Raw genomic sequence first — 71,633 nt, forward strand, 5'->3', positions numbered from 1 at the left:
ATTTATTCATGAGAGACACACACACACAGAGAGAGAGAGAGAGAGAGAGAGAGAGAGAGGCAGAGACACAGGCAGAGGGAGAAGCAGGCTCTGTCCCAGATCCTGGATCACGCTCTGAACCGAAGGCAGACACTCAATGCTGAGCCACCGAGGCATCCCAAAAATAAAATCTTAATTAAAAAACTGTCGGAGGATGCCTGGGTGGCTCAGCAGTTGAGCATCTGCCTTCAGCTCAGGGCATGATCCTGGAGTCCCAGAATCGAGTCCCACATCAGGCCCCCTGCATGGAGCCTGCTTCTCTCTCTGCCTGTGTCTCTGCCTCTCCCTCTGTGTCTCTCTTGAATAAATAAAAGAAATCTTAAAAAAAAAATGTTGGGACATCTGTGTGGCTCAGAGGTTGAGCATCTGCCTTTGGCTCAGGGTGTGAAAATAGGGTCCAGGCATCAAGTCCCACATCAGGCTCCCTATGAGGAGCCTGCTTCTCCCTCCGCCTCTGTCTTTGTCTCTCTCATGAAGAAATAAATAAAATCTTTTAAAACAAATACGTAAATAAAATCTTTAAAAAACAGATCCAATAAAAAAAGAAAATCACAAACCTAAGATTATTAAAAAGATTAAAATGAAAATGTCTTTAATCAACAAGGAAAAATGCTAGCCTCTCTCCAGAAAGGTACCCTCCCATTTAGCAAACCCACATGAAACTCAAAACGTTGTGCTTGAATTAATTGTTGAGGTTTACAAGCTATTTTTCACAGAACACATTTAAAGCAGGCCCTTTACTGATGAGAGAAGAGAAGCTGCACAAGGAATAAAACTGCTGTTTTCTTATTACTGCCTTTTCACTAGAGACATAGAAATGGCTCTCCAAATGTAGCAGGACTGAATGCTCTCCACCACAACAGCATTAACAATGTCAGATATTTGAGGTGTGTATCCATCAGGTAGCTTCAGAGATTCCAAGGTGAAAAAGATGCTATCATCTATCACCCCATTTCTTCCATGAAGGCTGGTAATGCAGACCTGTAATTACAGGTAATAGAAATGTTTATGTAAAAGCATCGTCTGCTGTCCTAAAGCCTGTACCACCTTGCTCTGGCTTAGTCTGAAGGTCACTCCTTTCCCAACCTAGCTGCCATGTCAGAAATCCCAGGAGCACCCTGTGAAACTACCCATGGTGGCCCCTTCCTCACAACAGCTAAGTCAGAACCCCTACAGAGCTGGTCCTGCTCTAGATTAGAAACTCTATTCTAAATACACTACATGATGTCCATTAACCTCTCTAGTGATGGTTGAGGAAGGGAAAAGCGGTAGAATGAGAAAAGAATGGTGGTGGCCAAGAGAAGGCCATCTCCCCACTTCCTGGGTCCCATCCCAAGCACCCTCTGTGCCTTTGTGCAGACTGACTCTTGCACTCATTTCTAGTCCATAGGACCCAAGTCACACCCAGCATTCACTGCATGCTCTCGTTCTCCCCACTAGGCCATTCCTTCCTCCCCCACAATTCTCTCAACACAATTTGCTTTCTATTCAGGGCATTTAAATACCTCTCAAGTAAACTACCTAATTTTGACCTTAAATATATGCATATTGTATATTATTCTGGGGTTATGCCCACTGTGGAGCTTGTCTTGTTTAGTAAGGAAATAGACTCTTTGGCCAAGAATGGTTTTGCCAATACACCCCATGAAATCCCGAGAATCAGCAAGGATCACTAGAGGGAAAAGTAGAACCGAGTAACAAGAGCTACCCACAAAGGAGCTACCTCATGCACATGCTTATGTCTCAGAGGCTTCACCGAGAGGGCCTTTCGGCTCAGCGCATCCAATGGGGTGCAAAACTCAACTTCTACTCGGTCCCCCTGGTAAGGCTCAAAACCTAAAACAGCAGACAAACTGTAAGAGACTTAACTTACTCTAGGGAACAAGCTGAAGGTGGCTGGAGGGGAGGGGGTTGAGGGGATGGAGTCACTGGAGGATGGGCATGAAGGAGGCCATGTGAGAGAATGAGCACTGGGTGTTCTATGCCACTGATGAATCCTTAAATTCTACCCCTCAAACTAATAATGCACTCTATGTTAATTAAATTTAAATTAAAAACAACAACAAACACTAAAACAGCCACAGAGAGAAATCCAGTTGGAATTAGGTCTTAGCTCCTAACTCTGGGAAATGAACAAGGGGTAGTGGAAGTGGAGGTGGACGGGGGGGATGGGGTGACTGAGAGATGGGCACTGAGGGGAAACTTATGGGATGAGCACTGGGTATTATACTATATGTTGGCAAATCGAACTCCAATTAAAAAAATATTAAAAAAAGAATTATGTCTTAGTCTTGGTAATGTTCAGTTTCACAGTGACTTTGATGTTCTAATACCCTAAAATAATGTCTATTACATCAAAAGTACCTTTGAACCTTTTAAAAACAGGTAACCTGTAAGTCTTCCTGCCAGAAAGGATGTTTGTAATCCTCTAGGCTTTGATTCCCACTGGTTTAACAAAGGCTGTTGGGGAGAAGTATCAGCTGGGCATCACAGGTCATTATTTTTTTAAATATATTTATTTATTTGAGAGACAGAGAGAGACTGGGGGAGGGGCAGAGGAAGAGAATCTCAAGCAGATTCTCCAAGGAAGGTGGAGCCGGTGGTGGGGCTTAATCTCAGGACCCATGACCTGAGCTGAAATCATGAGTGGAACGCTTAACAAACTGAGCCATTCAGGTGCCCCAATTCCCATTATGTTTTTGGCTTTTTTAAAAAAGATTTATTTATTTATTTGAGAGAGAGAGAGAGCAAGGGAGGGAGGAGAGAGAAGAGGGTCGTGTGAGAGTGGGGGGGCAGAGAGAGAGAGAAAGAATCTCAAGAAGACTCCTCCCTGAGCGCTTAGCCTGACAAGGGCTTAATCTCATGACCCTGAGATCACGACCTGAGCTGAAATCAACAGTAAAATGCTTAAACTACCTCTCATTATGTTTTATTATTTTTTATTTAAAAAATTTTTTTAAATTTTTAATTATTTATGATAGTCACAGAGAGAGAGAGAGAGAGGCAGAGACATAGGCAGAGGGAGAAGCAGGCTCCATGCACCGGGAGCCTGATGTGGGATTCGATCCCGGGTCTCCAGGATCGTGCCCTGGGCCAAAGGCAGGCGCCAAACCGCTGCGCCACCCAGGGATCCCAAAAAAATTTTTTTATTGGAGTTCAATTTGCCAACATTTTGGGTGATGGTCACTGAGTGGGGCACTTGGCGGGATGAGCACTGGGTGTTATGCTCAATGTTGTCATTATGTTTTATTAGTGGTTTTTTTTTAATTTTTATTTATTTATGATAGGCACACAGTGAGAGAGAAAGAGGCAGAGACACAGGCAGAGGGAGAAGCAGGCTCCATGCACCGGGAGCCCGACGTGGGATTCGATCCCGGATATCCAGGACCGCGCCCTGGGCCAAAGCCAGGCGCCAAACCGCTGCGCCACCCAGGGATCCCCTGTCATTATGTTTTAAATTGGAATTGTCTTTTGCCATTTTCATTAGGTGTCATAATAGATTAACAGCAGCTATTTTGACAATGCTAAGTATGACTGATTAGGGTTCAAGTATTTTTATTTTAAAAAATTTTTTTAAGATTTTATTTATTCACTAGAGAGAGGCAGAGACACAGGCAGAGGGAGAAGCAGGCTCCTCGCAGGGAGCCCAATGTGGAACTTGATCCTGGAACTCCGGGATCACGCCCTGAGCAGAAGGCAGCCACTCATCCGCCACCCAGGCATCCTGGGGTCAAGTATTTTTAATCCACTCTCTTTGAATCACTCAATTTATTTTGCAGCAGTAAATCCCTTCACCTGTGCTTTGGGTCCCGGCCTCTTTATGCCTCAGGACCCTGGTTCCATCCATCCTTCTGGCTCTCCCTTACACCTTCCATCACTCCCTTTGTTTTTGTTTTTGTTTTTGTTTTTTCCATCACTCCCTTTGGCATTACAAACATGCTCAAGTGTTTCCCATCTTGAGAAGAATTCTAGCAAGGGCTACTATTGGTGGTGACTTCCCACTGGCATGGTTATAGGGACCAGGAAATTGACTTTGGAGCTTAGCAATCACAGGGGCTTTTTCTCCTAGAATTGGGTATTTCTAACTAAACATGTCTTAAAATCCCAGATGCCACCAGATAATCATCCTTGGGGACTTCCATGGTTATCAAATAAGGTCAAGTCCTGGCTTTTAAATCCCAGAAAAATTAAATGGAAAGCTGCCTGGTGTGGCTGAACTAAGTTCCCCCTTTTTATATTCAAGCTACATAGCAGCTGATAGGGCATAAACAAGTACAGAATTTTTACTTCTAGTCATCTTTCCAAAGCCAGCCCAGCAGAAGTTGTCCAGCTGGGAAAGCATCTCACACAGGCAGCCTTCCCAAGTCTCCCCATAGCAGATAGTCATTCTAACTTGTCTGCTCAGTAGAGTTGTTTTCACTATATTCTTTTAATGTCTCCACATGTCTGTCTTTCCCAATTAGACGATGAGCTCTTTACAGGGAGGGTTTAATAAAGTCTTATTTAGGGATCCCTGGGTGGCGCAGCGGTTTGGCGCCTGCCTTTGGCCCAGGGTGCAATCCTGGAGACCCGGGATTGAATCCCACATCGGGCTCCCTGAATGGAGCCTGCTTCTCCCTCTACCTATGTCTCTGCCTCTCTCTCTCTCTGTGTGACTATCATGAATAAATAAATAAAATCTTTAAATATAAATAAATAAATAAATAAAGTCTTATTTATCTTGTCTTGCCAATACCTAGCACTCTATTGTGAACTGAGCTAAACTCAAATAGCATAAACAAAATAACAACATATTGCTTTAGGCATAAAACAACTAAATGTTAGACCTGATAATTACAAATAGAATTCAACAACAGTGTACACACACACACACACACACACACACACACAGAAAGTGCTGGAGGAGGCCATCAAGAGGGTGTGATTACCAGTGGACCTATGAGCTGGACCCTGGGGTCCAGCTTGAGGCTCCTCACCCCACCCCTGTCCTGGGAATGTGTGTTCCACCCATCACTCCAACAGTTGGAGGCCTAAGGCTTTAGAGAGTAAGGTGTGGCTGAGACCATCTGGACAGTGTACGTGACTGAGCCCAATTAAGGCATCTATGTAAACTTTTAAGATTCTGGCAGGTGGGTGTGGAGATCAATTCATTTCAGGTCCCCCCAGACAAGACCCATGTGTAAGTCTCCTTGATTACTACACTGGCCACTTACCAATCAAGAGTGGCCTGCCTCATTTTTTTGTCTCTCCTCGGTTCTATGTAGTGGGGGCAGTTTGCAAACCAACAGAAAGGTACAAGGCTATCTCTCCAAGGCATTTGAAATATTATTTTCATTATTTTTTTAAAACTTTTTAAAATATTTATTTATTTATTTATGATAGTCACACACACAGAGAGAGAGAGAGGCAGAGACACAGGCAGAGGGAGAAGCAGGTTCCACGCACTGGGAGTCCGACGTGGGATTCGATCTCGGGTCTCCAGGATTGTGCCCTGGGCCAAAGGCAGGCGCCAAACTGCTGCGCTACCCAGGGATCCCTATTTTCATTAGTTTTTAAAAGATTTTATTCGTTTATTCATGAGAGACACAGGCCGAGGGAGAAGCAAGCTCCCCGTGGAGAGCCTGATGCAGGACACCATCCCAGGACCCCGGGATCAAGACCTGAGCCCAAGGTAGATGCTCAACCACTGAGCCGCCAGGCGCCCTTTGAGATATATTTTTTTAAAGAGTATATCTGTGTGGCGCCTGGGTGGATCTGTTGGTTGGGCATCCAACTCTTGGTTTCTGCTCATGTTATGAACTCAGGGTCCTGAGTAAGAGCCTCCCATGGGCCTCTGCACTAAGTGGGGAGTCTGCTTCAGGACTCTCTCTCTGTCTCCCATTCTTCAAGACTTGCTCTCTCTCTCTCTCAAATTAATAAGTCTTTGAGGGATCCCTGGGTGGCGCAGCGGTTTGGCGCCTGCCTTTGGCCCAGGGCACGATCCTGGAGACTCGGGATCGAGTCCCACATCGGGCTCCCGGTGCATGGAGCCTGCTTCTCCCTCTGCTTGTGTCTCTGCGCCTCTCTCTCTCTCTCTCTGTGACTATCATAAATAAATAAAAATAAAAAAAATAAGTCTTTGAAAAATTAAAATAAAAAAGAATATCCCTGTATACCCATAATGTTTTTCTGTTAGATTAGAAATTCAGTGCCTGTACAAATAGAAAAATTACACAAATACTAGCAGTTGCATCCAATAAATAAAACGTCAACAAAAGATAGCATGAGTGTTTAAGAACATGATGTACTGCGGTGCATTATTTTCAACTGCAAAGGTCCACCTCAAGTATCAAAGAGCCTCTTATTGGAGACAAGGACACTTAGAGAAGTAGTTCTAATCCGAAAATCCTCTTGCTAAATAGCATGTTCCAAATTCGACCCTAGAAATGATGCCTGTAACCATCAGCAAAGCCAATCTATAAAATTTAAAAAACAGGCAAAATCTAGCTTTAAATTAAAAAAAGTAAACTGGGCACCTCTGGTGGCTCAGCACTTTAGCGTTACCTTTAGCCCAGGGCATGATCCTGGAGACCCAGAATCAAGTCCCATGTCAGGCTCCCTGCATGGATCCTGCTTCTCCTTCTGCCTGTGTCTCTGCCTCTCTCTCTCTCTGTGTGTCTCTCATGAATAAATAAATAAAATCTTTAAATAAATAAATAAATAAATAAATAAATAAATAAATAAATAAAATCTTTTAAAAAGTAAACTATACCTTTACAAATGACATCTAGAGAGAAGTAAGTTGTGTGATCAACGTAGTTAGCACCTTCCATTAGAGAGGTAATAGAGCCAAATGAGATTCTAGCATAGGAGTCTGCAGGTCCATTGCCATGGCAACTATCACAGAGAGCATCCACCTGTGAGATAACGAAACCATTATAGCAAACATAACACAGGTTTAAAAAGCAGAAACATGCTTAAAACATTGTCGTTCAAGAAATGGCTTAAACAACTACAACAAACATTGGTGAATACATTTCACCTGACCACATTGTAGACGTGAGACGATGATAAAATAATGACTGAGCCTTATATATTTTATTTATGTTTTAGAGCAGTTTAGGAACCTTGAGCCGAAATTTCCCACACGTTCCACTTCTCTGTCCTTAGTTTGCCCTATTATTAGCACCTTGCATTTGTTTGATTGGTTGAACCAATATTGGTACAGTATATTGACCTCAAGTCCATAGTTTATTTTTTAAAAGATTTTATTTATGGGACACCTGGGTGCCTCAGCAGTTGAGCATCTGCCTTTGGGTAAGGGCATGATCCCAGGGTCCCAGGATGAAGTCCTGCATCGGGTTCCCTGCGTGGAGCCTGCTTCTCCCTCTGCCTATGTCTCTGCCTCTCTCTCTCTCTGGGTCTCTCATGAATAAATAAATAAAATCTTTATTTTTTTTTAGTTTTTTAAAAAATTTTTTAAAAGATTAAAAAAAATCCAGATGGTCTCTGAGCCACCTAGGTGCCCCACCAGTAAAACATATTTAAGGAATCATCTAAGGCGCCTGGGTGACTCAGTTAGTTGTCTGTCTTTGGCTCAGGTCATGATCCCGGGGTCCTGGGACAGAGTCCCACATCGGGCTACATGCTCATTAGGGTGCCTGCTTCTCCCTCTGCTCTTCCCCCTGCTCTTACTCTTTCGCTCTCAAATAAATAAAAAAATAAAATAATCTATACTCATTTCCCTATCTCCCATTTGCTCCTCACTGCTCTCCAATCAGGCCTTGTATCCCAAATGCCTCTAAAGCTCTTAAAGCTCTAAAGCTCTTAAAATCACCAGCATCCTCCAGGTTGCCAAATCCCACAGTCAATTTTCTCTGCTCCTATCACTCAACCTCTTAGCATCTGATCCAGTTGTAAAACTTTGCCTGGCTTCTGTGTGACCACTCTTTCCTGGAGAGGCTCCATCTCAACCTCCTCTGTTAACACTCTCTTCTTGTTTCCTGTTGCTGAACTGAATACACCAAGTTACAGACATGGTGTCCCATTGGTATCTCAATCTTAGCTTAACATAGACAAAATTTAATGTATCCTGAACTTCCCTGAAAAAACTGTACTCCCCCCCATCTTCTGTATCTCAGAAAATGGCAAGTCATCTCACCTAGACAAGATGGATGCATTCTGGTATACAGAAATTAAATGGCACAAAGTGAAAGACAGCTTGGGAGGAAACATTCGCAAAATGTTCATATGAGAAATTTCCTAACAAACCTCTCATTTCCGTAACATACAAACAGCTCTAATGTTCCTACTGTACAAATAGCTGTAAGAAGAGAAACATTGCTGTACTCTCCCCAACACTTAAAGAAATGCAAAATAAAATTATGAGACTGCCTTTTTTTAAGATTGGCAAAGATTTCAAAGATTGGAATCTTTCCATTCTTCTTAATATTGGCAAACAGGTAGTTTCCAGAGCCTGCTGTTGACAGTGCCAACTGGTACAATACAGCTGAAGCATAATTGGACAGTATCTATTGAAATGGTAAATACACTGAGGTGATGGTTGCATGACTATGTGAAATTTACTAAAAATGTCATCAAACTATGGCTTTAAATGTGGAGAATCTTGGGGCTTTTGGGGCACTCAGTCGGTTAAGCATCCAACTCTTGGTCTCGGCTCAGGGCTTGATCTCAAGGTTGTGAGTTAAAGCTCTGTGTTGGGCTCTAGCTGGGAATGGAGCCTACTTAAAAAAATGGAGAATCTTATGGTACATCCATTGTATCTCAATAAAGCTGCTTTTATTTATTTTTTTAAAGTTTGTATTTATTTATTCATGAGAGACACACACACAGAGAGGCAGAGACATAGGCAGAGGTAGAAGCAGGCTCCCTGTGGGGAACCTGTTTCTCGACTCATCCCAGGTTCCTGAGATCACAATCTGAGCCAAAGCAAATACTCAACCACTGAGCCACCCAGGTGCCCAAAGCTGCATTTAAAAAGTGGTTAAGGGGCAGCCCCAGTGGCTCAGTGGTTTAGTGCCGCCTTCGGCCCAGGGCCTGACCTTGGAGACCCGGGATCGAGTCTCACATCGGGCTCCTTGCATGGAGCCTGCTTCTCCTTCTGCCTGTTTCTGTGCCTCTCTGTCTCTCATGAATAAATGTCTCTTAAAAAAATAAAAGGTGGTTAAGGATGCCTGGGTGGCTCAGCGGTTGAGTCTGCCTTTGGCTCAGGGCGTGATCCGTCGGTCCCAGGATCAAGTCCCACATCAGGCTCCCTGCATGGAGGCTGCTTCTCCCTCTGCCTCTGTCTCTGCCTCTTTCTCTCAGTGTCTCTCATGAATAAATAAATAAAATCTTAAAAAAAAAACTTTAAAAAAGTGGTTAAAATGCATTTCTGTTCACCCAGCAATTACATTACAACAAAATAAAAAATCCTTTACTTGGTTGAGAAAAGGACATTGCAGGGACCCCCTTGTGGCTCAGTGGTTGAATGTCTGCCTTCAGCTCAGCGCCTGATCCCAGGTCCAGGATCAAGTCCCACATGGGGCTCCTCATGGGGAGCCTGCTTCTCCCTCTGCCTATGAATCTGCCTCTCTCTGTGTCTCTCATGAATAAATAAATAAAATCTTTTTTTAAAAAAAGAAAAAAGGACATTGCAGAATAATATAGACTCTAATAATTATTAATGTTTACCATAGTTTTAAATGCTGAAGAATAGATATATAATTTAGACTTTTATAAACAGAAACCACTACAAAGATAAGAACAAGTGTTCCGGGATGCCTGGGTGGCTCAGCGGTTGAGCATCTGCCTTTGGCTCAGGGCTTGATTCCCAGGTCCGGGATCAAGTCCTTCATTGAGCTCCCTGCATGGAGCCTGCTTTTCCTTCTGCCTATGTTCTGCCTCTCTCTCTGTGTCTCTCATAAATAAATAAATAAAATCTTTAAAAAAAAAAAGAACAAGTGTCTCACACAATGCAGTGGATTGGACTTCAAATCCACCATACCAGGTCACGTCAGAGAGGCTGAACAAATCAGGAGCAAGGCTGAAAGCCCCCCCGGGGAAATAGAGCCGATCCTCAAACTCATAGTAATCTTACTTTGATCGCTTTCAATCCATATGCTTTATCTTCTTCCACAATGGCGGTGACTTCTTGTCCAACTTTCAGGAACACGTTGCCAGTTATAACATCACTGGTGAAGTAGATCAACTCATCAATCAGGCCATAATCACTACAGAACTGTGTCACTACTCCTTGTACAGTTTTTAACCTGGTGTCACCTAAAAGATAGGTCAAAAAAATGTTTCATTAACTCACCTCCAAAGCAAATTACACACAAGAAATAAGCCCTACCGTGGGAAGATATGGGAGACGATGATCTAAGTCTAGAAACAAATTGGGCTTGCTCTGAGACACAGATGATAATGACTGAGGAGCATAGGGATTGTTTGGGAAGCAGAGTGCTCATGCTGAAAGGCTGATCCCACCATTTCTCTGCGAGGCCCAGTGGCCAAGTGCCCTTGGTAGTGGGACTTGTAGTAGGTGCTGAGTCTGGAACCAGACTGCCTAGCTGTGAACACAGCTCCTCCCTTTACCATCTCTGTAACCCTGGGCACATTTCTTAACCTCCCTGAATCTGTTTCCATCTGGAAAACCAGGGCATTACTAATGTCTGCCTAGGAGAGTAGATCTTATAAGCTCTCCACACACACACACACACACACACACACACACAGGGTAACTATATAAGGTGTGGATGTGTTAATGAATCTTATTGTGCAATCATTTCACAATATATAGGTAACAAGTTGTCATGCATACCTTATATGCAAATTATGTCTCAATAAAGCAGGGGAGAAAGGGTTGTTACAGTTATTAACTGACACATACATGTCAACTGCTTAAAATTGAATGCCTCCCACAGGTTAGAGCTTACACATTAGTTGTCATGGTTTCTGCATCTAGAGAGTCTTTAAACAGCCATTATTGTTATAGAATTTTATCATCAACAAAAGCGGCAGCAGCAGCACCTGGAGATTATTGAAACATCTCACCGAACAAAGCACACAAAGAGATCTGGGGGTTTAAATCTAGCCCAAATGTGGATCCAAAACACTCAGGTTTACTTATTTATTTATTTCATGAACAAACACAGCTAATAAGCCATAATTTGATATCTGAACCTAGAGAATAAGCCCACAGGGCCCACTATGAACCACAACGCCTTAGGTGCCATGCCAAAGTGAGGCTGGGAGAAACATTGCTTACAATTTGATTTCAGAAGCCAAGAAGATCCTGAAAACTTTTTTTTTAAAGATTTTATTTATTTATTCATGAGAGACACACAGAGAGGCAGAGACACAGGCAGAGGGAGAAGCAGGCTCCACGCAGGGAGCCCGATGTGGGACTTGATCCCGGGTCTCCAGGATCACGCCCTGGGCCAAAGGCAGATGCTCAACCACTGAGCCACCCAGGCATCCCCTGAAAACTTTTTTTTAAAGGATTTTATTTGAGGAGGGCTTAGAAAATTAAAAAATAAAGATTTTATTTATTTGAGAGAGAGCACCCAAGAGAGGGGGTGGGTGGAGCAGAGGGAGAGGGAGAAGCAGACTCCCCCCTCCAGTAGGGAGCCCGAGGTGGTGCTCAATCCCTGGACCCAAGACCCGAACCAAAGGCAGACGCTTAACCCAACAGAGCCCCATAGGAGCCTCTTCTAAACTATTTTAAAAATGGGTCAAATTTGTCAAGTGAAATCACAAAACATATGGAAATGGAAGGTACAAGGGTGACAACTGCCACCTAGGCTCATGAAAATAAATCAGAAACTCTTCTGCATCGTCCCATTGGCAAAAATATGGCTACCGGCTAAGGGATGCAGCGGCAGCGCTTCCCGCTCAAGCTCGGCAGCAGCCCTCCTTGGCCCACTGGGCCGAGAATCCGCCAACTCTGCAGGGCTCACACTCCTCCGGCAGAGGAGCTGCAGGCCCAGTCAGGCACCAGGAAGGCTGGGGCCCTGCTGGGAGGACTGCATCCACCAGAGATGACCCTTTCCAGAATCGGGCCCAGAGCCCGCCCTGCACTCATTCTGGGGAAGGAGGCCCCCCAGAGGCGGGACCGGGGCACACCCAGCAGGGAATGGCTGCTTGGCCTCCGGGTCTGGGTAACACCAGCCGGGTGCCGGCTCTCCCCTGGTTGTGTCTCCCTGACCCGGCTGTAAAGTGAACGTGACAATACTCCCCGCTCCCTGTGGGGGTCTTCCAGCCTTGAGCCCAGGGCTTAGTCCAGACAAATGCTCGGCTCATGAGAGGAACACTTCAGAACAGGACCACCATCCACCTCAGCACACCCTCTCAGTTTTCATGGGGACTCACCGACACCCTGATGCCTGTCCCGGGCCTCCTGAGTCTCCCCCTCAGTGCCAGACCCTGGACTGTGTCAGGATACAAAGGTGAGCAAGTTAACCCGTGGCCCCCAGCCTCCTACCAGCGACTTGACCACTTGGATTCAAATATACGCATGTTTGGGAAACGAGATCAAATGCACCCTCAAATCAGAGAGATCCACTACTACTGGAAATATGAAAAGGAATCTGTTGTACATACCATACACACAATGTAAGTTTCAAAGGCATGGGGCCGGGAGGTAATGCAAGGGTGGTGCATAGTTCCCCAGGGGCCTTCCCTGTTTACACCACCGTCACTTTGGGCAGGATGGTTCCGGGCATGCTCAGGGACTCAGGGACCCCTCTCCCCACAAGGAGGCGCTGGCATGGCTATGTGGCGCCCTTCTGAGCCCCGGAAGTTCTGAACTAGGTGCTGGCCCGTGGGAGGGAGAAGACAAATTAAATACCTTCCAATTCCAAGAGCCTCATATGCTGCTCCCTCTCTGCCTCTGACGAGTCTATCTTCCTCCGGAAGACGGCAAGAGCCCTGGAAATCAGCCGAAGCATGGTCCCGTTGCTAGGGCAGCCTGCGGCCCCCAAACACAGCACCAAGCCTGCTTCTGTCCACGTCTCTGCCACCCAGCCGCACTCTGACCCCAGCAGCCCCTCAGACCACACGCTGGTTCCTCCGCACCGCGGGACGTCTAGTCAGGTGCCTTCATGAGCTTTGGCTCAGGCTACCACGCGAAGGGCCTTAACATGCCCCAGCCCATCATCCAGCCAATGAGGACCCAGTGCGCTTAGTGCCAGCCACTCAGAGGCTGAGAGCTGATGGGCGGGACTTCATGGGCTCCTCCCACCAAGGCAAGGGCGGAAATGCGGTGACCCACCAGAAATCACTTCCAGTGAGACCTCGTTTTGCACCTCTTAGAGTAGAGGTGGGCTCTACTCTGTGGTCTCTGTGGGCTTCTAAGGGAGGGCCTGATGCCTGTTTGAAGGTGGCACAGCAACTTGTCCCCAGGTTGGAAGCATGCCCCCAGGCGTGCAGCCTCTACCCCTCACGGAGTGAATTATTTTCTCTTCCTTTGCCTCTGAGTGCCCTCCACGGCCACACAACCACCACCAGCCCCACCTCCTCACCCCTACACTCACTCCTCAGGGAGACTTGGTGGTCAGCTCTAAGCAACGGCTTTCTGTTCAGTGTTAAATGAAACCACAGATCCTGTGGAAAAGGCCTAACTTGCACGTCTACAAGGGTCTCAAAATGTAGCCTGTGTCTTGCTCTTGGAAGGGAGCCAACGGTGCCAAAGCACTCACTATGGTGCCGAGAGCCACACTGAAGTACGATCTGGAAATGAGGATGATTAGATGAGGAGGGCGAGGAGATGTGGCACGAAGCAGAGTTCGGATTGCGTCCCTATTCTTTTCTTCTGGGTAGCACGCAGACATCACATTTAAAATATTAAATGGAAAAAAAAGAATATTAAATATTTTAATAGCAAAATGAGTTTATTTGGAAATAGGAGACCAACTGCAATTCAGGACACGTGAACTATGGCGAACTGTAAGCAAATACAGAGTACAACGAAAAGCTTTCTTTTTGTCCTAGCAGACAGGAAGTTGCCATGGGTGGTTTTCAAGGAAAGTTATTGGAGGAGAGTGAGAATCAAGGTTGTGATGGCCTCTCATTGTCTGGGTTGTGGCAGTTTCTCATTGGCTGGGCTGTTGCTGAGCCAGGAGGAAATCTTCCTTCCTGTTGGGGGCTGCAAAGGCTGTTTAAGAGTGGTGGTGTGTGAGAGCTCTCCTTTTAGAGCTCCCTGCTCCATATTAAATACGGTTGCCTTCAATAATTTTCACATATCCCTCTTTTGATCAAGATGCCCCAGTGGCTTATGGGTTTAGCTCCGCCTTCTGCCTGGGGCATGATGTTAGAGACCCAGGATTTTTTTTTTAAGGTGCAGGTATTTTTTTTTCTTTTTTTAATTGGAGTTCAATTAGCCAACATATATCATAACACCCAGTGCTCATCCCAAGTGCCCCCCTCAGCGCCCATCACCCAGTCACCCCACCCCACCCCCGCCCACCTCCCCTTCCACGACCCCTTGTTCATTTCCCAGAGTTAGGTGTCTCTCCTGTTTGTCACCCTCACTGATATTTTCACTCATTTTCTCTCCTTTCCTTTATTCCCTTTCACTAATTTTTATATTCCCCAAATGCATGAGACCATATAATGTTTGTCCTTTTCCAAATGACTTATTTCACTCAGCATAATACCCTCCAGTTCCATCCACGTCGAAGCAAATGGTGGGTATTTGTCATTTCTAATGGCTGAGTAATATTCCATTGTATACATAAACCACATCTTCTTTATCCATTCATCTTTCGATGGACACCGAGGCTCCTTCCACAGTTTGGCTACTGTGGACATTGCTGCTAGAAACATCAGGGTGCAGCTGTCCCAACGTTTCACTGCATCTGTATCTTTGTTGTAAATCCCCAGCAGTGCAATTGCTGGGTTGTAAGGTAAGGGTATGTCTAATGATGAAAATTTCTCTTAATTTTTCTTCATTTCTGAATTATTTCCTCATCATTTCTGAAGGATGTATTCACATAGAATTTGTGTTTGGGTACTGAAGTGAACCACTGATTAGTCTTCCTCCTTACCACCACCTTCAGTTTCTTTGATGCTTCAGGTTTGCCTTTTTTTCCTTGACTGAGTAGGAAGGAATTGCCAGATCAGTATATATGACTTTGTTGAGTTCCTTAAACAGTTATAGAGAGGCTACAGGGATGCTCAAGTCTTGTGGGGAACAGGCATTTTGAGAATCTAAATACTCAGACCAGCTCTCCTTGTTAAAACTGGGGCAGGATGATTGTGAATCTACTTCTTGAAGATAGCTTTTTAAAGGTTATGTGTATAAGCTGGGGTGCCTGGGTGGCTCAGTCAATTAAGCATCTGCCTTTGGCTCAGGTCATGATCTCATGATGGCTAGAGGCTCAATCCCATTAAGTAGCTCCAGGGATTGAGCCCTGAGTCATCCTTCCTCTGCTCATTCTCTTTCTCTCTCTCAAATAAATAAATAACATTTTAAAAAATTAAAAATAAATAAAAATAAAAGTTATGTGTATAATCAAGCATGAACATTTCTACAATTTATTAAATGGTCTTAAAAAATGATCAAGCTTGAGTTGGATTTGGCTTAGAATAAAGATTAGATGAAACCACAAAAGTGCTTCGAAGCACATCAGCAAGAACTGTCATGAACGAGGGCTAATGAAAACCTGAGAAGATCCCATAGAGTAACCAGGACCAATAATGGGTTAAGAGGGGTGCTTAGAAATCACTGTGTGGTTTGAAGGAGTTCAGGACATGCCACGCCAAAATACACTACTTTGGTATATTATTTGAGCTCAAAAAGCACTTGAAAAACAGCCAATGCAGGGAGAGGCTTTCGCTGAAATCCCTGTAAAAATTAATAAAAGGAAACCTCATTTAAAGTGGAGTTGGGAGACCAGAAGGGGGGGCTCTTAGGTCCTACCACTCCTTATAAATTGCAGACTTCAACAAGAAGAGACTTATCATGCAGATAGACACTACTTTTGTTACTACTACCCCGGCAGGAAAAACAAAAGCTGTTTTCCCTTCACTCTCCCCCAACAGCCCAGCCAATGAGAGACAGTCATAACTCAAGTCAATGAAAAGTTAGTATACTTGGAACTCCCAGTTTACTCTAATGGACTTGTCCTTTCTAATAGCTACCCCAGCCTCCTCCTTTCCTTTATAAAAGAGCTTTTCTGGGGCACCTGGGTGGCTCAGTCAGTTGGGCAACTGCCTTCTGCTCAGGTCATGATTCCTGGGCTCTGGGATCCAACCCTGCCTGGGGCTCCCTGCTTTGTAGTGGAGTCTGCTTCTTCCTCTTCTCCCTCACCTCCCTCTGCCTCTGCTGATGTGCTCTCTCACTCACTCTCTCTCTCAAATAAATAAATAAGATCTTTTTTTTAAAAAAAGAGGCTTCCTCTCTTTTGTTCTACTGATTTGCTTATCATTATGTTCTTGCTTGCTTGTCTTTAGTTGTAATTCACTCTGATTCCCAAATAAACATTTTGGCTGGTGAATAACTGACCATTTTATTTTTAAGATTAATATCCCCTTATGGGCCTAAAGAAAGATCCTCCAAGAGGAACTCGATTGTGAAAATCCCTCCTTAGAAATTTCATCAACCAGGGAAATTGATTCTTTTTTTTATTTTTTAAAGATTATTTATTTATTTATTCATGATAGACATAGAGAGAGAGAGAGAGAGAGAGGCAGAGACACAGAAGGAGGGAGAAGCAGGCTCCATGCCGGAAGCCCGACGTGGGACTCGATCCTGGGACTCCAGGATGGTGCCCTGGGCCAAAGGCAGGCGCTAAACAGCTGAGCCACCCAGGGATCCCCGGGAAATTGATTCTGACAAAAGGTAAATGGATGAGAAGTCCACACCACATGCAAACTCTGTCACAAACTATCACATCTTCCATTTATTCTACTAAGAACTCACTCATGTTTCCCAAAAATCATTTAGACTTCCCTAAATTGCCTACATCTTCGTTCCCCTTCCTCTATTAAGATGGTATATAAGCTCTCAAATCTCACTGCCTCTCTGGGTGTTTACATTTATTTTCCTGTGATGTCCCCGTGCAGGTAATATTAAAAATTAATAAATGTGCATACCTTTTCTGCAGTTAATTTGCATATTGTTGATTTATTTCATAGACCTAAGAGATGTGTACAAATAGGCTCTAAGAGTATAGAGGGAAATTTTTCTCCCTCACAGCTAAAGGAAGGACAATGGGGAAATTTAATAAAGAAATACACATAATCAGATGGTGTGTGGGCAGGCTGGTAGAGTTGCCAGTGGATTTATTGAGCTATTTTGATCAAGTCCAGCAGACCCTTCTGATCCCCCCAGAAACTTCAGAAGGCAATCTTTTGGGGTGCCTGGGTATCTCAGTTGGTTAAACATGTGCCTTCAGCTCAGATTGTGATCCCAGGATCCCAGGAATGAGCCCCATGTTGGGCTTCCTGCTCAGCGGGGAATAGGCTTCTTCCTCGGCCCCTCCACCCAGTTATGCTTGCTCTCTCTCTGTTTCAAATAAAATCTTTTTAAAATTAAAAAAAATAAGGACACCTGGGTGGCTCAGTGGTTGAGTATCTGCCTTTGGCTTGGGGCGTGGTCCCAGGGTCCTGGGATCAAGTCCCACCTAGGGCTTCAAGTGGGGAGCCTGCTTCTCCCTCTGTCTACATCTCTGCCTCTCTGTATCTCTCATGAACATTAAATAAAATCTTGGGATCCCTGGGTGGCACAGCGGTTGGGCGCCTGCCTTTGGCCTGGGGCGTGATCCTGGAGACCTGGGATCGAATCCCACGTCGGGCTCCCTGCATGGAGCCTGCTTCTCCCTCTGCCTGTGTCTCTGCCTCTCTGTCTCTCTGTGTGACTATCATGAATAAACAAATAAAATCTTTAAAAAAAAAGAAAAATAAATAAAATCTTAAAAAAAAGAAATACACATAACCAGCAAATATACCAAAAAGAAAAAAATGCGTCTGTGGGTTTGGTGAACCTCTACAGTGCTGAGTTAGCAGAGAAATGCAAATTAATGGTACAATGGGTTGCCTGGCTGGGTTTTCTGTGTAAACAGTGCAGAAGAAGGGATAAATTAAACAGGCGGAGCCTTCCCAGTGGGCTTTCCATTTATTTATTTATTTATTTATTTATTTATTTATTTATTTATTTATTTATTTGTATTTTTTTTATTGGAGTTCGATTTGCCAACATAGAGCATAACACCCAGTGCTCATCCCTTCAAGTGCCCATTGGGCTTTCGGCACGTCATCAGTATAGCTTTCTAGACCCTCTGGCCGTCCGCCGCGCTCAAGGACACGCCCCAGAAGCGATCCCTGGGGAACGTCACCTTCCAATCTCTTCCCGCCCTCGGGCTCTGCCCTTGGGAGCCCAGGAGAAGGCGGGGCTTGCTGGCGGGGCGGTCCCGCGGGCCGTCGCTCTGTGGCGCCCGGGAGGGGGCGTGGCCAAGCCAGGGGCGGGGTTCCGCTGGCGGCGGCTGCCCTGGCAGCCGGCGAGGGGCGGAGTTCTCCGTGGGCGGAGCTCCCCATAGGCTGCTGGAGAGGGGCGGTGGCGGAGGCGGAGGCGACAGCAGCTGAGGCTGCATCCCCGGCCCGGCCAGGGAACGGGTGACCGAAGGCGGGCCGGGGCGCTTCAAGCCTCGCGTCCCCCTGCCCGGCAGCTCGGGCTCCCCTGGGTCGGCGGGCCCGCGCCGGCCCGGGCCCATGGCGGCGTCGGCGGCTCTGTCGGCGGCGGCGGCCGCGGCGGCCCTGTCGGGCCTGGCGGTGCGGCTGTCGCGCTCGGCGGCGGCCCGCGGCTCGTATGGCGCCTTCTGCAAGGGGCTCACGCGCACTCTGATCACCTTCTTCGACCTGGCCTGGCGGCTGCGCATGAACTTCCCTTACTTCTACGTGGTGGCCTCGGTGATGCTCAACGTCCGCCTGCAGGTGCGGATCGAGTGAGCGCGCGCCGCCGCAGCCCCGGCCAGAGGGTCCCGCGGGCCGGGCCGCCGCGGGCAGGGGCGCGGGCATGGACGACGGCCGCCGGGACGCGGCGCGGGCAGGGGGCGGGGCGGCCCGGGCCCCGGGGCCCTAGACCCCCGCAGGAGGACGCCGGCCACCCGGCCGCGGGGCCACCCTGCCCGGCCCTGGCCGCGACCCCCCCGCCCGCAGCATGGCCGGTGACCGATTGCACAGAAACTCCACAAACGGGCCCTTTCCGTCGAGCTCGAAAGAAAAAAAAAAAAAAAACGATTTAAGTGCCGCCGACCTGTTGCCTCACGTTGGCCAGAGGCGGGGAAGCAGCAAGGAAAAATTCTGCAGCAGGGACTTGACTGGCCTCAGTCTTCAAGGTAGGAGGCCCGAGGCTCCATGGAGGACCCATGGGCTGGCGGCGGCGCTTGCCATGACATCTTGGTGGCAGGGGGAACTGTGGACGGGACGCCGGGAAGCTAGCCCCGGAGCTGCCCAGGCAGGGGGCCGCAGGCACCCCAAACTCCCTGGTCCTCATTCCCAGACGAGGGTGAGGGGCAGCGGCGGCCTGGGCATCTGGGAGGTCAGCCCATCCCCGCCCCGCTTTGCCCAGAGGCCTGGCGTTGCCACCTGAACCCCAGGGAATGGAGGGGAATGAGCTGGGGGAGGCCCCAGGGAAGACTGTAGAAGGAAAAGATGCTGCCACCCTTTGCCCCCTTGGGGGACCAGACAGGAAAGCTGGTTGTGTTCTTGGCCAAAGCCCTGGTCAGGCCTCTTCCCATCCCTCAGGCCCCTGGGGTCTGGGCAGCTCACGCCCAGCGCTTGGCAGAATTGCATCTGCCCCGTGTTGGTGTCCAGGGGACTGCTCTGGGCCTGATTCTGCTGTGCCTGCTGCTCGCCTACCCCCAGGGGCATCCTCTGGCGCTGGGCATTTGGACATTTGGAGACCTAGAGTGGAAAGGTCGCCCCGCCCTATCCCTGCCCCCACAGTCTCTCTCTTGCGCCATCACAGCCACCCTCCCTCCAGCCTCTACCTCTGCCCTCCCGATGCTACTGAGTGCCGCCTCCAGCAGCCTCTGTGCACCCAGAGCATCCGGGGAAATGGGGATCTCCTTGAGCAGACGGCAGGCAGTTCTCAGGCTCGCGTGGCAAAAGCAGGTGGAGGAGGGGCTTGGGAGGAGACAGCACTTGGGGAAGCCGTCACCACTCTTCGTGGGGAGGCCACTGTGAAATCTCCATCTCTTTCTGTCTTTCAGGAGCCAGTGTTTGTAAGTGGTGACCCACCCCTTCTCTGGCCTTGTCAAGAGACTCCAATCCCTGCCCATGGGGTGCCCCTGGCCCCACAGCCGCCTGGGGAGCAGCTGGGCAAAAGGCCTGGGCCAGGAGGAGAGAAAGGACCTTTCAGGCAGAGGCACTGAGGGGTGGGGTACCCAGTGGTCCAGTTGTTGCATGGGGAAGGACTCGACCCTGTCATCTCAGCACTAGATCTCCTAGCAACACTTTGAAGGAGTTCTGTTCTCCCCACCTGATGATTGGAAAGACTAGTTCTGGGACAGGGAGAGATTGTCCTTGTCATACAGATAAGAAGTGGTGGGGCTGAATCTGATCTGCCCCCAGACTTTGGGAAAACCTGGCATGGTAGAGGGTGGATGTGGGAGGGAACTCAGGGCCCCTCTGAGGGACCTAAGGGGAAAGAGAGAGGTCCAGGGTAGGGAATGTGGGGGATTGGCTTTTCTTGGAGTGCTATGGGAGGTCACAGGGGAGACAGCGAGAGCTGAGGTGGACTCAGGAGAGTCCTAGAACCCCTTGCGGAGCTGACGTCTACCCACACGGCCTGGCCTCCCCAGCACCCCACCCCAGGCTTGACCAAGGGCTCCTCAGCAGTTGAGTGGCAGGAGCCTCTTAGTTTGGGTGGCAGGGTGGGGGTGGGTGGTGGCATGGCTCCTGGGGACATGACGGAATCAGGAGGGTGAAGGGATAAACCTAAGATGAGCCTGGGACCCGTGTGTGACTCCGTCTCTCTGTCCCCAGGCTCAGGGCCCCAAGCCCAGGATCACTCAGAGAACCTTCTCTGGATGGGCTTGGATTGGTCCCGGAGGACCCAGGTGTACTGCTACCTGGTGCACCAGGATGGCCAGGCATGGCCCCAAGGGGAGCCAGGAAAGACCCCTGTCCCACAGCTGCTCTGCCACTGGTTGCTCTTGGTCCCCACGCTCTGAATTCCTGGACCTGAAAACCAAAGCAATCTGGTCAGCCCCAGGGACAGAGTGGCCCAGTGTCACACCTCCTGCTTTCCTCAGCTGCCAAGCTGGAAGCCTGATCCTGATTGAAGAGCTCTGCCTGCCTCACCCCGGGGACTGAGGCCAGACGAAGCCACCATGTGTCCCCTGCAGCTCCCCACAGGGTGTGATGGCTTCCTTCCTTGTGCCTAGTGCCCTGGGGTCCCTGATCCGGGTGGAACCTCCCATACCCCAACCCTTTCCACCGAGGTCCAGTTCGGGGAGCCTGCCAGCCTGCTGACTCCATCTACAGATGTCTGGGGACAGCCTTCAACAGCCACCTGAGGCTGTCTGAGAGGAGAGGACGAGGGGCCTCCTTAGGGCTGATCCACTGATGTGCCCCTTTCAAGACCCCCGTCTCACCCTCGAGCGACCGGCTCCCCAGCTGCAGCTTTGTGGCTCAGGTGGAGCTGCCTGGGGCCTGTGACATCTCTTACCGGCTGGGAGAGGGGTGGGGAGAGCCTCAGGGCCCCTGGCCCGCGGCCCCTCCCCTGCAGAAAGCTCCATCCTGTGCCACCCCCTCCCCCAGGGTACAGGGTGTCCCTGCGCAGCCCTCAAGGGTCAGGGGAGGGGCAGGGGAGGGGATGCACGTCTTTCGCCCCGTGTTCCTGCCACTGCTTTCCTGACCGGTTTGGCCTTGAGTACTTAGCGCGCTTCTTCCCCACCCCTTCCCTCTCCCGCACTGGGCCCTGGCTGCCTGACAGGCTCTCCATGCACTTTATTTATTTGCAGTCTGTGTTCCAGGCGGCAGAGCTTCTACAGCATCAGAGCCACGGGCTGAATATGATGACTGTCACTTTCCCGTGTGTGATTAACTGCTGGTCAGCGCCCTCTGCTCAGAGGAATGGGCTCGTTTCTGCTGTCAAATCCTGTCACTCTAAGTTAAAAAGAAAACCTTCCCTAAGTTCAATAAAATGAAATACAAGTGGAGGCCATCCTTCTGGTGTGGCGCAGTAGCCTTCGAGGAGGGGGCCAGCGGTGATATCACGCTGCAGGGCTGCGGGGTGGGGGTGGCGGTAGGGGTGGAGGCCTGCTCCGGAGGTGTGGGGAGATGGGCTGGCCTGGGCCACTGCTCCTTGAGGAGAAGGCAGCAGTGGGGCCTGGCCCGAGGAGTGGGAATTTGTCCTACTCACAACCTTTATCTGAATGACCAAGCACCTCGGTCTTTTCTCCATTTTCGAGCTGGGCTTCAGAAAGCACTTAACACCTGGAGGCTTGAGGATGGGCTGGGGGAGGTGGGGTGAAGTGGGCTCTCTGCACATCTTTTTGGGGCCCCCAAAAGCCACAGCAGGTGGCGAGGACCCCTTGTCTCCCTGCTAGTCCGGTGGGTGCCCAGATTTGGGAAAGGTAAAGCATGGGGACTGGGAGCCTGCTGCCCTTCCCCCCAGCTTAGGCCCCACCTGTCCCTTCAGAGCCCCAGCCTGGTGACTCCTCAGAGAGGCCTGGCCATGGGCTCCACGGGCTGCAGAGCTGAGGGTGGGTACGCAGGCAGAGGCCTGGTGGAGGGGGTCTGGGGAGCACAGTGGCCCAGGTAGAAAAAGGAAGGCTCTTGGTCCCCAGGGGGCAGGCGGCTGAGGAAGCAGGGCAATGGTCACAAGGAGGAGCACAGCCTGGGGCAAGGGCCTTGGGTATATTCCCCTTGCTGGGAATTTCTGGGGGTCCAAGCACCCTGACAGGAGAGAGACCCTCCTGACATCTGCCACCACGGGAGAGATGGACCTCAGTCCCTGCCAGTGCCCGGAACCCGCCCTTCACTCATCCTGTGGAAGGAGGTGCCCCAGAGGCTGGAGGGGGGGCACACCCAGCAGGGAATGGCTGCTGGGCCTCTGGGTCTGGATAATACCAGTCGGGTGCCCACTTTCCCCTGGTCATGTCTCCCTGACCTGGCTGTAAAGTGGACATGACAATAAAACCCCCTCCTTGTGGGGTCTTCTGGCCCTGTGCCCAGGGCTTGGCCCAGACAAATGCTCGGCTCATGAGATGAACATTTCAGAATACTAGCAACAGAAATTTAAAAATTGGAATAAAGAAAATATTTTATTTCATTCACAATAGCCTAAAAAGAGTAGAACACTTAGGGATAAAGCAGATAAAATATGTACCAACCTTGCATACTAAAAATGAGAAAACATTGTTGGGGTATGCCTGGGTGGTTCAGCAGTTGGGCTTCTGCCTTCTGCTCAGGGTGTGATACTGGAGTCATGGGATCAACTCCTGCAACGGGCTCCCTGCATGGAACCTGCTTCTCCCTCTGCCTATGTCTCTGTCTCTCTCTGTGTCTGTCATGAATAAATAACTAAAATCTTTAAAAAAAGAAAACATTGCTGGGAAAATTTAAAGAAGCTCTGGATAGAGGGGTGCCTGGGTGGCTCAGTTGTTTAAGCGGCAGGCTCTTGATTTTGGCTCGGATCATGATCTCAGGGTCCTAGGATGAGCCCTGCGTGGGTTCTGTGCTCAGAAGTGAGTCTGCTTGAAGATTATCTCCCCCACAATCCTGCTCCAGCTCACTGTCTCTCTCTCTCTCTCTCTCTCTCTCTCTCTCTCATATGTATATATATAAAATGAAGAATGAAGGTATATAGAAAGACATTTCATAGTTTGGAGACTGAATATTGTCAAAGATGGCAATCTTCCCCAAATTTATCTGTAGATTGAACAGATGCTCTATCCAGATCTCAGCTGAGTTTCCTGTAGAAACTGACAAGCTGAACCCAAAATGTAGGTGGAAATGTATATTACCTTAAATAACTAAAACATTTTGAAAAAGAAAAAGTTGAGGATTCACCATACCTAGTTCAAAACTTAGTATAAACTATAGTAAGAAAGACAGTGTGGTATTGGAGCAAAGATATGTGTATTAATCATTGGAACAGATTGAGAGACTTTAAAGAAATCCTTACATTTATGATCCATTGATTTTTTTTATTGTGGCAAAGTACCTATAAGATGAAATTTGCCATTTTAACCATTTTAAAGTATACAATTCAGTGGCATGGAGTACAATCACAATATTTTGCAACTGTCACCAGTCTCAAGTTCCAGGACATTTTCATCACCCTGAACTGGAAACACCATATGCATGAGGCTGTCAATCCCTGTTCCCTCCCTACCCCAGCCCTTGGCAACCAAAAATGTGTTTTCTGCCTCTATAGATATGCTTCCTCTGGGTATTTGATAAAAATGAAATCACAGATATGTGACTTTTATGTCTGGTTTCTTTAACTTAGCATAAGGTTTGGGAGAGTCATCCACATTGTTACATGTGTCAGTACTTTGTTCCTTTTGGGAGGTGAATAATATTCCACTGGATGAATATACCACTTTTGTTTACCCATTCACATATGCTGTTGGAGATTTGTGTTGTTTAGAACTTTTGGCTCTTTTGAATAGTGCTGCTAGGAACATTCATGTACAATTTTTTTTTCATGTACAAATTTTGTTTGGACACCTGATTTCAAATTTTGGGATCCATATCTAGGAGTGGAATTTCTGGATCACATGGTTATTCTACGTTTAACTTATTAAGGAACCACCAAACTATTTCACATAGAGGCTGCATCACTGTATATTCACACTAGTAATGTATGATGTTTATGATTTTGCCACATCCAACCCTATAACTGTTATTTTCCTGTTTTGAAATTATGGCCTCCTGGCGGGTGTGAAGTAGTATCTCATAGTAATTTTTTAAGATTTTATTTATTCATGAGAGAGAGAGAGAGAGAGAGAGGCAGAGACATAGGCAGAGGGAGAAGCAGGCTCCATGCAGGGAGCCCGATGTGGGACTAGATCCCTGGACTCCAGGTCATGCCAAAGGCAGACAACCGCTGAGCCACCCAGGCATCCCTCTCACTGTAATTTTTATTTGCATTTCCCTAATGACTAAGGATGTTGAGCATCTTTTCATTTGCCTGTCGGCCATTTGTATAACTTTGTAGAAAGTTTAGTACTTAGGGATAAACTTGACAAAAGAAATGCAAGACCTGTACGCTGAAAACCTGAAAAGAAATTCAAGAATGAACATAAATGCAGAACTATGCCATGCTCATAGATTTGAAGACTGATGAAACTGACATATAGATTCAGCGCATTCCCAACAAAATCATAGCAGGACTTTTAAAAGAAATTACCAAGGTGATTCCAACATTTATACTAAATACAGAAGGCTTAGGACAGCCAAACAATTTTGAAGATGAGCAGAGTTCCAGGGCTTTGACGCCTTCAAGACTTACTATAGAATGTAAGCCATCATCCGGGCCTTGTGGTATTGCAGAAAGACATCAATGAACAGACGAGAGTTCAGAATGTACTCAGAACTAGGTGGACAATTGCCTTTTGACAGAAGCGTCAAGGCAAGCCAATAGAGAAAGGATAATATTTTCAAGAAATAGTATTGTGCACATCGGAAAGGCCTGCCTGGAAAAATGAAACTTGACCCTAACCTCACATCCTATACAAAAATTAATTCAAAACCATGGCATACATGTAAGAGACAAAACTGTAATACATGCCACTTGTGGGTTACTGTAGCTCTCAGCTGAACTGCTGCTGGTTGTGCTTCTCTCCGATGTCAAATTTAATAAAAAAGTCATACCACATCACCCTGGCGATAGGGCTAAAGCAGATGCCCCACAGGCTCACACTGACCCCCACATCCCCAACCCCCTTTTGGTGCCCCAAGACCTTTCCCCTTAAAAACTGCTCCGCATGGCTGACTGCCGCCCCTTAGTGGAAGGCGAGAGCAACGGCCCCGCCAGGCTTTCTGATGTAGTTCGAGGAACTCGCCAGGAGATGGCGCCACGCTCAGCACAGGCCAGATTCGCGGGAGCACAAAGGGCCTTTCATCCAGCTTTGACAGAATTAAGCTGCCTGCAAACTAGGAACCCCTGAAGATGAGATAGGGGTTTCCCAGTTACCCGAGGTGCAAGATCTTGAGCAACGAAGACCCCTGAACGGATGATGTGCTGCCGATTCTAGGCATGCTGCAACCATGATTCTCAGACACGGGGGTAGCAGGGCACCCCCGTGTCACCAGGGTCTGTTCAGAACCCCGTTAATACCAGGAGATGGTCAGCCCCATCCTTAAACCGGGGCCCGTGCGGTCCTGGAAGGCTGGGGAAGCGGAAAGCAGCGGGGTTTGGACCCTGGCTCTTTGGGTTGTGAGCGGGGACTTCTGCCAGGCCCGCGTACTCTCTGTCTGCCCCCCCTTCTTCGTCTGCACAAGGATTAGTGACCCAGGGTCCTGTGGGGAGTCGGTGAGGACATGTCCGTCAATGAACAAGCATCGCGCGGGGCCGACACGTGGAAGCCGTGGGGTAAACGAAGACTAGTCTTTATCGGCGCTTAGCCGTGTGGGCAGCTAGTCACACAGGCTGTGCGGGGTCAGGGACGCCAAAAGGCAGCCCCGTGTCCGCGTCGGGGCCACAGACCTGGTGGTGGGGGTCCCACAGCTGCACCACCTCTCAGGGGCCGTGGGGAGCGCCCTGCGCCGGCCGGAGCCCCAGCCTCGTGACTGATGGTGACACTGGCAGGTGCCACAGGGTCCCGGCAGGCTGTCACGGAGGCGGGGGGCGGGGGGGCACGTGGGAGGGGCCCCTAGGGTCACGGCTGCTGTGGCACCCCGCTGGGCAGGAGCCTGGCCTGCCACGCGCGGTCCCCCAGGAACGCCCCCTTCCTTCCAACGGGTGCGCGTGGGGTGCTTCACTTCTGCTCAGGGGCTCTCAGCTGCAGGGGGGTGGGGGCTCGCGGGGCAGCGGGGCGTGTGGGTGTGGGAAGCGCAGGGGTCGGTGTTAGGGGGGTAGGGTGGGGGGGCGCAAGGGGGCTTGGGGGTGCTGGACGCGGGGGTCGCCCTCGCAGCAGGAGAGAAAGGAAAACATGAAACAAAGGGGAAACAGGCTGACGACCTCCACAGCCTGGTCACATCCCTGCCTGCTCTGTCTGCCGCCGTCCTCCACTCATCCCCTTCTATGCATTTCCATCATGTGGGGCTCCCACGGAGCACAGGGACTTCCTCAGCCTCCTATGCTACAGAGGGTGTAAAATTGCAAAGTCAGCCACATTTCTTTCTGGGGAACCATCACATAACTTTAGATTCCTATGCCTGACCTGGGGCTCCTGAGGTCTTTATGTCTGCACTACTCAGTTAAAATACACTTGTCCTGGGAAACCCTCCCCTTGAGAATAACTTCTATTCTCTAGATTCATGTTTGTAGTGTATCCTGACCATTATAGTTCTCCATCATGACAGGTGGTTGACGTCCTAGTTTGTAGATCAATCTCCCGTGAGTTTACGTCAATTCTTGACTTGTAAAAATGAACTCATTACCCTGCAATGCCAAGGACCAGGCTTTAGACATGGTAACCACAGCAGTTGTGATTAAGAATCTAACTGCTAAAAAAAAAAAAAAAAAAAAAAAGAATCTAACTGCTAATGGAACACTCAAATATTTAAACTCAAAATGCTCCAAGTTGAACTTTTCATTTTTTTAAAAAAAGATTTTATTTATTTATTCATGAGACACAGAGACACATGTGTGCAGACACATAGGCAGAGGGAGAAGCAGGCTCCTTGGACTCAACCCCAGGACGCTGGGATCACAACCTGAGCCAAAGGCAGACTCTGCGTTCAACCACTGAGCCACCCAGGTGCCCCTGAACTTGTCTTTACTAAAAATAAAAAATACATTTCTTTTCTTCTGTGGCTCCCTATCTTGGGTGGTGTCAGAAACTATCCACCCAGAAATCAGGAATCATCTCTGAGTCAACTGTATCCTTCTTCCTCAAGTATCCAGTTAGTAGAGCTCCCCTTCCCATGGCTTCTGGAATCCATCCCCACTTTCCAATCCCCATCAACCTTGCCTTGGTTTAGACAGAGATTATTTCCCCATTGCTTCTCGACGTTTCCTGTCATTGTTTACCCCCACCCAGGTTTTCAGCCCTGCCCCCTGCCAATGCAAAATTCATCCTTATCCCTGATAATATGATTCACCAAAAACATAAATATGGCCATGCCACTCTCCTTTAAACATCTTTCGAGGGATCCCTGGGTGGCGCAGCGGTTTGGCGCCTGCCTTTGGCCCAGGGCGCGATCCTGGAGACCCGGGATCGAATCCCACGTCGGGCTCCCAGTGCATGGAGCCTGCTTCTTCCTCTGCCTGTGTCTCTGCCTCTCTCTCTCTCTGTAACTATCATAAATAAATAAAAATTAAAAAAAAAACATCTTTCGAGAAATCTCAGCATTTAGGAGTGGGACACTTCTCTCCAGAGCCTCTGATGCCTCTTCTCTGAGTCTAATTTCCAATGCATAGAGCCACACTGAGGTTTGTTTTCTTGCTCTCCAGAGAATCACAAGCTTAATAAAGCACTTGATGTTCAGGAGGACCTGGATTTGCGGTTGCTCTCCAAGGCAGATTGCATTTCACAAACGTCATGGAAATGATCAAGCACAGGAAAGTTGAACAATAATATGAGAAACTCCATGTTCCCATCATCTGTTGACAATTAGTATCAACCCATACTTGATCACACTTGATCTCTGCCTTTCCTACTACCACAGGATTATTTTTACATGAATCTTATACATTACATATAAATATGTATAGGAAATAGCTCTCAAAAAGAGGGCCAGAAAAGCCTTATGAAGAACTCCAAGTAAAAAAATAATAAAATAAAATAAAATAAAATAAAATAAAAGAACTCCAAGTATGCAATTATCAGATCTGTTGTATTCATCCATTTTATTGGCTTGTGAATTACTTCAGACATCCCCAAAGCCAGGATGGGGCTGCTAGGGTGGCTGATGCAGGGATAATTTTTTGAGTTTCTGGTATGGGAAAGTAGCTGGGTACCTAGGTTTCTAGGTACCCAGATCCAAAGGAGAATAAATCTTTGCATCTGACTCTGGCTGTGATGCAAGCAAATATAGCAGGTGGTATGATGCACTGCATATTGGGTTGCTGTATGAAGTCTCTGGCCAGCAACAGGATGGGATTCTTCCTGCCACATACTTCTAAAGATTGTGTGTATTTATTTATTTATGTATTTATTTATTTATTTATTTATGGAGTTGGTGTGGGAGGGAGGAGCAGAGGAGGGGATCAGGAGGGGGAAAGAATCCCAAGCAGACTCCATGCTGAGCACAAAGCTCAGACTCCTCAGACTCGTGGCTGTATCTCATGACCCTGAGATCACAACCTCAGCTGAAACCAAGAGTTGGATGCTCAACCAACTGAGCCATCCAGGCGTCTACCCCCACTCCCCCATATTTTTAGGTGAAGCCGTGCCCTTTTTACCTTTTCATTACCTTTCTTGGATTAATACTAGATCCTGCTACTAGGAGACATAATACCCCATCATGAGAAACCAGATCCCATAATCTGTCCTCCCCTACTGGTGATGCCTGAGGTTTAGTAGTTTATTAAGGAAAGGAAGAAGGTAGGTAAATTTATAGGTCCCTGTGAAAAGTGATCCTTTGGGCCACTACATGAAGGCCATAGATGAATATGTGAAGATTGTAGAGGTGTTGAGGGAAATCTCCTGACCCTGCTAAAGCAAGACAGAGCTAGCATGACTAGTGTAGTCTTAGAAAAGGTCATCTAAGAAGACAGGAGTGGGCGGCGCCTGGGTTGCTCAGTCAGTTAAATGTCTGCCTTTGGCTTGTGTCATGATCCCAGGGTCCTGGGGTCAATGCCTCAGGTGCTCTGCTCAGTGGAGAATCTGCTTCTCCCTTTGCTCTTCCCACTCTCTTATGCTCTCTTTCTTTCTCGAATAAATAAATAAAATCTTTAAAAAAAGAATACTTAAAAAAAAAAGACAGGAAGATATGACACCAAAAACAATAAAAGGGAAAATAAACAAATGGGACTACATCAAACTTCTGCATATGGATGCCTGGGTGGCCTAGTGGTTGAGCATCTGCCTTTGGCTCAGGTCGTGATCCTGGGGTCCTGGGATTGAGTCCCACATCAGATTCCCCACAGGTAGCCCACTATTCCTCTGCCTGTGTCTCTGCCTCTCTCTCTGTGTCTCTCATGAATACATAAAAATAAAATCTTTAAAAAAGAAAGCTTCTGGACAGCAAAGGAAACCTTGTCAGTGAAATGAAAAGACAACCTACTGAATGGGAGAAGGTATCTGCAAATCATGTATCTTATAAGTGATGAATATCCAAATATATATAAAGAATCCATACTACTCAATGGTAAAAAGAAGAAACAATTTGATTTCTAAATTGGCAAAGATCTGAATAAATATTTTTGCACAGAATGCATACAGATAGCCAACAAGTACATGAAAATATACTATGCATCATTTAATCATCAGGAAATGGAAATCAAAACCACAATTAGATATCACTTCACATCTGTTAAAATGGCTAGTATCAAAAAGCCTAGAATTAACAAGTGTTGTCAGGAAGTGGAGAAATGGGACCCCTGTGCACTGTTGGTTGAAATGTAAATTGCAGCCATTATGGAAAACAGTATGGGGGTTCCTCAAAAAATTAAAAATATAATGACCATAATTGAACGATTCCATTTCTGGGAAAACAGAATTTTTTTTTGAAAACAGAAATATTAATTGAAAAAATAGATGCAACCCTATGTTCATTGCAGTATTATTTAAAATAGACAAGATACGGAAACAACCTAAGTGTTCACTGATGAATGAATGGATAAAGAAATTGAGATACAAGGATGCCTGGGTGGCTCAGTGGTTGTCTGTCTTTGACTCGGGGTATGATCCTGGAGTCCCGGGATCAGGTCCCACATGGGGCTTCCTGCATGGAGCCTGCTTCTCTCTTTGCCTGTGTCTCTGTCTCTCTTTCTGTGTCTCTCATGATAAAATAAATAAAATCTTTTTAAAAAATAAGAAATTGAGATACACACACACACACAGAAATATTATTCAACCATAAAAAAGAAAGGAAATCTTGCCATTTGCAACAACATGGATGGACCTCCAGAGCACTGTGCTAACTAAAATAGGTCAAATAGCAAAAGACATATACCATATGATTTCTATTATATGGAGAATCTAGATATATATACATGTAATACTATACACATATGACATATATACACATATTAAACAAATATATATATTTGCATACACACACACAAAAAAAAAACTTACCTTATAGATTGATACAGAGAACATATTTGTGGTTGCCAGAAGCAGGGGATTAGGGGTGGGAGAAATGGGTCAATTGTTTTAAGGTTATTTTTTAGTTTGTATAAAATTGAAAAAAAAGAAGCAATAGATGTTTATTTTTATTTATGATAGTCACAGAGAGAGAGAGAGAGAGAGGCAGAGACATAGGCAGAGGGAGAAGCAGGCTCCATGCACCGGGAGCCCGACGTGAGATTCGATCCCAGGTCTCCAGGGTCGCGCCCTGGGCCAAAGGCAGGCGCTAAACCGCTGCGCCACCCAGGGATCCCAGCAATAGATATTTAGAAATATAATAACTTAAGGGTCACCTGGGTGGCTCAGTAGGTTGAGTGATTGACTCTTGATTTTGGCTCAGGTCATGATTTCAGAGTCATGAGATTGAGCCCCCATGGGATCTGCACCCAGCAGGGAACCTGCTTGAGATTCTCTCCCTCTTCCTCTGCTTGTCCCCCCTGGCTCGCATGCTCTCTAAATTATAAATAAATAAGTAAATAAATAAATAAATAAATAAATAAATAAATAAAACAATTTTTAAAGAAAATAAAAGAAGTACAATTACTTAGCATTGAAAATTCAAAGAAGAGTGGCAGAAGGTTGTATATCATTGCCAGCTATTGGGGCCTACTGACTCATATGCTCTCTTCCAGATGGTTGTCTCAGATCCCTAGTAGATGAGAACTCATTACACAGGGTGCTTTTATAAATAAATCTAAGGTCTTACATAAATGAACATTGTGTTAATGAAAGGAAAGAAAAAAGAGAGAATGAGAGTTTTTTTTAAGGCCTAAGCATATATACTTTCTTTAGCCTCATATTTAGTGAGCCAGGGGTAGAGAGGGCACCTTTGAATTCCAGTAGTTTCCAAAGGGGATATCTGTCTGTTTTTTTACCCCTCTTAATTAGTTATGTTTTTTGATAAAGCAGCTACGCTATCAGAGAAAGCTCCCTGAGGTATGGATGTTGTAATTCTCAAGTTCAAATAAAGTTGAAGAAATAATTTGAGTTGTTAATTGATGCATTCTACTATGTAGATGAGCAAAGTTCTTTCTAGTGTTGCTCAGCACTAACTACTATGAAGATGAGAAGTAATAATAAAAATAAGCACAATACAGACTCTGTTTCTTTTTAAAGATTTTGGTTATTCATTAGAGGCAGATAGAGAGGCAGAGAGGGGAAGCAGTCTCCATGCAAGGAGCCCAATATGGGACTCGATCCCAGGACTCCAGGATCACGCCCTGAGCCAAAGGCAGACACTCAACCACTGAGCCACTCAGGTGTCCCCAGACTCTATTTTTCAAAAGATTTTATTTATTTAAGAGAAAGAGATTGAGATAGCGACAGAGATAGAGAGCAGGAGCAGGGAGGAGGGGGAGAAGCAGGCTACCCACTGAGTGGGAAGTCCAATATGGAGCTTGATCCCAGGACCTTGGGACATCATGATCATGACCCGAGCTGAAGGCAGATGCTTAACCGACTCAGCCACCCTGGCTCCCCCAAACAGACTATTAAATACAGAGAACAAACTGGAGGTGGGCAAATTAGGTGAAGGAGATTAAGAGGTATAAACTTCCAGTTATAAAATAAATAAGTCACAGAGGTAAAAAGTATAGCATAGGGAATATAGTCAATTTTTATAATGTTTTGTGGTGACACCTGTGATGAGCCTTGAGTAATGTATAGAATTGTGGAATCAGTATATTGTACACTGGAAACTAATATTACATTGTATGTCAATTATATTTCAATTGAAAAAGTAAGTACAGTTGGGGGACCTGGCTGGCTTAGTTGGTGGAGCATGCAACTCTTGATCTCTGGGTCAGGAGGTTGAACCACACATTGGGTTTAGAAATTACTTAAAAATAAAATCTTTTTAAAAATTAAGCACATGGGGATCCCTGGGTGGCTCAGCGGTTTAGCACCTGCCTTTGGCCCAGGGCGTGATCCTGGAGTCCCGGGATTGAGTCCCGCGTCGGGCTCCCTGCATGGGGCCTGCTTCTTCCTCTGCCTGTGTCTCTGCTTCTCTCTCTCTCTGTCTCTCTCATGAATGAATAAATAAAATCTTTAAAAAAATAAATAAAAATAAAAATTAAGCACAATAAACGAGGGGCAAAATATTAAACACAAGAGTGCACTGATGAACATGAAAGTATGAATTTAGGTAATTCTCATTAGAAAGAAAAAAATCTGGGGTGCCTGGGTGGCTCAGTCAGTTGAGTGTCTGCCTTTGGCTCAGGTCATGATCCCAGGATCCTGGGATCAAGCCCCACATCAGGCTCCCTGCTCATCTGGAAGCCTTCTTCTTCCTCTCCTGCTCCCCCTGCTTGTGCTCTCTCTCTCCTCCTCCCTGTCAAATAAATAAATAATTTTTAAAAAGAAAAATCTTAGAAATTCCATAACTGAGATTTATTTCCATGATAAAATTAAATTTGAATTCATATTATTATTATTTAGAAGGGGGGCAGAGAAAGGATGGGCAGAGGGAGAGGAAGAATGAATCTAGAGCAGACTCCATGCACATGAGTCCTACATGGGACTCAATGTCATGACCCTGAGATCATAACCTGAACTGAAATCAAGAGTCTGACGCTTAACCAACGGAGCCACCCAGACACCCCTTGAATTCATATGATTATTGGCAGTATATATTGGAATGGGTAAAACTTATATCATTATTGTCATTAATAAATTTTATGACAGATAACTGTACTGGATTTCAGGGTGTGACTTTTTTTTCTGTGTTGAATTGATGCAAATCAGCCTTTTTCTTGGTCTCTCTTAGGGTGATGTCTACAGATTTTGTGCAGTGCAGTTCACTGGTTTGTCCAGATAGCTCTCTGAACAGTGAAGCCAGCCTTTTAGATTCCTGCTTCTCCTAACACAGATAAGCCTTGGAAAAGTGCCTAACTGATTATTTTTCTAACTCTAACTTCTCATGTAGACACAACTTTGGTTTTCACTTGGATTTGGCAGCCGTGGAGTTTGTTTTGAGGCTCTATATAAAATCATCCAAATTGGCAGCTCCAACAGCATAGTTGCGATTAATATTACAATGAGCAAGTATTCAGGGCAGAATTGAGGAGTATTCAGGGCAGAATTGCTGGAATCGTGACAACTTTCAGGCATTATCTCAGCTTCCTGAAAATTTAAAAACTGCTCCGTAAGAAACATGTTATTTATCATTAATTTTCTAGAGTCTTAATTTCTTTTTCTTGTATTTTTGTATATACATTCTTAGGGCCATTAAACACACACACACACATATCTGTTCACAGCCATTACTTGGATTCAACTCACTGTCAAATCTACCAGTTTTTCTTTTTTCTTTTTTGCTTTGTTCTCCACATTCTTGGAAAAATAAAAACACCCTCTGGGCACCTGGGTGGCTCAGTCAGTTAAGCATCTGCCTTTGACTCAGGTCATGATCTCAAGGTCCTGGGATTGAGCTCCACATCGGGCTCCCTGCTAAGCAGGGAGTCTGCTTCTCACTCTCCCTCTGCACCTCTCTCGTACTCTGTCTCTCTCCTTCTCTCAAATAAATCAATAAAATCTTTTTAAAAACTCACCCTCCATTTTCTTCTCTCCATGAAAAGAACTGGATTTTTTTTCAGGTTTTAAAGATTTTATTTATTTATCTCATGCCTCACAGAGAGAGGCAGAGACATAGGCAGAGGGGAAGCAGGCTCCATACAAGAAGCCCTATGCAGGACTCGATCCCCGGACTCCAGGATCACGCCCTGAGTCAAAGGCATGCTCAACCATTGAGCCACCCAGGCATCCCTGGATTTTGTTTTAATGTAAATAAACTAACATGGAATGAGGAGACTTGTGTTGATTATGGACTGAAAGTGGGTAATGGATTTAGTGCATGTTATTCAACTCTGCAGATGTATTGAAGTCAACCATGTAAATCAGAGTGTGTAGTGAGACCTAATCAGGAAACTGCCAAGTGAAACCAAATTTAGCAAGTTCTGCTGCTCTCTTCAGATACTATAATTTTTATAAGATCTTCATAGGAATGTTGTTTTGTGCAAGTGCTTTCAGCATACCTATTTGATCTTTTTTATAGGGAGACAGTATACATTCTAAGTCATATATTGGATACACACACACTCACACACACATGTCCCCTGCTCAGATGTTTTCAGATGCATGTAAATTCAGATTCAACTTCAGACAATGGTATTGAACCAGAACCCAGGTTCCTGCTGAAATCTGGTCAGTTGGTCCTATGATTACGGGATCACTTTGATGCCAAAAAAAAGAGAAAGAACTCAGGAAGGACAGAACTGGAAAAAGTGGGCACACAGTTAAATCCTGTTTAAACTGGTATCAGAACCTTGGTTCTTTAACTCTGAAGAATCTTCCATTACATCACAGTGCCTGCTTTTACAAAATCATTGCAAGGCCAGATTCAGAATAGGTAAGTCAGAGGTCTGCTTCCCGCACTGCGGCGTGAAGAGCTCCATGGGCCCGCTCCCATGTGAAACTGGTGAAAATTATTTCAAAACCAGCCATTTAAAGTCTTTGGAAATGGGGCTAAGGGAATGCAGTAAATGAAGAAACACTCATTTAAGAAAACCTTCTAAAACAGCTCTTGATGGGTTTGACGTGATTTATCTTTTGTCGGGGTGGGGAGGCTGTGACTTTGGCTTTGTCTCTGTCTTTTGGTTGCTTTCATTGTTTACAATATGTCCATTTGTGCTTAGACAAAGGATCTTGGAATTTTATACATGGAAAGATGTCAAACGTATCTGTGCCCTATTTGTATCCTACAGGGTGAAGGCAATGGTCATAGGCTGTTTGAACTACCCCACCTTTTCTCTGAGAGCTGTCCACTGCAAATACACCATTCTCCTGGTTGTGTGACAGAGTCCTTTGGCCATAGCAACTTGGTTTGATACTGGTTTCCTCACCCTAGTTAAGGCAATCATAGTCTTTGTCCCATGAATTTTAGAGTATTGAACTGGACCCCGAGTGATTTCCTGCTAAGTCTCTTTAACATCATTTCTTTTGAGAATTTTACTTAGATGACCTACTGTTGGTTTCTCCTGAGCTACCCTTGTTCCTGTCCTTGTGACACTTGTTCATTGGCTTGGTTCCAATTGGATTTTGTAAAATACTTGCATTCTTTTAATAAATTTTTTTGCTGCTGTTGGAGAAGCTCCCATTTGGAGATTTTTATTATTTGCAATGAATGCAAATGTGATCAAGGCAGCATGTGCTTCTGCCATTAAGGGTATATGCCAGGGCAGAACTCCCAGCTCTGTAATTTGAGGCACTGATGTCAGGTGGTTGGTGGCAGGGTGAGGGGCCTAAGGTAAGAAATGTAGTAGATAATCCAACATATAATTCCTATGAAAAGTGGCCACTTCATGAAGATTATAAATACATGTTCAGATACTATGGGAGTGATGGGGCATCTTCTCTTCCTGCTAGAATAAGGCAGAGGTAGGGTGACCAACCCATTCTGCCCAAGAACAGTACAGAAGTCATGAGACTCAAAACTGGAAGCAGCAAGCATGCAGTAATTCCCGGTCAAGCCTGTGTTAGAATCTTGGTCCCTTAAAAATATGAAATAGTTCTCATTATTCTACACTACCTGGCCTCAGAAAGTCTTATTAAGAGCAGAATCTGGAGAGTCAGGTCAGTAAAGATTATCTGTGACACTGTCCTTTAAAAATATCTATATAAAAAAAATATCAATATAGGGGTGCCTGGGTGGCCTACTCTGTTAAACATCCGCCTTTGGCTCAGGTCATGATCCCAGGGTTCTGGAATTGAGCTGTTATTGGGCTCCCTGCTCAATGCGGAGTCTGCTTCTCCCTCTGCTCCTAACCTGCTTGTGCTCTCTCTCTCTAAAATAAATAAAATCTTTAAAAATAGATATCAAAACATTTCCCACTACTTGTATAAAATTTTCAATTAACTACTATTGCATGTCCTCTATACAGCTGACTATGATTTAAACATTTGTCAAGGGATCCCTGGGTGGCGCAGCGGTTTGGCGCCTGCCTTTGGCCCAGGGCGCGATCCTGGAGACCCAGGATCGAATCCCACATCGGGCTCTCGGTGCATGGAGCCTGCTTCTCCCTCTGCCTGTGTCTCTGCCTCTCTCTCTCTCTCTGTGTGTGACTATCATAAATAAATAAAAATTAAAAAAAAAAAAAATTTTAAACATTTGTCAAATAGCCTTATCATTGTCATGATTAAAATCCCCCCCCACCCCGGGACGCCTGGGTGGCTCAGCGGTTTGGTGCATGCCTTTGGCCCATGGCATAATCCTGGGGTCCCAGGATCGAGTCCCACATCAGGCACCCTCCGCCTTTGTCTCTGATTGCCCCCCACCTCTCCCTCTCTGTGTGTTTCTCTCATTAATAAATAAATAAAATCTTAATAAAAATAAATAAAATCCCCCCCCCCATGAGAAGAGACAGCAAGACTGTGGCCATCTGTGGGACACAGGTCTCTCCCTGGGATTTCATAAGGATCTTGGTCCATAGGTGTGAGCAGCTCTGTTCTTGCCTCCCAGTCAAGAGGGACCCGTCTGCCACATCTCTCGTGCTGTGGGAGGGGTTTCTTAGCATGCGGAAGACAAAACACCTCCTTTCTGGTCTCCCAGGGTAGCTGGAATTGTATTTATAAATATCCCCATTATTACTCTCTCTGGGGTAAGGAATGGGTTGTCCATGGAGCTGTGAGCCACTCCTACCCAGCTATGCTCACCCGCACTGCAAACAGTACACTGTCTCCACAGTGTGTGTCCCTGTGAGTCTCAGAAATGCTCTTCCGTGTGGTGACCAGTTTGTGAGGGACTTAGGGGTTATGTGTGCAGACGGTCAGTGACACATGGGGTATTTTAACTCACAGGACAGCATTTCAGCACTGGCAGAGCCACAAGTGGCAACAGATGGTCTTTCCAAGCTTCTGATGGGGACTCAGTAATGAATCTTTGTCACAATTCAGATGTGGCTTGGATGCCTGGCTCCACTAGCTGTTCAGTGATAAAGGAAATTTTCAACTTTTAATGTTTGTGGAACCTGTTCCTGGGCTCCCAGGGAACCTGTGCTTGAATATTTACTGAGGTTAAACGGCTTAACAAAGCCTCAATGCATGGGCTCTATTTCTGCCCTGAGCCCACATCGTATGTCTGCCTTATTAAAAAAATAATAATAAATAACCAAAAAGGAGAATTCTAAACATAAAGATAAGAAAAACAACAACACCCCTCCCTGATTCCCATGAGATTATCATCATATGGCCTTGTACATACTAAAAACATAAGGTAAGGACTGTAACTTTCTGGAATGGCTTTCTTCATTACAACTTGTAACTCTTTATATAAAAAATATGTCTAACCCTGCACCAAATGTTCCTTTCCCGGAGCATTTCCTTCTTTGTGAAGAAGGGCAGCTGCCTATCCTGAGCTTGAATAAAATGCTTTTCCTTTCTCTTTAAATATTTTGTAAAAGGTTTGTTCACTTTCTATGGACACCAGCCAAGTGTCTTCCCTCAGCTGTTAGAGATTCTCTGAGCTGTCACCATGCACATACCAGGGAGTGCTTAGGGTTGGTTGCACCGGCCCTAACTCCTCCAGAGAGATTTTAAGTGCCAATGAGAAGTCCAGCCTGGATTGGGAGGGAGTGGTCTCGACCTGGAGAAAGAGACATTGGAGCGGGAGAGAAGTATGTTATTAATTGGCCTCAATAGAGAGATAAGATCTGCAGGGCAAGAAGCTAAGCAAAACTATGGGAGACAGGGATTTCTCACATCTGCTTCCCATTTGGGGTCAGCAGGGATAAACAGTCCCCCACAGACGCACACATATACACACAAATAAATGAAACAGGCAGCCTGGGTGTATGCTCTTGACAGTAAGCCAAGGCAATGAAAGGGTTCACCTGAGGTAGTGTTTCACTCTTAGGGAACACTACCCTGGCTGCTGGATATCAGAAAACTGTCATTTTATATGCGGCATATTATATATATATATATATATATATATATATATAGAGAGAGAGAGAGAGAGAGAGAGAGAGAGAGAGATTTTATTTATTTATTTATTTATTCATGAAAGAAACACAGAGAGAGGCAGAGACACAGGCAGAGGGAGAAGCAGGCTCCATTCAGGGAGCCCGACATGGGACTCGATCCCGGGTCTCCAGCATCAGGCACTGGGCTGAAGGCGGCGCTAAACTGCTGAGCCATCCGGGCTGTCTGTCATTTTATATATTTTAAAGGCCTTTTTTCTTGTAAATAACTCTGGATTGGTTAGGTCTACAATAGATATTTTGCCCTTGGAAGATCATGCGGGCTCTGGGCACTGTTGCAAGTCAAGCAGGTTGAAGCAAATTTGCTGTCACCTTATTGGTATGGGCAGCAGCTGGCTCTATAGCTCATCTAGTTCCAGCTGGGTCAATTCTTCACCTTCTCTAACTGCTAAGGCCGCAATTGCACGTCTTGGGGTGCCACCCAGTCCACATTTCCTCACGCATGGAAAATGAATATCTTTAAGAAGTTGTGCTATTCTGTACCAGACCTGAGCATGCATTTCTGCTTGAGTATTCTTTCGTATACCTCTTTAGCATTTAAAAATGTTCTTTACATGGCTTTTATAATTTTTCAAGTACATACCAAGGTATTATTTCTTTTTATTTTTTTATTTTTTATTTTTGGTACTATTTCTTTTTAATTGCTTTTTCAAATTTGGTCATTAACAACCTCATCTAGCTTATTTTCTCCATATATGAAAGCTTGTGGTGAATTTATATTACTTTTGTATTCAACCAAACAAATGAATTCAGATATAACCTGTAATAGTTTCCCCTCCTTCAATAGATTAATCTCTGTTATTTCTTTCCTTTATTTTTCGGCATGGAAATGTAAGTCAGGTTTGGAAAGCATTCAATACCTCTTCTTTTGTCTCTTGGTTTCTATACTGATAATCCTCTTTTTTATAAAAAAGATTTTATTTGCTTCTTAATGAGAGACACAGAGAGAGGGGCAGAGACAGGAGAAGCAGGCTCCATGCAAGGATCCCAATATGGGACTCAATTCCAGGCCTCAGGGATCACGCCCTGAGCCAAAGGCAGATGCTCAACCGCTGAGCCACCCAGGAGTTACTGATAATCCTCTTTTGATCTTGTATAAACCAAATTCAGAGATTTCTTAACATTTTAAAAAATATTTTATTTATTTATTCATTCATGAGAGAGAGGCAGAGGCAGAGATATAGGCAGAGGCTGAGACATAGGCAGAGGGCGAGGCAGGCTCCCCAGGGAGCCCCATGTGAGACTCAATCCCAGAACCCTGCAGGCAGACGCTAAACCACTGAGCCACCCAGGGATCCCAAGAGATTTCTTGTATTTAACCCTCTTTACACTAATGATGTCATGGAGCATCATTCTTTGGTTACAAGGTTCTGGATAATATTTGCTAATATTTGGAGCTTTCCCATTATACTGCAAGGCAACTACATCTAAACCTTTCGAGTAAAACTACTCTAGCTGAGAAAGCTATGATTAAGCAGGAATCTGTTCAAAGAAACTTTCTCAAGTGGTGTTCAGATGCAAGACTCCACAAATATAGGCCTCAGAGGCAGAAAAGTTGAAAAGAAAGGACTCCTCAACCCCCAAAAGAGAGCCATACCGATGTCCACATGCAGCAGGCCCTGCCTGCACCAAATAGAGACATGGGTACAGAGAGACCTACATAGACCCAGACATCTTGGGCTCTTCTCCTGGCCCCGCCCCACACTGGCCACTGGTCTAGTGACCTTCGGCCAAGCCCCTCAATTCTGACCCTGCCTCCTCGAGCGGCATTAGGACTGACTACACTTCCCAGGGGGCCCGAGGGCGCCCTCCCTCTGTCGCGCCTGCGCCCTAACGACCACGAGGACTCATGGGCCGGGCCCGCGCCAGCGCCCGCGCCAACCCCGCCCCCGGGCCCGGGCCCAAGCCCGCCTCCGCGCGCACGCACTTCCCGCCACGCCTCCCCGCCCACCTCGGCCACGCCCCGCCCAGCCCAGCCTTGTGAGCGCGAGCGCGGCGCGATGGACGGCCGAGTGCAGCTGATCAAGGCCCTCCTGGCCCTGCCCCTGCGGCCCCAGACGCGGCGGTGGAGGAACCCGATTCCCTTCCCCGAGACGTTTGACGGCGACACCGACCGGCTGCCGGAGTTCATCGTGCAGACGGGCGCCTACATGTTAGTGGACGAGACCCTGTTCTCCAGCGATGCCCTGAAGGTGACGTTCCTCATCACCCGCCTCACCGGGCCGGCCCTGCAGTGGGTGATCCCCTACATCAGGAAGGGGAGCCCCCTCCTCAATGATTACCGGGGCTTCCTGGCCGAGATGAAGCGGGTCTTTGGATGGGTGGAGGACGAGGACTTCTAGGCCGAGAGCCCGTCGGGCCTGGGGGCGGGTGCTCGGGGGGAGGGTCCGCTGCGCCCGTCGCCCCGCCGCGCCTCCCCCTCCCTCACCTTCGCGGCGCTCGAGTGGCCGCGCTCTCCCCCGCGCTGCTGTCCCCTCCCGCGTAGTGCTTGCCTTTGTTCCAGGAATAGCGCTCCAGGTCCCCGCCGCTGCCTCTGGGCCCCGCTCCGGAGCTCGCCGCCCCTGTGCGGCCAGCCGGGCCCCTCCCGTGCACACTTGGACTCGGGCCCGCGCTCCAGCTGCGGGCCTGGCTCCCGTTACACGCCGGGCGGACCACCCACAGCCCGGCCGCCGCGGGCCGCCTCCGCCAGACTGACCGCCAGGCCTGCAGCGCGGTGCCAGGAGACAGACCCGCGCCGTGGCTGCCGCCGCCGCCGCCGCCGCTGACGCCCCCCACCGTGCGCCACCACCAGACTGCGGCCTCCAGCGATCTGAGCTCAGCCAGGAAGTATCCGAGCCGGCCGCGGTCCCCGGACACTGATTCCAGCAGCTTGCCACCCACCCCCGCGGAGGGGCCGGCCAGCCTCTCGCCTCCAGTGAGACCCGTTCCACCCCCCTCCTCCCAGAGACCTCTTCTGCTCCTGCCAGATGGCCACCAGGTCCCAGGGGTGCCTGGCAGTCGGGTCCAGTCACTCGTTTTCCTTCTGTGTACCTGTGCGTTTTGGGCAGGTTCCGTTCTCAATTTGCAGCTGTCTCTCTGATGTGTGCCTTTTGTTCAACACAGTAATTAACCCCTGCACTCTGCCCAGCCCTTCCACACTACCTGGACAAACGTCTTTTCTTTTTTTCAATAAATGTGAGAAGCTATTAAAAGAAATTCAGTCTTGATGAATGTGGCACCTCTTCCTTCCCCGGGCCGGTACTCGGGGTCCGTGGGTCTTGTTCAGCAGGCGTGTGCCCTGCCGATCTGTGGCTGATGTGGAATCTTGCATTATGAAACAGAACCGGAGGACACTTGGGTGGCTCAGCGGTTGAGCGTCTGCCTTTGGCTCGCGTTGTGATCCCAAGGCCCTTCGGATGGAGTCCCACATTGGGGCTCCCTGCGGGAAGCCTGCTTCTCTATCTGCCCATGTCTCTGCCTCTCTCTGTGTGTCTCTCATGAATAAATAAATAAAATATTTAAAAAATGAAACAGCAAGTGGTCCTGTGGTGGTCCTGGGGATGGAGATCCCTCCGACCTTCATGTGGGCCCAGATGCTGACTCTTCCAATCCGGTCAGCCCCATGCCCCCTAGGAAATGGACCTGCATCTGAGTTTGGCCAAGGGAATATCAGGAAAAGGCAGCTAGGAAGCTTCTGGAAAACATTTCCTCGTTTCCAAAGAGCTGCTGGAATGCACAGCATCTTTCTGTGACAAATCATGAATCCCACACATAAGTTGCTGAACACCTGTCAGATTTTATTTAATCCATTATTCAGGAAATCAGAATGACAGGTTCTTTAGAAAAAGCATTTACATTTATAGAGCCTTGGTTGTGTGAGTAGTAGAGAAGGGAGTGCAGAAGTGTGATTGTTAATTTAGTTCGAACCTGGTTGATGAACTACAGGACAATAAAATTATAAGTTTCTCTGAAAGGCAGAAAAGGAAAAATGTCACTTCTTACTGTTCTCTGTATGCTCACCTCTGAAATCCACAGTGGCTGAGAAAAGCCTCTGCTGCCTCATCTATGGCTGGAAAAATTAAGTATCCTACTAGAGTTAGATGAAAGGTGGGCTTCTAAGGCAGCACTGTCAACTCTGTCTCACTTCTAATTTGGGTGATTTTTCAAGAACATGCAAAAGAATCCATCATACCAGTGTTTTTTTCACTTTTCCCCTTCTCTCTATCTCTCTTCTTTTGAACAGGTAAACTTTTGCTGTATATATACAGTTTTTCATAGGCTGTACAGAAACTAGAGGAACATCTGTGTTACATATATGATAATGTTTTTATTCCAAGAAATCATGGAAGCATCACTAACTTTCATAGTGGCTTATAATAGATCAAAATCTTGAAATCAGAGGGTTTTTTTTAAGTTACTTAATAAAGTTGTTATGGTTCGCAGAGTTCTTAAAACAATTGAACGCTGTCTAATTATGAGATCTCAAGTTGAGGTGCTACCTGTCAGCTTTCCTGCATGGGTTTCAAGGATGACTGTGTTAAGCATATTCACTGTTTTTTTAAGATTTTATTTATTTATTCATGAGAAACACACAGAGAGAGAGGCACAGACACAGGCAGAGGGAAAAGCAGGCTCATTCCATGCAGGGAGCACATCGTGGGACTAGATCCCGAGTCTCCAGAACCCCCCTGGACCACACCCTGGGCTAAAAGCGTAGCCAAACCGCTGAGCCCCCTGGGCTACCCTCACTGTTTGGTTTTAAACATAGACCCTGCTCAAGTGGTTCTAGGAAGTGTTTGGAAACAGTTTATGTACTCCGTCTAGCATTATCCCTATGATCTGTGTCCACTTGGCTGGAGAGCTAGGTAGAATGGGCAGGGGCTTCTGAGTATCCTTCGAACAATGTACTTAACAGCCCGCCCCAGCCTGCCTTTCCCAACAAAAACACCTGGCAGTTATCATCCTCCCACCAGCATGGCTCTGTTAGGGATCATGCCTTCATGTACTCTAGTTGTATTATCCCCAGTCATTTTTCATGAGGAAAATGTCTTGGAGACGGTCTTAGTTTGCAAGAATCAATCCTAGATACTTTAGTAAGAGTCCACAAAGGGACAAATGAACAGCATTTGTAAGGAAGGAAGGTGGTTCTTTCTCATTACTTTGCAATCCAACGCTTCTGCCTTGAGGTTATCATTCTTGGTTTGTTTCCCTGACCTCCTTCTAGCACTCAACTCTGTATCCACCAAGAAACTTTACCTTAGAAGGAGGGAGCATTATAAAAACTGAGAAAACGGAAGATGCATATAAGAGGGACAAGAGAGAAATGCAATTAACCTTTTGTTTATTTATTTTTGGTAGTTGAGGCCAATGATGACTTGAAATCTGTAATTAAGACAACATTACAGAGATTTTGTGACGGTGAAATTCACAAAAATTTAAAATAGTAATGAAGTGGCCTTTGGGTGGTTCAGGGTCCTGAGTGTCCGAGTCAGGGGAATTGTGGTAGAACATAGTGGTGAAATGGCTCTCTCTTCCCTTATCCCCGGAGTGCTAAGTATACCCCTGTATCCAGACCCTGCCCTATGGCAGAGACAGAGTAGGAATGGAATTCAGATGGACTCTTTGTGAATACTCCTGATCCATCTGTTTACCAGAGGCTTGGAGCTGAAGGGGCAGGCTGAGAGAGTACCAGAAATCTGGGGAGCCCTGAAGCCCTGAAGCTTCCTCCAGGAGCATTTTCTGGTACTCTGGTACTCTGCTTGCTTCTTCAGGGCTTGAGACACTTCTTTGTCTTCCATCATGGAGGTACTGTGAGAACTTAGGTCCTTCATCAAGCTGTTCTGAGCAATACATCTAAAATGAAATGTCACACATCTAATGGGACCAGGCATGGAAAGGACAGTGATCAATCAAAAGACACTCAATGAAATAAAGTAAAATGAAAGCCCATTATGATTTTAAACTACCTAATGACATGGGGAAATGGTCACAACTGGACAGTAAGAAAAAAACCAGTCTACTGACCAATGAATACCTAGTGAGGGCATCAAGACCCCTGGATCCTATCATCACTACAGCTAATCACTAAGTCTGTACTGCAATGACCTGAACTTTGCATTTATGTTTGTAATCCTCTAGGCATTGATTCTCTTACTGGTTTAACAAAGGCTGTTGAGGAGAAGTGTCAGGTGGCCATCACAGGCCAATCGCTTAGAGAGAAGCATGGCGTTTATTAAACTGTTGGTCATGGAACACCTGGTTGGCTCAGTGGTTGAGCATCTGCCTTTGGCCCAGATTATGATCCTGGAGTCCTGGGATTGAGTCCTGCATCAAGCTTCTGGCAGGGAGCCTGCTTCTCCCTCTGACTGTGTCTCTGCCTCTCACTCTGTGTCTCTCACAAATAAATAAATAAAGTCTTTAAAAAATAATGAATTCACATCCATACAATTTGTTTGATCAAGGTCATAAAGATGAGGAGCAAAGAATTTGCTATGTGAGTAGCCATAACATCAGGGCCAGCCCCGTCCATTCTGCCTACAAGAAAACATATTAATATCTGATACTTAAAAGTATTGAAGACTTGCATGTTTTGGGCTCCTACTATGTACAAAGAAATGTTAGATGTGCCTTGTGCACATTTCATTAACTTAAGATGAAGATCATGTTTATGTCTACTCTTTTAGAATAGCACAGATAGGAGAAACAGGCATTTGCAAACAAACAATATACCCCAGGTATTTTAAGCAGGTGTATTTAAGCAGTTAGTTCAAATAACTATAAGAAGGGCTGGAGGAGCTGATTCTAGCTGTCATATTATTTTTCATGGTATTAACAGTATTAAAACTAATGCCCATGGAAGCAGATGCTATGAACATTCTGTCTTTCTCCCCCTTGGACCTCTCAACCATTTTCATTGCACATCAGCTTCTCTTGTGCTTTTCCTCCCAACAGCTAGTATCTGTGGCTCTTTGCCCACAGTCTACCAACATCCCCTTTGTCTGCAAGCATGAAGAGCTAGTAGCTAGTAATTTAAGTTCTCCAGAGAGAGCAGCCTTTAGCCAATGACTGATGGATGTGTAGTTATAAAAACCTTAGCTCTCATGTCCCTGATTGGAACAAGTTTGAGGTGTGACCTACATTGCCTATACAATGGATTTTGTCAAGTGACCCTCTGTGAGACTTCAGTTGATATCAAAACATTGCTTAGCTTTCTTCCCTTACTCCCCATCAGTGTACTTTTATTTGGACCACTTCTTGTGGTCTTGTTGTATCACTTTTATTTTTATTTTTTTTATCACTTTTACATGAATTCTTGGTCAAAATCAGCTCACGGGGAATCCAATCTAAAGGAATTGCCAAAGTGTTTTCCAAAATATTTCTTTTTTTAAAGATTTTTGTTTATTTATTAGACAAAGAAAGCAAGGGAGAGAGCACAAGCAAGGGTAGCAGCAGAGGGAGGAGACAAGCAGATTCTCCAGTGAGCAAGAAGCCTGACCTGGAACTCCATCCCAGTTCCCTGGGATGATGACCTGAGCTGAAGGCAGATGCCAGACCAACTGAACCAGCCAGAAGCCCCTCAAAAATATTTCTTTTTTCTTTTCTTTTTTTAAAAAGATTTTATTTATTTATTCATGAGAGTCAGAGAGAGAGAGGCAGAGACACAGGCAGAAGGAGAAGCAGGCTCCATGCAGGGAGCCCCACGCGGGATTCATTCCTGGGTCCCCAGGATCACGCCCTGGGCTGAAGGCGGTGCTAAATCGCTGAGCCGCCCAGGCTGCCCCAAAATATTTCTTAATTTACATTCTTAACTTTAATATATGTGTTCCCTTTTCCTCACTAGTACTTGGTATTGTTAGAGTCTAATTTTTTGTCAGCTGAAACTTTGTATACCGTTAAATATGCATGTTAACTTTTCAGATACACTAAAACAAGATAAATATAGTACATAACTTTAAAAAATATTTTATTTGTTTATTCATGAGAGACACACAGAGAGAGGCAGAGACAGGCAGAGGGAGAAGCAGGCTCCTCACAGGGAGCCCAATGTGGGATTCGATCCCGGGACTCCAGGATCACGCCTCATGCTTAACCGCTGAGCCACCTAGGTGTCCCAACCCACCCAGTTTTTAAAAGCTTTTTAAAAAAGTCATCCCTACCCTCAATGTGGGGATTATCTCACCACCCCAAGATCAAGAGTGTCATGCCCTACCAACTGAGTCAGCCAGGTGCCTCCATCTATTGTTTTTAATCTTAAAATTCAATATTCGTACTACTGCTTGTATATATTTAGCCATATGTTTACCTCCTTTAAAAACCATCTTTAAAATATTTATTTATTTATATTGAGAGAGACAGAGATAGCACAAGTAGGGGGGAGGGGTAGAGGGAGATGGAGAATGAGAATCTCAAACAGGCTCCACACCTAGTGCAATGCCCGACATAGGCCTTGATCTCACCACCCGATATCATGACAGGATACGAAATTAAGAGTTGGAGGCTCATGGTATCCAGGTGGTTTAGTCCGTTAAGCATCTGCTTTTGGCTGGTTCATGTCATGATCCTGTGGTCCTGGGATCGAGTCCCATGTTGGGCTCCCTGCTCAGCTAAGAGGCTGCTTCCCCCTCTCCCTTTGTTCCTCCCTATGTTGTATGCTCTCTCTGTGTCAAATAAATAAAATCTTTAAAAGAAAGAGTTGGAGGCTGAACCGACTGAGCCATCCAGGTGCCCCTACAAATCATTTTTGAGTCTCTTTCATTTACAGAATCACCAGATCTTTGTTTTTTTCTACACGATATTCTTCTGTGTGCCTAAGATGATAGTGATGCAGTAGTTCTCAGCTGACTATTCCTCTGCTATTTCTGAGACCTTTGCCTTCATCCATGGGCATCAGTTCCTCCAGTTCTGATACAAATGCTTTTGATGTTTGCACATGAGCAAGGAGTGAGTCTGTCACAATGGCCACCTGGCCAACGGTAATTTTTAAGACTACGATTTATTGTAAGAAGCACTCAGCTATTGGAAATGTCAAAATGTGAAAATATGAGTCATAGAATTGACGAAAACAATATTATTCTGTGGTCTTCCAGCTTCCATTTTACTGTTCATAAATCAGTTATTGGCCTAATTTTGTGCTTCTTTGTTGGTTGTTTTGAAGATAATTTCTTTGTATTTGATGTTCTGCAGCTTTTCTATTTATCTAAATGCACATTCTTTTACTTGTATTTTTTAAAAATAAAATATAAGCTACATCCAGAAAAGGATAAAAATCTTAAGTGTACAGCTAGATGACTTTTTCATTTGCATACATCAGTGTAACCACCATCCAGATCAATGTATAGAATATTTCTAACATTCAAAAATGGGTTTTCATGCTCCCTTTCAGGCAGCGCCCCTCAAGTGTAATCATTCTTCTTCTTCTTTTTTAAGATTTTACTTATTTTGACAGAGAGAGAGCACAAGCAGGGCGAGTGGCAGGCAGAGGGAAAGGGAGAGGCAGTCTCCCCACTGAGCAGTGAGTTCCGTGTAGGGCTCCATCCCAGGACACTGGGATCATGATTTGAGCTGAAAGCAGATGCTTAACTGACTGAGGCAGACTCATGTGCCCTGTAAACAGTCTTCTGACTTCTGTCACCATCAATAAGTTTCACCTGTGTTCAAACTTCTCATAAATAAAATTATATAGTATGTATTCTGTGTGTCTGTGAGATTCACCTATGCTGTGTATTTCAAGTGTCAATTATTTTTTAAAGATTTTATTTAGGGCAGCCCGGGTGGCTCAGTGGTTTAGTGCCACCTTCGGCCCAGGGCCTGATCCTGGAGACCCGGGATTGAGTCCTGCATCAGGCTCCCTGCATGGAGCCTGCTTCTCCCTCTGCCTGTATCTCTGCCTCTCTCTCTGTGTCTCTCATAAATAAATAGAAGATTTTATGTTACATCCTTCCATGTAGTTGTAGTTTTTCCTAGATATACTTTATCATTTTAATGAACTTACTGTCAAATGATTCATAAAAAATAGATATGCATAGTAAGGCATATGTATAATTACACATATGTTTGTATATCTGTATATAAAGGTAAATGTGATTCCAAAAATATACATTGTATCTATTTTATTTTATTTTTTGAAGCTGTAATGGCAATTTATTACATTTATAATATGTACAAATAAAAGTATGACATGACAATACTGTAGGAGTAAGAGGGTAGAGAATTTCAGCATGTTACATGAGAAATGGTATAATATTATTTGAAGGGACTAGAATGTGATCATTTAAAATTGCATAATATAAATTCTAGAGGAACCATGAAAAAGAGGAAGTGGTTTGGAATGACAGAATAACAGAATGAAAGGAGGATGAAGGAAGGAGGATAGGAAAGAAGGAAAGGAGAAAGGAGAGAAAGAGTGAAGGAAGGAAGAGAAAGAGAAGGAAAGCAGTTAGCTAAAATAATCATGCCTGTCTAGTGGCTACTAACTTGAACCTACCCTAGGTTTATTTTTTATATTATTTTTTTATTGGAGTTCAATTTGCCAACATATAACATAACACCCAGTGCTCATCCCATCAAGTGCCCACCTCAGTGCCCCTCACCCAGTCACCCCAACCCCCCCGCCCATCTCCCTTTCCAATACCTCTTGTTCATTTCCCAGAGTTAGGTGTCTCTCATGTTCTGTCACCCTCACTGATATTTTCACTCATTTTCTCTTCTTTCCCCTTTATTCCCTTTCACTATTTTTTATATTCCCCAAATGAATGAGACCATATAATGTTTGTCCTTCTCTGATTGACTTACTTCAGTCAGCATAATACCCTCCAGTTCCATCCACGTCGAAGCACATGGTGGGTGTTTGTCGTTTCTAATGGCTGAGTAATATTCCATTGTATACATAGACCACATCTTCTTTATCCATCCATCTTTCGATGAACACCGAGGCTCCCTCCACAGTTTGGCTATTGTGGACATTGCTGCTATAAACACCGGGGTGCAGGTGTCCCTGTGTTTCACTGCATCCGTATCTTTGGGGTAAATCCCCAGCAGTGCAATTGCTGGGTCATAGGGCAGGTCTATTTTTAACTCTTTGAGGAACCTCCACACAGTTTTCCAGAGTGGCTGCGCCAGTTCACATTCCCACCAACAGTGCAAGGGGTCTCCCCTTTCTCCACATCCTCTCCAACATTTGTTGTTTCTGGTCTTGTTAATATTCACCATTCTCACTGGTGTGAGGTGGTATCTCAATGTGGTTTTGGTTTGTATTTCCCTGATGGCCAGTGATGCGGAGCATTTTCTCGTGTGCTTGTTGGGCATGTCTATATCTTCCTCTGTGAAATTTCTGTTCATGTCTTTTGCCCATTTCATGATTGGATGGCTTGTTTCTTTGCTGTGGAGTTTAATAAGTTCTTTATAGATCTTGGAAACTAGCCCTTTATCTGATAGGCCATTTGCAAATATCTTCTCCCGTTCTGTAGGTTGTCTTTTAGTTTTGTTGACTGTATCCTTTGCTGTGCAAAAGCTTCTTATCTTGATGAAGTCCCAATAGTTCATTTTTGCTTTTGTTTCCCTTGCCTCTAATGATGTATCTTGCAAGAAGTTGCTGTGGCCAAGTTCAAAAAGAGTGTTGTCTGTGTTCTCCTCTAGGATTCTGATGGATTCTTGTCTGACATTTAGATCTTTCATCCACTTTGAGTTTATCTTTGTGTATGGTGTAAGAGAATGGTCTAATTTCATTCTTCTGCATGTGGCTGTCCAATTTTCCCAGCACCATCTATTGAAGAGACTTTCTTTTTTCCAGTGGATAGTTTTTCCTGCTTTTCAAATGTATCTATTTTATAGGTGGATAAATAGAGAAAGAAATGCTGAATGGGGTAAAAGGAATTAGGAGTTGCTTGAAATATTCTTGAAACTTTTTTTGAAATTTAAAATTATTATCTACACTTTCAAAGGAAGACAAGAAGGCGGGGAAAGGATAAATGGAAATGTATATATGTGTGTATATGTGTATTCATTTTCCTACTGATACTACTTAGGTTGTTTTCAATTTTCAGCTATTACAAACAGGGCTGCTGCTTATGGTCCTGTAGTTATTCACCTCTGCGATGCCCCTTACCAAGTGAGTGACTCGCACTGCAATCCAGCCCCATCCCAGCCCACCGAGCCACCAAGCCAAACAATGAGAGTGCACCCAGACGTACTAAGGGTTGCTCTTTTTATTTTTTAGGATATGTGCTCCTGAAGCGACCACAGGGCTGCTTTTTTTAAAATATATATATATATATATAATTTAAATTCAATTTGCCAATATACAGTATAACACCCAGTATTGGTCTTTTTTTTAAGCATAAAAATATCTGCCTGCCCTGCTCCACACACATGAGGCTGCTTCCACCACTAGGGGGCACCTTTTATTAATTTCCACAAAGGAGCCATACAGCTTAGCCGAAGTCCTAATTATATACACTGTTTAAAAAAATGCTGCAGTCAACATCCTCCTGGAATTGTTTGTTGATAGGGCATGTATGTCACAAGCTTTACCAGGTATTACCACTCTCATCTTATGATAATTCTCATTTTCCCATATCCCTTCAACACTTGATGTTGTCTTTATGTTTACTTTTACCAATCAAATAGTTTTGAAATGAGACCCCATTTTTGTTCTATTTAAAATCTGTCTGGAAAAAAAATAAAAATAAAATCTGTCTGGGAGCTTCCTGGTTGATGAACATGTGGGGATTTGGGGAGAATGGCACCCTCTGAGAGGGCCCAGAAGCTCCGTGCTCCTTCCAATGCATACCTTGCCCTATGCATCTCTTCCATCTGGCGATTCCTGAAGTATATCCTTTGATAAGCCAGTGATGTCTTGCACAGTAAAGGCCATGTGAGGACATAGCTTCTCTAGATGCCAGGAGAGAACGCTCAGGAGAAATCAAATCTACCTGCACCATGATCTGGTACTTTCAACTCTCAGAACTGCAAGAGATAAATGTCTGTTGTTTAACACACACACACACACACACACACACACACCACTCTGATGACTAATGTTGTGATTGTGCATCTTTTGATTGTCCATGTATGCTTTGGATATCTTCCATTTGTCCTTCTGTGACTACTCTCCCCCGCACTACTCTATGCCCAGGAAGCTGACCTTTTGGGACAGCATGAATGACTTCCTTGTCCTTTGGCTCAGGGTTGAGTTTGTTGAGTTGTTGAATTGTCGAGATTGTTGAGTTCTGGTTGAGTTTGGCCAATGAGAGAGCTTCATCTCTACCAGACTGAGGTGGCTGTGGCTGAGTTTCTTTTTTTAAAGATTCTTTATTTATTTATTCATGAGAGAGAGGCAGGGACACAGGCAGAGGAGGAAGCAGGCTACATGCAGGAAGCCCAATGCAGGACTTGATCCCAGGACTCCGGGATCACACCCCGAGCCAAAGGCAGATGCTCAACCGCTGAGCCCCCCAGGCATCCCTGTGGCTGAGTTTCTTAACCAAAGACCACAAAGGCTCTCCAGGGATTCTCTTCAATGTGTATTTTTAAATTATTATTTGTTGTATCAAAGTATAGTTGACATACAATGTTATACTGGTTTCAAGTGTACAACATAGTGATTGGAAGATAACTCTGACATTATGCTGTGCTCATCACAAATGTAGCAGCCACATATCTCCTAAGGGTCCTATTACAGTGCCATTCACGACATACCCTATGCTGTGACTTTCATCCTTGTGACTTAATTCATTCCAAAACCGGAAGCCTGTACCTCCCACTCCCCTTCACTTAGTTTGTCCATCCCCTTACCCCCCTCCCCTCCAGCAACCATCAGCTTGTTATCCGTATTTATGGGTTTTGTTTTTTAAAATATTTTATTTATTTATTTATGAGAAACACACAGAGAGAGAAAGAGGCAGAGACACAGGCAGAGGGAGAAGCAGGCTCCATGCAGGGAGCCCAATGTGGGACTCAACCTCAGGACTCCAAGATCACACCTTGGGCAGAAGGCAGGCGCTCAACCACTGAGCCACCCAGGGACCCCCTATTTATGGGTTTCTGTCTTGTTTTTTTGTTACTTTGTTTTTTGGATTCCACTTATAAGTGAGATCATATGATATTTGTCTTTCTCAGTTAGACTTACTTCACTCAGCATAAAACCCTCCAGGTCCATCCATGTTGTGGCAGGGATTCTCTTTTATAGCTATTGTGTTCTGATAACTACTCCCTGAATTTACCCCTTCCTGCTCTGGTGGGAGGTCACAGCTCCCCACCATTATGAGCTCTGGGGCATTTCAAAATCTCTTCTTGGTGTTAGTTTTAGTCAGCTATTGTTCCAATAATGATGTATCAGGAATTCCTCAAAACTTGAAATAATCCCATGCCTCCTTGCTCATGTGCCCTGGGCTGTTTGGGGTGATTTTTTAAAAAAATTTTTTAGATATTTATTTATTTATTTATTCATGAGAGATACAGAAAGAGAGAAGCAGAGACATAGGCAGAGGGAAAGTAGGCTCCATGCAGGTTGCTCCACGAGGGGACTAGATCCTGGAACTCCAGGACCATGCCCTGAGCCAAAGGCAGACACACTAAACCGCTGAGCCACCCAGATGTCCCTGTCTGGGGCGATTCTACCTCAGGATGCAGTTAGGGTGGACTGGGCTCAAGGATACAAATCGTGTTCAGATCTGCTCCACATGAATCACAGTGGTGTAGTGCAGGCTGATGCATCAGCAACTACCTGGGGTAAGCTCTTTTCACGGCAATCACAGGAGTGAAAGAGGACCAGCAAAACCACACAAGCATTTTGACATCCTCTATTCATACCATGTCTTCTCATATTGCACTGAAAAAAGCAAGTGCATGACAAAGCCTAGATGTAGAAGAACAGGTTTGTACACTCTTTCCTGGGAGTTGGAGGGGGGAGCAGTAAATATTTGCAGAACAATTATCTAATCTATCACAATTTCTTCTAACCGTACCCACACCTTTGTCACAGTCTCTTCATTTACTTCTCCTCTATTTCCCCATTTGTGTGTAGCACCTCTTTCTTTTTGGGACTCTGATGACAACTGCACCATCCTCACAAGTTTCTATGGATTCTGCCAGTATGCAGGGGGCATGCAGTACCTCTCTCTCATTGTAGCAGACCTTTTTGCATTCTTTTTTTGTGTGGGTCCTCCTCCCCAGACGTCCTACCCTATCTTTGACACCAACCCTTTCCCACCTCTTGTGACTCATGCTAACGATTTAGTATGTTTATTTCTATAGCTTTCTCCAAACCTAGCAGGTCTCTTGTGTGTGAGCACATGCACATGCACATGGGCGTGCGCATTCATTTGTAAGCTTTTTTGAGTTAACATCTATTTAACAATAAAAACATGATGCAGTTTTCTACATATTCTTCTTCTTACTTAAAACCTTGCAAAATCTCCCAAAGTCAGCTGCCTCAATCCCTCTTATTCCTTCAAAATGCTGAACTATATTCCACCATGTTAGTTCCATTCCACTATTGATGAGCAAAGTAAATGCTATGTATGAAGTACTGCCCAGACCCCACCATTAGGGACTAAGGGGCCTCCTTCCCCCAGCTGCTAGGAGCCTGGGCTGCTGAGAACCATAGCTGAATCACTCCCCAGGAATTGCTATGTGTTGCAGGGAGCTTCCTTGCCCAGGGGGTACCCTGTTGCCTTCAGGTAAGACCATACCCAAGGACTAGTCAGTGTGGAGATAGCAAGGACTTGGCCTCAACTACAAGATCCAGAACTTTGCTGAATGGCTCTTTCAGTTTTACATATCCTTGTAGAATCAACTGAATCCTCTATTGTAACTGCTGTGTTTTTTTTTTTTTTGCTGTGTTTCTTTAAATCCTCCCTCTTCTCAATCCTGCTTTCTTCCCTCCCTTACAAGTGTCATGAGATCTGTTTCTTTTTTTAAGATTTTTATTTATTTATTCATGACACAGAAAGAGAGGCAGAGACACAGGCAGAGGGAGAAGCAAGCTCCACACAAGGAGCCCGATGCAGGACTTGAACCCGGGAATCCAGGATCACGCCCCGAGCCAAAGGCAGAAACTCAACCGCTGAGTCACCCAGGCGTCCCATGAGATATGTCTCTGAGGGAACTTATTAAAGTGTATTTGGAGTTAGAAGTTGTCCTAGGAGCAGATTCTGAAATGGGATTTTGGAGTGTGGTTACCTGCCAGCTAGGTGTGAGGACTAGGATTGAGGACTCCATCACTGGCCACTGGCTTTAAGGGAAGTGCTGATAACCCATGACGTAGTTATGATGTCACTGTCAAAACTGTCACTAGTGGTGACGAGAGACAGGACACCAATGGATGGAAACTTGCTTACACGTGCAATGTCTCGGGTTGACTGGTTGAGAGGAAGTAGAAATGATTCACAATTGTGAAAAGAGATGGTTGTAAAAAGAGGCTGCTATAGCACTGGAGAAAGACAAGGAAAGGTGAGGAGTGATTAACACCAGTCTAACCTAGGCTCAAAAGCCAAGGGTCCCATCTGCAGGCAGAAGGTAGTCTGAGGGAAGACTGGCCTATAAGAATTAGTCCTCTTCACATGCTGCTCAGAGTCCAGTTTTGTTTTCTACAGCATGTCAGGCAACTCATGTACAAGCCAAGCTCAGCCTTTTCCCACTACCTTCCCATGTTCTGGGAAAATAACCCAAATCAGAAATAAGAAGATGGTTGATTCCATGAACATTTAACATCGTACCAGAATGTTGCCTTAGAAGCCCACCTTTCATCTAACTCTAGTAGGATACTTAACTTTTCCAGCCATAGATGAGGCAGCAGAGGCTTTTCTCAGCCACTGTGGATTTCAGAGGTGAGCATGCAGAGAATAGTAAGAAGTGACATTTTTCCTTTTCTGCCTTTCAGAGAAACTTATAATTTTATTGTCCTGTAGTTCATCAACCAGGTTCGAATTAAATTAACAATCACACTTCTGCACTCCCTTCTCTACTACTCACACAACCAAGGCTCTATAAATGTAAATGCTTTTTCTAAAGAACCTGTCATTCTGATTTCCTGAATAATGGATTAAATAAAATCTGACAGGTGTTCAGCAACCTATGTGTGGGATTCATGATTTGTCACAGAAAGATGTTGTGCATTCCAGCAGCTCTTTGGAAACGAGGAAATGTTTTCCAGAAGCTTCCTAGCTGCCTTTTCCTGATATTCCCTTGGCCAAACTCAGATGCAGGTCCATTTCCTAGGGGGCATGGGGCTGATCGGATTGGAAGAGTCAGTATCTGGGCCCACATGAAGGTCGGAGGGATCTCCATCCCCAGGACCACCACAGGACCACTTGCTGTTTCATTTTTTAAATATTTTATTTATTTATTCATGAGAGACACACAGAGAGAGGCAGAGACATGGGCAGATAGAGAAGCAGGCTTCCCGCAGGGAGCCCCAATGTGGGACTCCATCCGAAGGGCCTTGGGATCACAACGCGAGCCAAAGGCAGACGCTCAACCGCTGAGCCACCCAAGTGTCCTCCGGTTCTGTTTCATAATGCAAGATTCCACATCAGCCACAGATCGGCAGGGCACACGCCTGCTGGACAAGACCCACGGACCCCGAGTACCGGCGCGGGAAGGGAGTGGTGCCACATTCATCAAGACTGAATTTTTTAATAGCTTCTGACATTTATTGAAAAGAAGGAAAACACATTTGTCCAGGTAGTGTAGAAGAGCTGGGCAGAGTGCAGGGGTTAATTACTGTGTTGAACAAAAGGCACACATCAGAGAGACAGCTGCAAATTGAGAACGGAACCTGCCCAAAACGCACAGGTACACAGAAGGAAAACGAGTGACTGGACCCGACTGCCAGGCACCCCTGGGACCTGGTGGCCATCTGGCAGGAGCAGAAGAGGTCTCTGGGAGGAGGGGGGTGGAACGGGTCTCACCGGAGGCGAGAAGCTGGCCGGCCCCTCCGCGGGGGTGGGTGGCAAGCTGCTGGAATCAGTGTCCGGGGACCGCGGCCGGCTCGGATACTTCCTGGCTGAGCTCAGATCGCTGGAGGCCGCAGTCTGGTGGTGGCGCACGGTGGGGGGCGTCAGCGGCGGCGGCGGCGGCGGCAGCCACGGCGAGGGTCTGTCTCCTGGCACCGCGCTGCAGGCCTGGCGGTCAGTCTGGCGGAGGCGGCCCGCGGCGGCCGGGCTGTGGGTGGTCCGCCCGGCGTGTAACGGGAGCCAGGCCCGCAGCTGGAGCGCGGGCCCGAGTCCAAGTGTGCACGGGAGGGGCCCGGCTGGCCGCACAGGGGCGGCGAGCTCCGGAGCGGGGCCCAGAGGCAGCGGCGGGGACCTGGAGCGCTATTCCTGGAACAAAGGCAAGCACTACGCGGGAGGGGACAGCAGCGCGGGGGAGAGCGCGGCCACTCGAGCGCCGCGAAGGTGAGGGAGGGGGAGGCGCGGCGGGGCGACGGGCGCAGCGGACCCTCCCCCCGAGCACCCGCCCCCAGGCCCGACGGGCTCTCGGCCTAGAAGTCCTCGTCCTCCACCCATCCAAAGACCCGCTTCATCTCGGCCAGGAAGCCCCGGTAATCATTGAGGAGGGGGCTCCCCTTCCTGATGTAGGGGATCACCCACTGCAGGGCCGGCCCGGTGAGGCGGGTGATGAGGAACGTCACCTTCAGGGCATCGCTGGAGAACAGGGTCTCGTCCACTAACATGTAGGCGCCCGTCTGCACGATGAACTCCGGCAGCCGGTCGGTGTCGCCGTCAAACGTCTCGGGGAAGGGAATCGGGTTCCTCCACCGCCGCGTCTGGGGCCGCAGGGGCAGGGCCAGGAGGGCCTTGATCAGCTGCACTCGGCCGTCCATCGCGCCGCGCTCGCGCTCGCGCTCGCGCTCTCTGGGCTGGGCCGGGCGGGGCGTGGCCGAGGTGGGCGGGGAGGCGTGGCGGGAAGTGCGTGCGCGCGGAGGCGGGCCCGGGCCCGGGGGCGGGGTGGGCGCGGGCGCTGGCGCGGGCCCGGCCCATGAATCCGTGTGGTCGTTAGGGCGCAGGCGCTCGGGCGGGAGCTGTTCACTGCGTGGGAGCGTGCACTGGAGGCCAGGCCTAACGACCAGTCGAGGAGGCGGAGTCAGAATGAAGGGGCGTGGCCGTTGCTCCGCACGTGGGCGGTGCGCGAGGGGCGGGGCCAGAGGAAAAGCCCAGGCCCCCTTGGTGTGGGCAGGGCGAGCTACTTGCGTAGAAGGGAGGGCTAAGCGCTCTGGTTTTGAGGAGTCCGTCTGGTGTATACTGTCCCTGCCGGACATTCACCTGTCATGTGGGTTGAACGTCCCTTCCATTTTGCCCATTTCTGCCCCTCAGTCTCAGTCCAGCTGTATCCTTTGCGGACCTTGTCTCTTGACTTCACTTGAGATTCTGTGAATACATTTTCCTGCTGCTTTGTACTTACTCGTGAACCTTTCAGCCAGAGAAGTATTGCACCGCTCGTTGTTGATGAGGTTGCATTGCAACATAAAGGGAAAGCCCCAAATACTGGCCAACAAAATCCAAAGTAGCATATTTAAAGTATAATGCACCATGGTCAGTTAATATAAAGAGGTATAGTGATACAAACCTCTTAATTTTGTATCAAGCTTGCTGGCAGTACTCTGTGTTGCTCTCTCAATAGGTAGTTCAACACTGCAGCTTACTTCCTCATGGCAATGGGAGAGGGAGTCAGTTCTCAAGATGGAGATATGCTTAATGTAACATAATCACAAGAGCGACATTCCATCACCTCTCTCATGTTCTTTGTTTAAAAGCAATTCACCGTCCCTATGCACACTCAAAGGCATCATCAGTAGGTCGGGATCATGGGGCCACTTTAATGTTTGCCATAGTATGAATGTGTGTGCCACAGTTTGGTGATCTATTCATCTGTTCAAGGGCCTTGGGCATGTTTCACATTTTTAGCAGTTACTAATAAGTCAGCTATAAACATTCAAGTACAGATTATTGTGTGAGAATATGTTTTCATTTCTCTAGGGTAAATACCTAGAAGGAGGATTTCTATATCATATTGTTCTTAGAAAACTCTCATTAAACTAGGAATAAAATATAACTCCTCAAACTAATAAAGGACCTAGGAAAACATAAGACTGGCATCATAATTCTAGGTGAAAGCCAGAATGCTTCCATTCTTAGATCAAGAACAAGACAAGCATGCACACTGTCAAACATCTGAATTAAATACTGTGCTGGAGGTTCTAGCCAGTGCAATAAGGAGAAAAGGAAGGAAGGAAGGAAGGAAGGAAGGAAGGAAGGAAGGAAGGAAGGAAGGAAGAAAGGAACAGGAGACAAAGAAAGGGCACCCATATTGGCAGGAAGAAAAAGACAAACTCTTGTTTTTTGCAGACTACATGATCATGTATGTAGAAAACAGATTCTCTAGGATGTAGAATGAACAACAACAACAAAGTATAACTAATAAGTGAATTTAGCAAGGTTGCAAGACCCAAAGTAAATATTCAAAAATCAGTCATATTTCTAGTAATAAACAAAAGACCTTTGAAATTAGGAAAAATTTAACACCATAGAAATGTGTAAAACTTAGAGTTAAATATGACAAATATGATGTAGAATGAACAACAACAACAAAGTATAACTAATAAGTGAATTTAGCAAGGTTGCAAGACCCAAAGTAAATATTCAAAAATCAGTCATATTTCTAGTAATAAACAAAAGACCTTTGAAATTAGGAAAAATTTAACACCATAGAAATGTGTAAAACTTAGAGTTAAATATGACAAAAATATTTTTTAAATATTTTTAAATGTTTTTACATATTTTATTTCAATATTTGAAAACTATAAAACATTCCTGAGATAAATTACAGCCAATCTGAGTAATGGAAAGATATATTTTCATGGTTTGGAAGAGTCAATATTGTTAAAATATTAATTCTCCCCAAATTCATCTATAGATTCAAAGTCCCAGCAAAAATGTTAACATATAAAAAGTAATTGATTCTAAAATTCATTTCAAAATGAAAAAGACATGCAATGGCAAAACTGCATTGAAAAAATGATTAAATTGAAGAACTAGTATTATTTGATTTCAGGATTTGTGGTAAAGCTATAGTAATTAAGACAGTGTCGTACTGTCACAAGATAGATTAGTGGAAGAGAAAATGGGATCCAGAAGTAGACCCATACTTATATGGACAGCTGAGTTCTGACAAAGATGTAAATATAATTATGGGGGAAAGCTAGTCCTTTCAACAATGATACAGGAACAATTAAATATTCATTTACCAAAAAGCCCACAAAACACTGTAGGGGAGCCTAGGTGGCTCAAGTGGTTGAGCATCTGAGTCTTGGTTTCAGGGCAGGCCATGATCTCCTGGTCCTGAGATGGAGCCCGGCATTGGGCTCCCAGCTCAGTGGGGAGTCTGATTCTCCCTCTCTCTCTCCTCCTTCTTCTGTGTGTGTTCTCTCTCTCAAATAAATTAATTAATTGAATATTTAAATTGAATATTTTTCATTTCAACCCAAATGATTAATCGTTCTAATGGTAAAACCTAAAATTATAAAACTAGGAGGAAACAGGAAGAAAAGTGTGTGCAACCTCAGATTAACTGAACATTTCTTACTTATGACACCAGAAACAATGCATAAAAGGAAAATTAGGTAAATTGGATTTCATCAAATTAAAAATTTGATGTTCTTCAAAAAACAGTTTTAAGAGAATGAAAAGAGAAAGCACAGGCTAGAGGAAAATAGTTGAAATTACATATCTGATTAAGACTGGAATATGGGATATAACAAAAAGTAAACAACCCAATTAAAAAAGGTCAAAATATTTGAACAGACAGTCCATAAAAGAAAAGATATCATGGTAGATAAGTACACACACAAAAAAAATGTTTAGTATCATTAATAATTAGGAAATTTCAAATTAAAACCAGGATGAGTGACCACTTCACACCTATTAGAAGAACTAAAGTAAAAACAAAACAGAAAAAAACAAAAATTGACAATACTAAGTGTCATTGAATTTGAAGAGCAAATTAATCCCATACATTGCTGGTGGAGATACAGAATAGTAGAACTGCTTTGGAAAATATTATTGGCATCTCATTAGATTGCTTCATGCAACTTTATAGACTATTATTCCCCCTTTTCTGATATAACCACTATTCTGAATTCTACATTTAGTTTTGTCCCTTCTTGACACTGATATAAAAAAGAATCATAAACCTATATTTTCTTGTGCTCACTTCTTGTACTGAATATATTTTCTTTTTAAAATAAATTTATTTTTTATTGGTGTTCAATTTGCCAACATACAGAATAACACCCAGTGCTCATCCTGTCAAGTGCCCCCCTCAGTGCCCGTCACCCATTCACCCCCACCCTCCTCCCCTTCCACCACCCCTAGTTCGTTTCCCAGAGTTAGGAGTTTTTATGTTCTGTCTCCCTTTCTGATATTTCCTACCCATTTCTTCTCCCTTCCCTTCTATTCCCTTTCACTATTATTTATATTCCCCAAATGAATGAGAACATATAATGTTTGTCCTTCTCCGATTGACTTATTTCACTCAGTATAATACCCTCCAGTTCCATCCACGTTGAAGCAAATGGTGGGTATTTGTCATTTCTAATGGCTGAGTAATATTCCATTGTATACATAAACCACATCTTCTTTATCCATTCATCTTTTGATGGACACCGAGGCTCCTTCCACAGTTTGGCTATTGTGGACATAGCTGCTAGAAACATCGGTGTGCAGGTGTCCTGGCATTTCATTGCATCTGTATCTTTGGGGTAAATCCCCAACAGTGCAATTGCTGGGTCATAGGGCAGGTCTATTTTTAACTCTTTGAGGAACCTCCACACAGTTTTCCAGAGTGGCTGCGCCAGTTCACATTCCCACCAACAGTGTAAGAGGATTCCCTTTTCTCCACATCCTCTCCAACATTTGTGGTTTCCTGCCTTGTTAATTTTCCCCATTCTCACTGGTGTGAGGTGGTATCTCAATGTGGTTTTGATTTGTATTTCCCTGATGGCAAGTGATGCGGAGCATTTTCTCATGTGCTTGTTGGCCATGTCTATGTCTTCCTCTGTGAGATTTCTGTTCATGTGTTTTGCCCATTTCATGATTGGATTGTTTGTTTCTTTGCTGTTGAGTTTAATAAGTTCTTTATAGATCTTGGAAACTAGCCCTTTATCTGATATGTCATTTGCAAATATCTTCTCCCATTCTGTAGGTTGTCTTTTAGTTTTGTTGACTGTATCCTTTGCTGTGCAAAAGCTTCTTATCTTGATGAAGTCCCAATAGTTCATTTTTGCTTTTGTTTCTTTTCCCTTTGTGGATGTATCTTGCAAGAAGTTACTGTGGCCGAGTTCAAAAAGGCCTGAGTTCTCCTCTAGGATTTTGATGGAATCTTGTCTCACATTTAGATCTTTCATCCATTTTGAGTTTATCTTTGTGTATGGTGAAAGAGAGTGGTCTAGTTTCATTCTTCTGCATGTGGATGTCCAATTTTCCCAGCACCATTTATTGAAGAGGCTGTCTTTCTTCCAATGGATAGTCTTTCCTCCTTTATCGAATATTAGTTGACCATATTAGTTGAGGGTCCACTTCTGGATTCTCTATTCTGTTCCATTGATCTATGTGTCTGTTTTTGTGCCAGTACCACACTGTCTTTTTTTTTTTTTTCAGTACCACACTGTCTTGATGACCATAGCTTTGTAGTACAACCTGAAATCTGGCATTGTGATGCCCCCAGCTATGGTTTCCTTTTTTAAAATACCCGGGCTATTCGAGGTCTTTCCTGATTCCACACAAATCTTAAAATAATTTGTTCTAACTCTCTGAAGAAAGTCCATGGTATTTTGATAGGGATTGCATTAAACTTGTAAATTTCCCTGGGTAACGTTGACTATCCTGCTAAAAGATGAAAGGGTCAACCAGGAAATTAAGGAAGAATTTAAAAGATTCATGGAAACTAATGAGAATGAAGATACAACCGTTCAAAATCTTTGGGATGCAGCAAAAGCAGTCCTGAGGGGGAAATACATCGCAATACAAGCATCCATTCAAAAACTGGAAAGAACTCAAATACAAAAGCTAACCTTACACCTAAAGGAGCTAGAGAAAAAAACCGCAAATAGATCCTACACCCAGCAGAAGAAGAGAGTTAATAAAGATTTGAGCAGAACTCAACGAAATCGAGACCAGAAAAACTGTGGAACAGATCAACAAAACCAGGAGTTGGTTCTTTGAAAGAATTAGTAAGATAGATAAACCATTTGCCAGCCTTATTAAAAAGAAGAGAGAGAAGACTCAAATTAATAAAATCATGAATGAGAAAGGAGAGATCACTACCAACACCAAGGAAATACAAACGATTTTAAAAACATATTATGAACAGCTATACCCCAATAAATTAGGCAACTAGAAGAAATGGACGCATTTCTGGAAAGCCACAAACTACCAAAACTGGAACAGGAAGAAATAGAAAACCTGAACAGGCCAATAACCAGGGAAGAAATTGAAGCAGTCATCAAAAACCTCCCAAGACACAAAAGTCCAGGGCCAGATGGCTTCCCAAGGGAATTCTATCAAATATTTAAAGAAGAAACCATACCTATTCGACTAAAGTTGTTTGGAAAGATAGAAAGAGATGGAGTACTTCCAAATTCGTTCTATGAGGCCAGCATCCCCTTAATTCCAAAACCAGACAAAGACCCCACCAAAAAGGAGAACTACAGACCAATATCCCTGATGAACATGGATGCAAAAATTCTCAACAAGATACTAGCCAATAGGATCCAACAGTACATTAAGAAAATTATTCACCATGACCAAGTAGGATTTATTCCCGGGACACAAGGCTGGTTCAACACTCGTAAAACAATCAATGTGATTCATCATATCAGCAAGAGAAAAACCAAGAACCATATGATCCTCTCATTAGATGCAGAGAAAGCATTTGACAAAATACAGCATCCATTCCTGATCAAAACTCTTCAGAGTGTAGGGATAGAGGGAACATTCCTCAACATCTTAAAAGCCATCTACGAAAAGCCCACAGCAAATATCATTCTCAATGGGGAAGCACTGGGAGCCTTTCCCCTAAGAACAGGAACAAGACAGGGATGTCCACTCTCACCACTGCTATTCAACATAGTACTGGAAGTCCTAGCCTCAGCAATCAGACAACAAAAAGACATCAAAGGCATTCGAATTGGCAAAGAAGAAGTCAAACTCTCCCTCTTCGCCAATGACATGATACTCTACGTAGAAAACCCAAAAGCCTCCACCCCAAGATTGCTAAAACTCATACAGCAATTTGGCAGTGTGGCAGGATACAAAATCAATGCCCAGAAGTCAGTGGCATTTCTATACACCGAATATATTTTCTGTAGGAGTCATCAATATTGCTGTGAGTCATCGATAGTAGTTCCTATTTAAATATTGGCTAGGATTCATCTGTATGAATATAACACATTTTTATCCATTTGCCTAATCTAGTAATATATTAAAAATACTACATCAAACTTATTTTTTCTGAAGATTTTATCCGTTCATTTGACACACATACAGAGAGGGAGAGCACAAGCAAACGGAGTGGCAGGCAGCGGAAGAGGGAGAAGCAGGCTCCTTTCTCTGCAGGGAGCACAGTATGCAGCTCTATCCAGAACACAGGGACCACGACCCAAGCAGAAGGCAGAAGCCCAACTGTCTAAACCAGACGTCCCACATTGCAACGCAATGTTGCTTTATTAATTGAAAATCAAACATGTAATTTGCTATAGTAACCAAGAATAAGGATGTAGTCTTACATCCTTACAAGGATGCCTCAAGGATGTCTGCATCCTAATCCCCACAACCTAAGAATATACAGCAACAGAAAATTAAAGTTGCAGATGGTAAAAATAAAAATAAATAAAAATAAAGTTGCAGATGGAACTAAGGTTTCTAAGCAGTTTATCTTAAAATAGTGACATTATCCTGGATTACTTAATCAGGTAACTCTTAAAAACAGAAGAGGAAGGCAGAAGAGTGCGTTAGAGAAATACCATGTGAGAAACAGAGTCCACCACTGTTGACTTTTAAGAAGAAAGGGTCCAGGAACCCAAAAAGGTATACATAGTCAGACAATACCAGGATTTTGTTTGAAAGACCCATACCAAATTTCTATCGTACAGAACTGTCAGATGATAAACTTCTGAAAACTCATGATAAATATGTGATAATTTCTTAAGACAGCAATAGACAACTAATTTAAAAAGAAAAAATCTAGGGTACCTCGCTGGCTCAGTCAGTAGAGCATTTGACTCTTGATCTCGGGGTTGTATGTTCCAGCACCACCTTGGGTGTAGAGAGGACATAAAATACAGTGTTCAAGGGGTTCTGGGGTGGCTCAATCTGTTCCGTGATCCACTCTTGGTTTTAGCTCAGGTCATGATCTCGCAGTCCTGGGATTCAGCCAAGTTGGGCTCTGCAAGGGGTCGGGTTCAGATTCTCTCTTCCTCTGCCCTGCTCACTCTCTCCCTCTCACTGTCTCAAATAAATGAAATATAAATAAATAAATAAACAAACAAACAAATACATAACATGTGTTTATTTTATTATTTTTTTAATAACATGTTTTTAAAAAGAGAGGGGAGGAGGATGCCTGGGTGGCTAAGTCTGTTAAACCGCTGCCTCTTGATTTTGGCTCAGGTTATGAACTCAGGATTGTGAGATTGAGGGGGTCAGACTTTATGCTTGGCACGGATTTTCTCGCCCTTGCCTTTGTCACTTTCTCCCCCTCTCTCTCCTCTAAGAGAGAAATCCATGTGATCATCCCAAGAGAAAGTGAAACTATATTTGACATCTTTCTTTTTTTAAAAAAATATTTTGTTTATTCATGAGAGACACACAGAGCGAAAGAGAGAGGCAGAGACACAGGAAGAGGGAGAAGCCGGCTCCATGCAGGGAGCCCGATGTGGGACTCGATCCCGGGACTCCAGGATCACGCCTTTGGCTGAAGGCGGCGCTAAACCGCTGAGCCACCTGGGTTGCCCCTATTTGACATCTTTCATTTCCTACTATTAAAGAATAGATAAAACTCATGGAGAGCATCTTGGGATTTTTGGAGGCAAGAAATACATTCAGTTGCACTGGGAGAACACTTTTTAAAAAGATTTTACTTATTTATTCATAAGAGACATGGAGAGAGGCAGGGACATAGGCAGAGGTAAAAGCAGCCCCCCCCACCCGGGGACGCTGATGCGGGACTCGATCCCAGAATCCTGGGATCACAACCTGAGACAAAACGCAGATGCTCAATCACTGAGACATGCAGGTGCCCATGGTAAACACTTTTATTGAAAAGTCTAGGTGTATGCAGGCAGAAGTCAGGCTCCTCAGGCCTTGTAACACAGCAGATAGAACAAGTAATCATGATACACATCATCATTAATAACATTAGTAATAACATCATCAGTAATAACACATTACCAGCCCCATGAGATATGAGAGATACGGTATCTTTTAACTGGCAAAAATAACCAAAGCAAATGCAGAGGGACATTTCTCAAAATGATCCATCTATAATATTCCAAAGTGCCATCATCGAAGCTGGGCTAAAGAACACGCAAGGATAGGTGCACGGCCCGCACAGGAGGTGTACAAGGGCGCGCTCCTCAGCTCCTTAAAACTGGGACTTACCCACTCCAGCTGCAACTAGCTCCACCTTCACCTAGAAGCCGCGGGGCTGGGCCCCTCCCATGGCCCCACCCCTCACCTACTACCCGCCTTTGGAACCTGGGCCATGCCCCTCTACTGTGACCTCCGGTCTACTTGAAAACCCTAGCCACCCCTCCCCCGTCAACTCAAGCCCAAGGGTACCCACCCGTGCTGCGCCTGCGCACCCATCCCGTGTCGCGCCTGCGCACTAGCGACCACCTGAACTCGTGGGCCGGGCCGGCCAGGACCCACGCCGGCCTCGCCCCTGGACCCAGCCACGCCTCCTACGCACATACTTCCCGCCACGCCTCTCCGCCCACCTCGGCCACGCCCCGCCCAGCCCAGCCCAGAGAGCGCGAGCGCGAGCGAGAGCGCGGCGCGATGGACGGCCGAGTGCAGCTGATCAAGGCCCTCCTGGCCCTGCCCCTGCGGCCCCAGACGCGGCGGTGGAGGAACCCGATTCCCTTCCCCGAGACGTTTGACGGCGACACCGACCGGCTGCCGGAGTTCATCGTGCAGACGGGCGCCTACATGTTAGTGGACGAGACCCTGTTCTCCAGCGATGCCCTGAAGGTGACGTTCCTCATCACCCGCCTCACCGGGCCGGCCCTGCAGTGGGTGATCCCCTACATCAGGAAGGGGAGCCCCCTCCTCAATGATTACCGGGGCTTCCTGGCCGAGATGAAGCGGGTCTTTGGATGGGTGGAGGACGAGGACTTCTAGGCCGAGAGCCCGTCGGGCCTGGGGGCGGGTGCTCGGGGGGAGGGTCCGCTGCGCCCGTCGCCCCGCCGCGCCTCCCCCTCCCTCACCTTCGCGGCGCTCGAGTGGCCGCGCTCTCCCCCGCGCTGCTGTCCCCTCCCGCGTAGTGCTTGCCTTTGTTCCAGGAATAGCGCTCCAGGTCCCCGCCGCTGCCTCTGGGCCCCGCTCCGGAGCTCGCCGCCCCTGTGCGGCCAGCCGGGCCCCTCCCGTGCACACTTGGACTCGGGCCCGCGCTCCAGCTGCGGGCCTGGCTCCCGTTACACGCCGGGCGGACCACCCACAGCCCGGCCGCCGCGGGCCGCCTCCGCCAGACTGACCGCCAGGCCTGCAGCGCGGTGCCAGGAGACAGACCCGCGCCGTGGCTGCCGCCGCCGCCGCTGACGCCCCCGACGCCCCCCACCGTGCGCCACCACCAGACTGCGGCCTCCAGCGATCTGAGCTCAGCCAGGAAGTATCCGAGCTGGCCGCGGTCCCCGGACACTGATTCCAGCAGCTTGCCACCCACACCCGCGGAGGGGCCGGCCAGTCTTTCGCCTCCAGTGAGACCCGTTCCACCCCCCTCCTCCCAGAGACCTCTTCTGCTCCTGCCAGATGGCCGCCGGGCCCCAGGGGCTGCTGGCAGCCAGATCCAGGCACTCGTTTTCTTTTTCCTGTGGACCTGTGCGTTTTGCCCAGGTTCTTTTTGCCCAGGTTCTCTTCTCAAATCGCATTATTTTCTTAGTTACGTGTTTGTTGGTCAGCATTATAACGCCTACATTCTACACAACTTCTCGACACTACCTGGATAAACGTTTTTTCTTTCTCAGTTAATGTCAGACGCTATTGAAAAAGAAATATCTCAATAAATATGACATTTCTCCTTCCTTGTTTCTGTAAAGGGGTCCATGTCTTGTGCAGAAGAGCTTTCCCTTGCAGTTCCATGAGTTAATATTAGAGACTCTCTCTCTCCTCTCTGTTGACTCTTGCATATAAAACATCAACGTTAGAATCCTTAGGTAGTCCTGGGGAAGGAGACCCCACTGATAACTGGTCAATCCCAGATGATGACTCCTTTGAACGATTTAGGATTGTTCCAAGCCTCTTAAGAAATGGATCTTTACTTTGGCTAAGACAGTGTGAAAAGTTAACCAGGAGGCTACTCTTAAAAGGTTTCTTTTCCAAAAAGTCATTTGAATGCTCCTAAATTGTCAAAAACCATTAATCCCATATAGATGGTGAACAATATCAAATCTTTATTTAACCCATTTTTCAAGAAACCAGCAGAATGATATAGGTGCTTTAAAAAACATTTATACAGCCTTCATTATGTGGGTACTGGGGTTGGGGAAAAGCATGCAGAAATGAGCTTGTTTATGTACAAACTTGGTTATTGACCTGTAGAACAATAAACATGTAAACTTACCTAATAAGCAGGGAAAAGTCATTGCTGTTTATCTACAGTTTAACCATTTATATATCTAGTACTGTAAAAAGCTTGCACTCCCTCACCAGTTATTGGTCATCAAAATTAAATATCCTGAGTCAGATGACCCATAGATGGGCTTATACACAGTTCTTTGATGTGATGTGTAAAGGTTGTACCACCATCTTTTTGTCTCTTTTCTAAGTTTTGGTGATTTTCCAGAACACAAGGTAGTAGAATAAATCACACCAGTGTTTTTTGACTTATTCCTCTCTCCATCTCTTTCTTCATTTGAACATGTAAGCATTTGCTAGTCATTTGTTCTGATTCACAGGACTGTACATTGAACTGGAGGTACCTTACCTATAGGATGTGCTTTGACTATTTTTTTTATTCCTCCAAATAGTGGAACCACCATTAATTTGTAATTTGGCACATAATAGGTCAAAGTCTTGACGTCAGAGGAAGAATTTGAATTGCTTAATGAAATGTTTTTATAATTCTCAGCATTCTTAAAATAATTGAAAGCAAGTTTATTGTGAGGTTCTAATTTAAGGTGGTGGCAATTGGCCTTCTGGATGGGTAGAAAAGAGTATTGTTTTACATATATTCACTGTTTAGTTTTAAACATAGGACTCCTGGGTGGCTCAGTTGTTTAAGCATCTGCCTTTGGCTCAGATCATGATCTCAGGGTTCTGGGATGGAGCACTGCTTAGGGCTCTCTGCTGAACAGGGAGCCTACTTCTGCCTCTCCCTCTGCCTACCCCCCGCCCATGCGCTCTCTCTCTATTGCACCCGTGTACTCTCTCAAATACATGAATAATATCTTAAAAAAATAAACCTAGATTTAGCTAAAGTGGTTTGAAAAGAGTTTGGAAACACTTTATAGAGTCGGTCCAGTGTATTCCCTACAATCTGTGTCCACCTGGCTCTAAAGGTAGGTAGGAATGGCAGGGGCGTCTGGATCTGTTATGAATGGTGTCAGTAACCCCCTTCCCCTCTCAACAAAAACTCTTGCAATTTTCTTCGTCCTGCCAGCGTGGCTCCGTTTGGGATTGTTCCTTTGTCTACTCTGGTTCTATCATCCCCAGTCCTTTATTGTGACAAAAATGTCTGGGAGATGGTTAATACTTCTCAAGAATTAATCATGAGCATTTTCACAAGATTTCATAAAGGGAGAGAAGGAAGAAATGGTATGTGTAAGGGCAGAAGGGAAGCTCTCTTTTTCATTTGTGTCTCAGTTCAGGCTGCTGAAATAAAATACCACAAGCTGGGTGCTCTAAACAAAAGAACATTAATTCTCACAGTTCTGGAGGCAGGGAAAGGCAAGTCAGGGCACTGATATATTAGGCGTCCTGCAAGGGCTCACTTCCAGGTTTACAAATGGCTGCCTTTTTTCGGTATCCTCACATGGTCATAAGAGGTAGATAGAGAGTTCTGGTCTCTTCCTTTTACAAGGGCACTAATCCCAGGATGGTGGCTCCAACCTCATGACCTCATCCATGCCAATAACCTCCACCCATACCCTACCTCCTAATACCATCACACTGCCAAGTAGGGCTCTGACATGCAGATTTGGGAAGGTTACATGCATTTAGCATGTGCAGTGACTTTGCCACCTCAACCATGACAGTTGTCCTTGGTTTGTTTCCCTCCCCTTATTCTCATCAATTGAGTCTGCCTCACCCTGAGGCCCCAAATTGGAAGTGAACACTAAAGGAGGGAGAAATATAAAGATTTTTTTTAAGGGGTAATATATGAGGGCTGAGAGAGAAAAGGCAATTAACCCTTTTTTTGAGATTGGAGCCAATATTGATTTAAAGTCTATAGTTAAGGGGATCCCTGGGTGGCTCAGCGGTTTAGCGCCTGCCATTGGCCCAGGGTATGATCCTGGAGTCCTGGGATCAAGTCACGCATCAGGCTGCCTGCATGGAGCCTGCTTCTTCCTCTGCCTGTGTCTGCCTCTCTCTCTCTCTCTCATGAATAAATAAATAAAATACTTTTAAAAGAAAATAAATAAAGTCTATATTTAAGATAACATGGCACAAATTTTGTGACTAAGATGGACAAAAAATTTAAGATGTAGACATAGAGAGGACGTAGTGACCTATTTAGTGTCTTGAGATCTTGGGTTGCTGGGCAATCCTGGTAGAGAACTTGTGTAATAAGTGGCTTGAAAGTACAATTTTCAAATCGTTACAACCCTAATTCTCACATAGCTTGGTGATGAACAACTGTCAAAATCTCATTCAATTTACTATCCAGGAAATCAGAAAGACAGCTACTTCAAAGTGTGGAGAGAGGGATGCAGGAAGACAATTGTTAATTTAGGTACAAGCCTGGTTGATGTCCC

The 71,633-nt window shown here is 45.7% G+C and overlaps 2 protein-coding genes and 1 long non-coding RNA gene across 4 annotated transcripts; 2 read left to right on the forward strand and 1 right to left on the reverse strand.

Moving 5' to 3' along the window:
* Positions 1 to 757: 757 nt before the first annotated feature.
* CT55 (cancer/testis antigen 55) lies at positions 758 to 13,165 on the reverse strand. The gene is made up of 5 exons (XM_038586613.1): positions 12,869 to 13,165; positions 10,118 to 10,299; positions 6,791 to 6,935; positions 1,763 to 1,875; positions 758 to 1,020 (listed from the first exon to the last, which is right to left on the reverse strand). The coding sequence occupies exons 1-5, from the start codon at positions 12,966 to 12,968 to the stop codon at positions 829 to 831; spliced, it is 732 nt and encodes a 243-aa protein (XP_038442541.1). The 5' UTR covers positions 12,969 to 13,165; the 3' UTR covers positions 758 to 828.
* Positions 13,166 to 18,531: 5,366 nt separating this feature from the next.
* Positions 18,532 to 18,966, forward strand: LOC119878085 (small integral membrane protein 10-like protein 2A). Its single transcript, XM_038588394.1, has one exon. It carries the CDS (start codon positions 18,730 to 18,732, stop codon positions 18,964 to 18,966), a length of 237 nt encoding a protein of 78 aa, XP_038444322.1. The 5' UTR covers positions 18,532 to 18,729.
* Positions 18,967 to 19,083: 117 nt separating this feature from the next.
* On the forward strand, positions 19,084 to 22,191 carry LOC119868237. 2 transcript variants are annotated; one of them, XR_005386457.1, is made up of 3 exons: positions 19,084 to 19,355; positions 20,232 to 20,243; positions 21,007 to 22,191. It is a non-coding gene; the product is annotated as an uncharacterized LOC119868237 (long non-coding RNA). The 2 variants fall into 2 exon arrangements; XR_005386456.1 differs by having other exon boundaries at positions 20,232 to 22,191.
* Positions 22,192 to 71,633: the final 49,442 nt, after the last annotated feature.

Source organism: Canis lupus, chromosome X, assembly GCF_011100685.1.
Source record: "Canis lupus familiaris isolate Mischka breed German Shepherd chromosome X, alternate assembly UU_Cfam_GSD_1.0, whole genome shotgun sequence".
Classification (NCBI taxonomy): domain Eukaryota; kingdom Metazoa; phylum Chordata; class Mammalia; order Carnivora; family Canidae; genus Canis; species Canis lupus.

What these genes read in the sequence shown, in the direction of transcription:
- CT55 (XM_038586613.1), bottom strand. Translation starts at nt 12,968, where the DNA reads ATGCTTCGGCTGATTTCCAGGGCTCTTGCCGTCTTCCGGAGGAAGATA. An exon ending in GAGGCTCTTGGAATTGGAAG is followed by an intron (nt 10,300 to 12,868) that starts GTATTTAATTTG and finishes CCTATCTTTTAG; the next exon opens with GTGACACCAGGTTAAAAACT. An exon ending in ATGGATTGAAAGCGATCAAA is followed by an intron (nt 6,936 to 10,117) that starts GTAAGATTACTA and finishes GTTATCTCACAG; the next exon opens with GTGGATGCTCTCTGTGATAG.
- LOC119878085 (XM_038588394.1), top strand. Translation starts at nt 18,730, where the DNA reads ATGGCGGCGTCGGCGGCTCTGTCGGCGGCGGCGGCCGCGGCGGCCCTG.